The 72,089-nt window shown below is 35.6% G+C and overlaps 4 protein-coding genes and 1 long non-coding RNA gene across 16 annotated transcripts in view; 3 read left to right on the forward strand and 2 right to left on the reverse strand.

The window, feature by feature from the left end:
- Window positions 27,038-35,625, forward strand: LOC105162267. Its single transcript, XM_011080262.2, has 6 exons — window positions 27,038-27,392; window positions 28,823-29,893; window positions 30,263-30,436; window positions 34,038-34,180; window positions 34,729-34,839; window positions 35,000-35,625. Exons 1-6 carry the CDS (start codon window positions 27,267-27,269, stop codon window positions 35,061-35,063), a joined length of 1,689 nt encoding a protein of 562 aa, XP_011078564.1. The 5' UTR covers window positions 27,038-27,266; the 3' UTR covers window positions 35,064-35,625.
- On the reverse strand, window positions 35,940-40,578 carry LOC105162268. The gene is made up of 5 exons (XM_011080264.2): window positions 40,058-40,578; window positions 36,912-37,718; window positions 36,690-36,769; window positions 36,512-36,583; window positions 35,940-36,408 (listed from the first exon to the last, which is right to left on the reverse strand). The coding sequence occupies exons 1-5, from the start codon at window positions 40,388-40,390 to the stop codon at window positions 36,132-36,134; spliced, it is 1,569 nt and encodes a 522-aa protein (XP_011078566.1). The 5' UTR covers window positions 40,391-40,578; the 3' UTR covers window positions 35,940-36,131.
- LOC110011965 lies at window positions 46,156-46,667 on the forward strand. The gene is made up of 2 exons (XM_020693612.1): window positions 46,156-46,362; window positions 46,478-46,667. Exons 1-2 carry the CDS (start codon window positions 46,192-46,194, stop codon window positions 46,634-46,636), a joined length of 330 nt encoding a protein of 109 aa, XP_020549271.1. The 5' UTR covers window positions 46,156-46,191; the 3' UTR covers window positions 46,637-46,667.
- On the reverse strand, window positions 54,485-59,982 carry LOC110012011. Of its 2 annotated transcripts, none has more exons than XR_002287154.1 (3): window positions 59,846-59,982; window positions 59,633-59,769; window positions 54,485-54,686 (listed from the first exon to the last, which is right to left on the reverse strand). It is a non-coding gene; the product is annotated as an uncharacterized LOC110012011 (long non-coding RNA). The 2 variants fall into 2 exon arrangements; XR_002287153.1 differs by having other exon boundaries at window positions 59,633-59,781; window positions 59,846-59,978.
- The window catches only part of LOC105162269 (pentatricopeptide repeat-containing protein At1g53600, mitochondrial), a 10,346-nt gene continuing 1,528 nt past the window's right edge, over window positions 63,272-72,089 (forward strand). For 2 of the 11 annotated variants that reach the window (XM_011080266.2, XM_011080265.2), the window contains exons 1-11: window positions 63,272-64,126; window positions 64,862-64,990; window positions 65,206-65,313; window positions 65,850-65,984; window positions 66,589-66,630; window positions 66,745-66,804; window positions 66,886-66,939; window positions 67,266-67,290; window positions 67,381-69,871; window positions 70,712-70,796; window positions 70,913-71,020. In XM_011080266.2, coding sequence (XP_011078568.1) covers window positions 63,881-64,126; window positions 64,862-64,990; window positions 65,206-65,313; window positions 65,850-65,984; window positions 66,589-66,630; window positions 66,745-66,804; window positions 66,886-66,939; window positions 67,266-67,290; window positions 67,381-69,476 — 2,895 coding nt within the window. In that variant the 5' untranslated portion in view covers window positions 63,272-63,880 and the 3' untranslated portion in view covers window positions 69,477-69,871; window positions 70,712-70,796; window positions 70,913-71,020. The other 9 variants (XM_020693956.1, XM_011080267.2, XM_011080269.2 and 6 more) reach the window with 8 other exon arrangements.

The following is a 72,089-nucleotide window of genomic DNA, read 5'->3' on the forward strand; positions in this document are numbered from 1 at the left end:
AGCAATCACGCGAAAGTTGAAAGCTTTGAAACCTATTTTTCACCAACAACGGGGAATAAGGGAGACCTGTCACTCAATGTCAAGCTTGCCAAGTAATTCCTTGCTACTGCTCAAAGGTTGGTGAGCATGGATAGACATAATAGTCTTTACTGTTGCTGGGTTGGTGCTCGCTAAAGCCACGAGACTTGAGCAAGTCATGCTGCAACAAGGGGCCAAACTACAATGGCTCAAAGGAGGGGATCAATATTCTCGGGTGTTCTTTCGCAAAATAGCACACGGCGCGTCGCCAAATGCATTTTTCAAATTAATAATGCGCAGGGGCACACGTACATGAATCAAGAGGAGGTGGTTCAAGAATTTATGTTTTATTATCAAACTCTCATGGGAGGGGAACGATGCACCAAGCACATGGATTTAGGCTATCTCCGTCTATGGGCGAGATATCTAGTTATTGAGGAGGATGGCTGCAAACTCACCAAGCTGGTAACCCCTGATGAAGTTAAAATGCCATCTTTGATATTGCGGAGGATAAGGCGTCGGGCCCTGATGGTTATTCTTCAGGATTCTACAATGCGGCATGGTCAGTTATAGGCAAGGAAGTTACTCAGGCGATCCTTCAATTCTTTGCCATGGGGAAACTCTTAAAGCAAGTGAATACTACGCTACTTGCTCTCATCCCCAAGGTACACAACCCCACTCTTGTTGTTGATTTTCATCCGATTTTGTGCTGTAATATTCTCTACAAGGCTATCACAAAAATACTCGTACAACGACTGAGTAATGTGTTGGATAAGATTATTAGCCCCTCCCAAAGTGCTTTTATTCCTGGTCGCTCTATTGGGGACAATATTCTGCTAACCTAGAAACTATTCACGGGTATAATCAGAAGCGGATTCCACCAAGGTATGCTTTGAAGGTAGATCTGCCTAAGGCATATGATACTGTTGAATAGGATTTTCTAACAGTCGTGCTCTGGATGTTTGGATTTTCGCCCCTCTTTATCCAGTGGATTGATGAGTTTCTCACTACCACGGCTTTTTCAGTGTTACTTAATGGTCAGCATGGGTTCTTTGCGGGAGCAAAGGGCTTGTGGTAGGGTGATCCACTGTCCCCTTATTGGTCATGGAGGTACTGAACTTGATCCTTAACCAATTAATTGAGTAGGACTTGCGATTCGCATACCACTGGAAATGTGAATCATTACGACTATTTCAGTTGGGCTTTGCTAATGACCTTCTATTATTTTGCAAAGTGGATGTGGCATCTGTTGGTGTATTTAAGCAGGGATTGGACCACTTTGCTACATTATCTGGCCTTCGAGTTAGTGAGCAGAAGAGTCACCTAATTATTTCCCGATCGGCGCAAAGGTATCGGGAGCAACTACTTGATGTACTTGCATTCGAACAAGGGCACCTACCAATGAAATATTTGGGAATACCACTGAAAGCGTCACGCTTGACAATTGCCGGCTGTCACCCTATGCTGCTGAAAATTGAGAAGCGTATCAACGGTTGGGAGGGCTAGTTCTGTCATATGATGGGCGACTCCAGATCATCAAATCTGTTCTTACGACGTTGAGTGTTTATTGTATTTCTGCATTCATACTCCCCAAGGGCATTATACAAGAAATTTAGAAATGTCTCTGTGGTTTTCTATGGAAGGGAACGACCACTAGTGGCTACGCTAAGGTTGCTTGGGTGGATGTATGTCGGTTGGTTCTTGAAGGGGGGCAAGGACTTTGGGATGTTGTCACTTTTAACTGTGCTTTGATATGCAAACGATTGTGTGATCTTATTCGATGTGATCGGACTTCCATATGGGTGGAAATGGATTTTTCGTGTTCGGTTAAGTGAGAATTCCATATGGATAGTCGTTGAACATGGGGGGTTCATGGGGTTGGAGCAAGCTTTTTCGCCTCCGTCCTTTTCTAAAACCTCTTATCGAGTATCAGATTGATGATGGTGCTTGATTCTTTCTATGGCATGATCCATAGCATAGCCTGGGCCCACTTATTTTGTTATTCCGAGGGGGTCTACCCTTACTAATACACTGCCTAGCGCTGCTTTTAACTCGGTTATCATGGATGGGCAATGGTGTTAGCCGATCATCACTATATCCAGGTGGAGCGTGGAGATTCTACATCAGCTACCAGTCGTGCATGGTGTCTCAAACCAAATTTTGTGGCGTGCAAGTACAGGCCCACCAACTGTATCTTCATTGGTTCGCATTTTATCCCCACCAAGGCCCACGGTAGGATGGTCTTCAATACTCTTGGGACCCTTCAAAATTCCAAGACACACCTTTGTGCTTTGGTTGGTTATCCTCGACTGGCTGTCCACATTGGACAAGCCGTGGCTTTCTCACTTGGGCATCTCTATCTTGTGTGATGATGATTCTCTGAAAGCGCAGCCACCTATTCTTTCGATATCACTATTCTCGGCACTACTTGGCAGAGATTCGGCGTCATATCGGGTTCCTTGGCCTAACTGTTCTTGGTCTACAGATGTTACATGGGCATGAACAAGATGGAGAGGGAAACATGTTATTAATTCAGCTTACAGAGCATTACTTGCTTCTCTGGTCTATCAAATTTGGATGGAGCGATATCGGCGCCGATTTGAGAACGTGCGTCGTGATGCACGTACTCTTTCTAATACTATTCTTGATGATGTTAGACAGTGGATTATTAGTATTGAACTACCATTTTCTGTTAGCTCATGTGGTCTATATCGTTTATGGCAGATCCCTTGACCTCTCGGGGGTGAAGCTTCATAATGATTCATAATTGTACTATACTCTTGTACTTTTTTCCTATTTAATGAAATTTACATTTACTAAAAAAAATAAAGTGTGTTGACTGCAATTGATTAAAAGTTAGCTTTTGATTGCAAAAAGACCTTTATTTATAGAGAAATAGAGCGAGATTCATGAATTAGTTGTTGGAATAACCAAGGCAATGTTTTGAAAAACGAGAATCACAATTTGAATAGAATCAAATTTTACGATTTTGTAAGATTAAACAGTTCGCAAAGCAAATAAACAGTTTAGAATACAAATACGAAAGATAGTTAGATATGTTATTTACAAAAATGAAAATGTGTACTTATCTGATAAGAATTATAATCGTAACAATTCTTATTCAACAAATCATATACTTAAAATTTACTTGCCTTGAAGAAATTAGACACCCCATTCCAAGTTATGTACCAAGTACAGTGTCACTTCTTTTAGGATAAAATAAAATCAGAATTTCAATTTCTACACTCTGTTGAAACTCACCTCAAATAGTCCTCAGTCGCCAAAATACTTAAACAAAAATCCAAAACCTAAATTGGAAGAGAGGGAGAGAACTTTTATTGTGTTGTTATGGGATAAATATCACTTTTGGTACCTCAAGTATACCACTTATCCAGATTTAATCCCTCATGTTTCCTCCTCATCAAATTTAGTCCCTCAAATTTAAAAGTTCCATCAACTTTGATCCTTCCATTAATAAACATTTGTTAATTTGTACCATCACATTAATTTGACATCCACCTTATTAGATTAATTTGTTGTTTTAGATTAGCATTTTACAATGCTAATTACAATAATCCACCATAAATCCATGGATTTTGGATTTTACTCAATCTATTGTAACTTGCTTTTTTAATAGTGATACCTTCGGTTTGAATTATTATCTAAGTCATCTGACTTCGACTACAAACGGGACAAATGGAACTAAGCATTGAATTTGAGCCCGCGGTTGCGACAGCATTAGTTAATGACAACAAGCTATTGGTGATGTGTTGATTTTAAAGTGACACTATAAGCTGAGTGTCCTGATCCTATTTCATGAATGCTTTCAAAAAAACTCATTCCTTAGTTGCAGCCAAGCAACTACATTCACTTAGTTGGGCATCTCTAAGGATGCCTAATTGTTTCTCGTCTAAAAGACTCGACCTCTTCAAAGTTGAACTCTTACAATAGTAACAGTTTACAGCACCTTCCAAAATTCAGGGAATAGACGTCAAATACAAAGTATCAGTTTAAATTTAGGTGCTCTGATATACCCTACGACTTGTTAATACTAACCTTTTTCATGGATTCTCCATTTAGAAAATTGGGTTGCTATCTTGGATACATCACTGTTGGGTTCTTAGCCATCCCAAATCTGGTTTTTTGCACTAAAGACCTATCAAGTCCTTTCGTCAAAAGATCAGCCACATTGTTTTTTGTTACCAAAAAATCAATGCCTATTACTCTGTCTGACACCAACTCCCTTATAAATCTGAGTTTAACTTGGATGTGTCTTTTGTTCTTGTGGTTGAACTTACGGTTCTTTGTCTTTGCAATTCTAGTGTGACTATTACAATGTATTGCAATAGGTGGAAGAGGTTGGTTTACAATGGGAAGTTGTACCAATAACCCATACAACCATTCTACCTTTGTCCCTTTGTTGTCCAACGCACATAATCTCGGCTTCAAAAGTAAATCGTGTTATCAAAGTTCGTTTTGCATATTTCCAAGAAAAATTTCCCCACCTAGGGTAAATACATATCCTATTCACCCATTGCTACCAAAATTTGGGTTATCCAGCTAACATCACTATACCCTCAAGAATAGCAGGATTCTACCATAATGTATGGTTAATGATGTTGTGCCCTTAAACTACTTAAGTACCCTATCCAAAGCTTGCCAATGAGTTCTATAAGGACAATTAGTATATCTAGCAAGCTTTGAGATTGAAAAAGATATATCTAGTCTCAAGCCGTTTGCAAACGTCCAATGATTTATGAATACCTTAGCTGAAAAATCGGCACACCACTTTCATTCTTGAAAAGAGCCACCGAATTATGTTTGCAGTTCTACAATCTTTATAGCCAAAATTTTCAATAATCTTCTCAACATAATGAGATCAAGAAATTGCTATTCCATCAGTCAACCGAATCAACTTGATGATTATATTTACCTCACCCATATCCTTCATCTCAAATTTATTTTGCAAAAATGAATTGGCTTCGATGATTAGTTCTAAGTTACATTCTATTAACAAAATCCCATCTATGTACTGGCAAAGAATTATACGATTTTCTCTTTTAGCTTTACAATAAATACACTTGTCATTCTCATTAACGTTGAAGCGAGAAAATAAAATAATTTTATCAAAATTTTCATACCACTGTTGTGGAGCTTGTTTTAGACTATAAAACGATTTAACAAGTTTATAAACTTTTGGCTTATTTCCATGAGCTGCAAATTCCTCCGAGTGATCTATGTATATTTCCTCTCAAGTTCACCGTACAAGGATGCAATTTTAACATCCATTTGATGAATTGGGAGGTTATACATCGAAGCGAGTGTAATAAGCACCCAGATAGTAGTCAAGCGAGCTACTAGGGAATAATTATTAAAATAATCTACTCTCTCCTTTTGTTTAAACCCCTTAACTATCAATCTGACTTTAAACTTGTCTATGGTCCCATCATAGGTCAATTTCTTTTTTAATATCCACTTACAACCTATAGTATTACATCCTGAAGAGAGATCGGTCAATTTTCATATCCCATTAGAGATTACGGAATCCATCTCACTTTTGATGGTTACTTTCCACTAGTTGCCTTCAAACGAAGTCTAAGGTGACAAGATCGTCCTAGATATTATAAGTGACAAAGTCACTTTCAAAATCCTTAACGATTCTAGCTCGTTTACTTCCTCTAGGTTCGTCTAACTCCTTACAAGTTTGACTCAAACTACTAAGACCAACTCCCACATTTGTCATTTTTTCCACATGATCAGGAATTGAAGCGGAGGTTAGTGAAAAATCTAAAGACACACTTTAAGGTATTTCCAATTTCATCGGAAACACTTCCTCTAAGAACGTATCATCATGGAATTCCACTATTGTGTTAACCTCTATACCCAGAATTTTTTATTAATAACTAAAAAGTATAGCTTGTTTCTACATAGCCAAGAAACAAAGCGCTAACAGTCTTAGAGCCTAACTTCTTTTTAATGTATTCAGGGACTAGGACTTTTGAAAGGCACCTGCACAAGTGAAAGTATTTTATGCTTGGTTTTCAATCTTTTCATAATTCGAAAAGAGTACTCGTATTGTATTTCAGAGGGACTTTATTCAAAATATAACAAGTTGATTCAAAGCCTCTCCGCCACAAATACTTGGGTGACCCCGAGGTGATTAACAGATGTTGATCATGTCCTTAAATATTCTATTCTTCAGTTTTTGCTATTCCATTTGAGGATGGTGAATACGAGGCGTTTCTTCATGAATAATCTAAAACTTTAGCAATATTCACTAGATTCACTTGATTTATATTCCCCTTCCCTATCGCCTTTAGTCTTTTAAGTTTCTTACCAAATTTGGTTTCTACTTAATTTTTAAACAAAATGAATTTTTCCTAGGATCCATCTTTGCTTCTAATGAGGTAGGCACAACAGTATCTACTGCAATCATCTATAAAGGTGATAAAATATCTTTTATGATCCCTAGTTATAACTCAATTGAACTCACAAATATTTGGGTGAAGTAATTCAAGTATTTCTAAGTAATGCGATTTTCTTACTTGTCTGGCTTCCACACATACAAGACATTTGTGTCCTCGCTCAATATTATAACTAGGTATTAAATTGAGGTTCATCATACATTTAACTAAACCTAGATTTAAATGACCTAATCTATTTTGTCATATAGAAGATGATTCAATATTCAACGAAATAAAACCAGAAACTTGAATTTTATAATTATCAACATGAATTTTAAAAAAGTCATCAACTAAATAGCCTATACCAAATTGCAAAATTAAAACTTTATCAAACTTGAAGTTAAGCTAAAAACCCTCACTAACTAACACAGAACCACTATCGATGTTCCTCCTAATAGTGAAGACATTGTTCACCCTTCTTAGAGATAGAACGCGCCCTGAAAGAAACTTCATTTCCATTCTTCCTATCCAAAGTACTCAGTAGTACTGGGGTTGCCCATGCTCACTACTCTTCCATTGATTTATCAACACAAACGTACATATTAGCTCTGGTGTCAATCAACTAATCAAATGATTCATAAATTGTTAGGATTTCTAGTTGTATAGAGGCATACTCTTTAGTTGCTCCTGAGATGCTAGCATCTTGAAATCCTACCATGAAAATATTGATAGTTTCCTGCCTAATTGTAGCCTTTTTAAAAAGACAATTCTTGGCCTAGTATCGAACCTGTCCACAGTTCCAATATGGTTTGTTTGCTCTTGGTTTCTTTGTTCTAACTGTCCTGCCTACCGATTTTTTACAATTCGTATTTACATGATTCACTTTTTTTCCCCATCAATTAAATTAGCCCGAGGTTAGTACTCTTTACAGTCATCTTATGTGTTTGATTCAAATGTTCCTCTTCAATACTAATTGCTATCATAAAATCATCTAGAGACGACTTTTCTTTCTAATATTTTAGTGTCATCCCCAAATTTTCAAAGACTGAAATTTGTCAACTATTGACATGACCAGAAACTTCTTAGGAAGCTTCATGTTAGCATCAGACAAAGCATGTTTCAGGTTAATTATCTCATGAGTCTGTTCAGTTACAGGCTTTCCCTCGACCATCTAATACTTCAAGAACTTGCGAACAGAATACTTCTCGAGCCATTGCTCTTCAATATTATATTTCTTGTCCAACTCATCGAATAAAGATTTGCAATGTAAGAGTCCAAATAATAGACATCAAAGAAGTATTTGACAATGCTAACAAATTAGCTCCTCGTCCTATTTGATCACGCTTAGTCCACTGCGCAATCTTGCCAGTTCTGGGATAGTGTTGGTTGGTTCAGGTTTTGTAATTTGAATTATCGTCAAAAGCCCTTTCATCATCAATTAAATCTTCATTCGTTGTTGCCAACATTGAAGAACTAGCCTAAAAACTTATACAAAAGACCGGATAAGTCTACCTTTAGCGTAACCACAAAGGAGATAGAAACAACACAGGGACATTGTCGGCCATTTTAATTTCCAGGACACTCAAAAGTTTACAAAATCAAGTTTAAATATCCAAAATAGATTTGAAAAACGATTATGATATTAATAGATTTTATTTTTCAAAACAGTCTAATGTTTTCAAGATTGGAAATAATAGCCAAGGCAATGTTTTGAAAAATGAGAATCGCAATTTGAATAGAACTAAATTTTACAGTTTTGTAACATTAAACAATTTGCGAAGCAAATAAACCATTTTGAACACAAATACGAAGCACAGTTAGATATGTTGTTTACAGAAATGGAATTGTGAACTTATCCAATAAGAATTGTATCGTAATAATCCTTGTTCAACCAAATCACAGATTTAAAATCTCCTTACCTTGAAGAAATTAGACACCCCTTCCAAATTGTGCACCGAGTGCAACATTACTTCTTCCAGGATAAGATAGTTTCAAAATTTCAACTTATTCACTCTACTAAAACTCACCTCAAATAACACTTAGTCGTTGATACTTAAGAAAAACCTAAAACTATAATTGGAAGAAAGGGGAAGAAAATTTTTGTTGTGTTGTTGGGTTGGTGTTTATCTTTTGAAATGAATAAGTAAGCTCTATTTATAGGGCTGAAGGAGGCAGTGGTATTGAAGAGCATTAATGATGTGATGTAACTACCAAAAATGTTTGTAACGTTTTTACAATTACAAATGTATAATCAGTAACAACTAGACATTTTGGCAGTTATAAATAAAGTGTCAAAAATATTTATGTTGTTACAACACATTTTAATTTTAAAATTCAAATATTTTTGCTGAAAAAAGATATATACTAAGACATTGGCCCTAACACCTAGAGCCAGGCCGAACCATTGGTAGGCGGCGTGCATGTGGAGTTTCCACAAGTTCACTCACATCTCTAATATCACTTCAAACACAAATTGAACTTTGAACTTTATATAAGAAAATTCTTTCTCCAAAGATTTTCCTATGTCAGATATGTGAGAGTTAGTTCTAACTTTCACAAACCCCAACTCTATATATCATCATCAAAGATCAACTGCAACCTTCATTTTTCGAATGTGGATGATGTATATGTTGGTCTTACACCTTTTATTCATAAGGGCAAAAAAGTAATTTATAATATAAGCAATACAGTAAATACATACACCCTACCACAGTATATAATTTTCAACCCACTATAAATACCAAAACTATAATTTTTTAGAGGCAACTACAATTCATTGATTTGACCTCTCATACGTATAAAAAAACTCTCTCAAAATAGGTATTGATTTCACCTAGTGTGCAATCGTATTTTACGCTAAATTTCCATTTCATCCTTTCGCTAAAATCAGAACTACATCATTAGCGTCGTCTGTGGGAAAATTTGCCTCAAGACTGAGTATGCAAACTAGGTCTTGGGCTCGTGACGTCCATAATTTGGATGTGATCCTCGAAGCTCAAGTGAATAGGGTAGAGCAAGACTCGCCTCGCGAATAGTCGCGGCTCCAGCAGGTAATCCCCCTACCTCATGAAGAAGTTTCCTCAATAGAGAGATCCCTTCATCACGTCGACAATCTTCGCCCACACCCCTCGGGAGAACACCCCCCCCCCCAAGAAGTTCCATCCCAAGAATCGATAATCCAGCTAACACAAGAGACTTCGTTGGCCTTGATTCGCAATGCTTCTACTCGAGCAACGACACAAGCCATGGCGCAATTTGTAGCAAAACAACTCGTGAACCCGCCCCCTCCTTCCCCTCGCAGAAGTCGAAAATTATTCTCGGCTCCTGAAGAGGAGGAGTAAAGGTGGGAGGAAGTGAACAACAGAATCTTTAGACCTGAGGTTGCACAGACCCAAGATCAAAACCCCCGCAATCAAGAATCATCAGCTCCCCCATTGCCTAAGAAGCCGAGGATCCTTATTTGCCATGGGTCGTCGCTCCTCCTTGACGAAGCCGTTTCTCCCCTGCAATTTTAGCCGAAGCACTTCCAAAAGGCGTCAAAGTATCAAATCTATCAGAATACGGTGGAACAGGGGACCCGCAAAAACACTTAGACAAATTTTATGCTAAAATTGATTGGTACGACTTGAGTGACACCGCCTATTGCATGGTCTTCCGCACTATGCTCTCCAAACATGCTTTAGCGTGGTTCAACCAACTGCTGATTGGAACTATCTCCAGTCTCGAGCAGTTGACTCAACGTTTTCCGCATCACTTCTCTATGAACAAGAAAGTCCCAAAAACGGCCGTATATTTGTTCACCATTCGCCAGAGAGAAAATGAGTCGTTAAGAGATTACGTTCAAAGGTTTGTAGAGGCAGTACACGAGGTGCCACATGTCAATCACGAGTTATTGGCCAACATAATTCAAAACAATTTGCTACAAGGAAGATTCAAAGAATCTATAGTTGAAAAATCCCCTAGCTCTCTAGAAGACTTGTTCATGCGATCACAAAAATATATTAGAATCGAGGAGTCTACCGTTTCAGACACTTCCCTTGCTGTTAAGATGAAAGGTCAAGAAAAGGAAAAAAAATTGAGAAAGAAGGAAGAGCGCAAACATTTACCTCCGACGGGGTTCGTGCACTACCTCCCCTTGAATGTATCTAGGGGGAGATATTAGTTGTGGAGAAACAACAAGGGATAATCAGTCAATGGCCGATAAAGATGAAAGAAAACCCAAGAGACTCAAATTCGATAAGTATTGTCGTTTTCATCAGGACAGGGGCACACGACGGAGGAATGCCATCACTTGAAGAATGAGATAGAAAAATTGATCCAGCAGGGACATTTGAAGGAATATATCAACCACTATCCACAAGGACGTCAATTTGACCGTGGGACGAATGTACCAACACCTCATGATAATTATCCCACAATAGGAGTCATCTCATGACCTCAAAAAGATCAACAAGCCACAAAGAGTGACCCTAAGTTCACATAGTGGAAAAAATTATTTTTTGGCTATTCACTTGTAATAAAAGAAAACTCGAGTACTAGCTCAACATATCCTTCTCCCCTTTTGATTTTCTCTAATATATTGTATTACGAATTTAAGTAATGAAGTTAGTTTTCTTGTCGTAGTCCTAACAAACCAAATTAATGTAGACGTAGAGATTCCTGAAGTTTCAAGAGGACCCTAGAGACAAAAATCATCATTGCTCTATAGGCAAAAGTCACTATTGCCCCTAAATCCCATAGATGAAACTTCATTGAGATCCCGTCACTAATGTTGCCTCGGAACCTTTACATCTCTCTGAAGTTGGTAAAAGACCGACTATGGGACATGAAGTATCCTTTGAGGCATCCCCTTATCAAAAAGGCAATGTCTCCTCATAAAAAATATTGAATTTGTAAAGTAAAAACCCAACTCTGAGGCATGAGCAAAAACAGCCCTTGAAGCAACATCCAATGAAAATAAGTCGTAAGAGAACAAAACACCAACTGAATAAGTGTAGATTGTCAACATCTTGTCATGTTAATCTCATGTGATAACAAAAAAATAGATTCAATACCTCTTGTTTCTATACCAATAGGGCTTGGATTTGCTGGGTTGACTGAGTGGGGAACCACTTCTTTACCTTGAGCTTTAGGAAAATATTTTGGGGGCATCAATAACTATGAGAATTTATATATTTCTTCTTGTTATTGTCAAACTACATAAACCCTCTTTTCACTGATGAACTTCGTTCAAATTTGACAGAACCCAACGAATATGCCTTTTTGCCCTCACTCAGAAATTACCTATAAAAAAGAGAAATCAACCAAAATAAAATGAAACAAAAGAATCCTATGTAATGGGTCTTTAGTTTCCATTTGTAAATAGATGGATATTACTCTATTCATGCATATTCCCAGTAAATACTCGTAATGATTCCACATACCTTACCTTTACCCTTACCCTACTTTGAAAATACTCATTGAATCATACCCATAATGATGAGCATCATAATGCAACGTATGGGGATGCCTCATACAACATTCCAATCGACTCTTCGATCGACCCAGTTGCCGGCCCAATAGAGCCACTTGATAATGATCAAGAGGCAACGGACCTAGATTAGATAGTTTATTTCTTTGACTAATTAAGTGAACTAATGTGATGTCCTAAACTAAATTATTTTGATGGACACATTATTAACCAATTAGTTGTATGCACTACATTTACAATTTATTGTACTTTATATTACAATTTTTGATTTGCTGCTGTTTATAAATTGATCAAAATATTTTCAAAATTTATTATTTATCTCAATTTATGAATTATGTGAACAAATATGAACAACAAGATTCATTGCAAATCCGTCCCAAAATAAGTCACAATTTTTGTGATGAATTTACAGTATTCACAAAATAGCCACCCCAAGTTTGTCCCAAAATGTGTTGTGCTTTTTTGACAAATTTGAGACGAATTTGAATTATATAGTAATCAAAACTTCATCCGAAAAATTATTGACTATTGTGTGACGGTACATGTATGTCACAGAATCCGTGCCACAATTGAATTCAAAAGTTTTATAATTATTCATCGCAAAATGATTTTTTGATTTCGTTACACATAGATTTTGGGACGAAACTTTGAGGTGGTTGCAGAATTTGAGAAAGATGCACTTTTACATCACAACATTTTATGACTGAGTTTATTACTATAAATCTACAATCATCACAAAATCTGTCACAATTATTTTATTGAGATGAATATAAAAAAAATCCATCTCAATTCCGTCATAAACAAACTGTTTTGTGTAGTTCTAATTTGACTAATGAATGGATATATAGTTTTGTAATGGATACAAAATCAACAACAAAAAATTATTTGTCATAATAGACCCTTTTACTTTTAAGTATACCATCTTTTCGATATCTAAGTTTTTAGGGGTAAATTTCCCTATTTATAATATTAATTTGATCATAAACTTTAAAAAGAAAACCATTGGTTATATTTGGGCTTCTGATTTTGTGCTTTTGATTTTATTTTAAAGTAAATTATAATTTCTTCTACTAGATTTGATATAATTATAAGTACTTTCATATTATTTTAAAATTTATAAATACATTTCTTATTTAAATAGTTTGTTTAATAACTAGCTGATCATTCTTCTAGTCTCTATTAGGGATTTTTCATCCAAATTATTTTGGTGAACTAATCAAAATATCCTTTTGAATTATAAATTATAATATTATATATTTCTTACAATTTTCTAAAATATCTTTATAGACTGGTATACCCTATGAATTATTTACTTTACTCGCCCTCATTTTTTTTTACATTTTTTTATATTTTTTTTTCTTTAAAATATTCAACAACGGTAAGTAATAATTTCCCCATCGCCATCTAGGGGTAACCGTAATTATTTTTTATTTATCAAGTATTCGTAATTATATCAAATTTTAGAGGAGATAATTGTAATTTATCTTTTATTATGTTGTTGTGATTGTCTAGAGAGAAAGATTGAAAATTTCCAATTCATTATTCCAACTAATTGGATAGAAATGGTTAGGTCGAGATAATGGATGAGTGTTGTTGGAATTCTCTGTGCAGGCCCATAAACCTTCTATTCAGTAGGGCCTTGATTTGTCTTAGCATGGGACTTCAGTATTCTCCCAGCCCATTAAATAAATGGGCCCTTTGGGCTTTAAGAAATGCCTATGGGCCATCAAACTCAAACTCAATATATATGGGCTCAATAGTGCTATTTTAAAGAATCACTTTTGAAATTTTACGGATGATGTCTTAGCCTAAGAATTGAAGCTAAGGCTGAGTTCCCTTCGTCCCATGAAGAAATTCGATGTTATTGATTCGAGTCCCACTGAAAGTATTGTGTATTTATCTCATTTTATGTAAGTTATTGTAATTTATTTACAGTTATCTTGATTTTAAAATGAGTTAATGTAATTAAATACAATCATATTGATATATTAATTGAGTCGAGAGCTGTTGTAATTTGTTGTTTATTGTTCTTAATATATTGATATATTGATTAAATTAATGTAATCTGAAAAAATTACTTTTGAAATTTTATTAAGTGTTTGTTCGATCTTGTGATTGAACAGGTAAAATCTATGTTTTTAGTACAATTCGAATTCCGTAATCTTTTGGCACATATTCCAATAATCACTTTTGGAATTAAATTCAATTAAACCATATTACGAGGAAAGTTACCATTTGTAATTTTAACCCCATCGCAATTACTTTTTATCTAATGAGTCGTTCCGATCCATCTTAATTTGTTCATTAAATTTAAGAATGAGTTAACTTTGAAATTTAATTACAATATGTAGTTTTATAATCACTTTATGAAATTACCATCCAAAGGTCATAATCACTTTTTTTCTCTAAAAAGTAATTATTCAAAATTAATTTTTTGCAAATTAATTATAATCGGGCTTTGTCTAAGTTGATAAGGATGTTTGACAACCTATATTGAAATCGCTTTTGGAGGCATTTCTGTTGATTGTTCAAACATAATAAACTGCTTTTTGTGAAATTTAATATTCGAAACTTTTGGCCAGCCATAATTAATTTACAAAATCAATTATTATAAAATAAATTAAAATAGAATAATTTCTTTTATAATCAATTATTTAAAGTTGAAACCAAACACTACCTACTAGCTTCCTATACACCTAAGATCATCACCTGCCTAGATAGCACCCAAAAAACTCATCAGGCAATAGCTATTATTTCGTGTGCCTGGGAAGTGTTCCATCGAAAAGCTTCCTATTACGACTCACCCACAATGCCCAGCACACCACAAGGAAAAGCTCAAAATCCTATCTGTCCAAGCCACTATATGCGGTCCGAAACCAAAGCTCAATACTCGCCACTAGAATATTCGCAAGTGCCCAAATGAGCCGCACAAAAGGGCATGAGAGTAAAGCATGAACCATGTCCTTAGCCTCCTCCCTGCAGCTCGAATAACTCACAGATCCCCCGCTTCTCAAGTTAGAAACAGTCGGAAGGGTTTTTGCAGCAACGCAATGCGAACAACTATATTTTCAGAGGGATTGCAGCGCCCAATGAAGTTCCAGGATGTGGCCCCTTGAGGTAAATTTTCGTAGCTCGTTGACCAAGACCCTGGACCAGCCAAGGGAGTCGTCATTCAATAAGCTTGCCCCTTTTGTCAAAATGCCAAACCAGCTTGTTAAAATGCATCAAGAAGAACACAACATTGCTACAGAGTATGAACTTCTTTTCAAACGAGCAACAAACTTAAATGTGATGAAGAAACGTAAAACGGGATTCGCGCCTTTATTAGTAGAATATGCAACTTTATTAGTTGCAATAGCAGAATAGAAATCGCATGTGTTATTTTTTGCTGTAACGTTTTTATTAGTGGCAAGCGCGACAGTTATGGCAATTAGAACTTGAAGTTCTATATACACACTTGTATACAACTTCCTTCACAAGAAGCAAGAAACAGAGCTGAAATATCTTCTGCAAATTATACAGTTTTTTCAAGAATTTGATCTCCATTTTTCAGTGATGATTTCTACACCTTTCTCTATCCTTTCAATTCTAGTTTTTACATGGTACTAGAGCCATCTTTGATGGTCTCTGATTAGTTCAAACAAAGAAAATCTGCTACGCTTTTATCTTGATTACAAGATTCATAAAGAAATTCAAGAATGGCAGATGATCTTGATACCCTCAAGCTGCATCCCAGTGACAATCCTGGATTAAGTTTAGTCACTACCCTTTTGGACGGCTCAAATTTTTTATCATGGAGCAGATCAATAAAATTGGCTTTGATAGCCAAAACGAAGATGAGTTTCATAAGAAAAGATGCAGAAATACCAAAAAGAAATACAAAGGAATTCGAGCAGTGGATTAAGACAGACAGTATGGTTACCTCGTGGACCTTGAATTCTATTTCAAGAGATATAGTGGAGAGCTTCATGCACACAAAAACATCAAGAGAACTATGGAGTGAACTTGAAAACAGATTTGGACAAAGCAATGGTCCAATGGAGTATGGGCTAAAGAGGGAACTTGCATCATTGTCACAAAGTTCTTCGAATCTTTCCACATATTTTTCAAAATTAAAAAGGCTATGGGACGAATTAGCCTGCATTACACCTACTCCAAATTGCACGTGTACTGCAGCAAGGGAAAATGCAGATATCAAGAGCTCAGACCAGCTTATGCAGTTCCTAATGGGGCTGAATGACTCCTACAACCATGTGAGGAGTCAAATTCTTATGATGGAGCCCTATCTTAATGTAAGCAAAGTCTTTTCCGTGGTACTTAGAATTGAAAAACAGAAAGAAGTAAATACAGAGCCTCAATATACATCACAAAATGTGGCGATGCAAGCTTATAAGAAACAAGAATTTCAAGAACTTTTCAGAAGAAGAGAAACTTTGTTGACAAGAGGTCACAAGTATGCAAGGAGTGTGGCAAGATAAGGCACCTCAAGGAAGTATGTTTTAAGATCCATGGGTACCCTGACTGCTACAAGAACTTAATGGAACAAAGAAAGAAGAATGCTACTGAAATCAACAAAGCTGCTGCGGTCATAGAGATAAAGGAAGAAAACTAACAGGATGATTGATAAGAAGGCAATAGCTGAAGTCCTGAAATCTGAATTGCACAAGATTCTAGGTGGATTCAGACCTCAAACACTAGCACTCACTGATGGAAACTACATTGATTACTCAAGTAAAAATACTGAACATCTTACCCTCAATTTTGAAATTTCTTGGATAATAGACAGTGGCACCACCACTCACATGTGCAATAATGATCTATTACTAACCAATAAAAGAACTGAAATAGGTAATAAATATATCCATCTTGCTGATGGAACAGAACATAAAGTTATATGTGTAGGGGACATGAAGCTTAATGATAAACTAATCTTGAAGAACATCTTATATGTCCCAAGTTTACATTTCAATCTGTTATCTATCTGTAGTCTTTGTGCATCATCAAACATTAAATTTGAATTTCTTGACTCTTATTGTGTGATGCAGGACCACAAGACTAAGGATACTATTGCAATGGCCCTCCTTATAGGAAAACTTTTCATTTTGAATAAACAATCCTTTGACAGCAAAATTATTAAGGATATTATGTGTAGCTTCAGTACTTTTGGACTTAATGCCTCGCATATTTCTGTAGAAACTTGGCATAAGAGGCTAGGCCACTTATCTCACAATGTATTGATCCACACTGGTCTAGTAAAAAATGACAAAGAACATGCTACATCTTATGAAATTTGCCACAGGCAAAACTACAGAGGCTGCCTTTCTCTTTAAGCACTTCTTTTTTAGAGGAATGTTTTGGTCTTTTACATATTGACCTATGGGCGGCTATAATGAATATTCAATATCTAGATGCACTCATATGTTAACTATTGTGGATGACTGTAGTAGATCTACATGGACATACCTTATGCATTATAAGTCACAAGCTCTAGAATTGCTAAAGAATTTTCATAAGATGATTCTTACACAATTTAATAAAAGAATCAAAACAATTAGGAGTGATAATGGACCTGAATTCTTAAGTGAAAAATGCCAAAAAAATTTCAAGGAAGAAGGAATAATCCACCAAACTACTTGCACTTACACTCCACAACAAAATGGTGTAGTTGAAAGAAAGCATAAACACCTAATACAAGTGGCAAGATATCTAATGTTTTAAGCTAATTTACCTAAGATGGTTTGGACAGAAGCTATTCTAACATCCACCTTCTTAATAAATAGAACACCTACTCCTATATTAAAATAGAAAACTCCTTATGAAGTCCTATTCAACAAACCTGTAGATTATTCATTATTCAGAACTTTTGGATGTATGTGTTTTGCAGCTAATAATCAACCACACAAGTCTAAGCTTGATTTAAGAGGTATAAAATGTGTTTTCCTTGGATATGTTCCTAATTAAAAGGGTTATAAAGTCTATGATCTTAATAAAAGGATTATGATAGTATCTAAAGATGTTATTTTTAATGAGAATATTTTTCCTTTTGCTAATCATTCTACTGATCCCATTAGCTGCTCTTTGCCTAACATATTGTCTGATAATGACTTAAACTATCATGAGGACTATCAACAAGAAACAGACACTGATATTAATACTAATGAAATACAAGAAAATGAGGCTGACCATTTACCTGTTCCCAAAAGATCAAATAGACACACTAACAGACCTATTAAGTTCAATGATTATGTATGCACTCATGTACAAATAGAAACTGATATACCTACTGTTTTATATTCTCCTTACCTGCATAAATGTCTTCTTACTGCTGCTAATAACCCTGCAGAGCCTAAAAATTTCAATGAAGCCATTAAAACAAGAGAATAGGTTGATGCAATGAATACTGAGATTAAGGCCTTAGAATATAATCAAACATGGGAGATTACTGTATTTCCCAAAGGAAAAAGAGCTATAGGATGTAAATGGGTATACAAGTTAAAACTTAAACAAGATGGGACTATAGATAGATATAAAGCTAGGCTTGTGGCCAAGGGATACAACCAAATATAAGGGGTAAATTATCTAGATAGCTTTTCACCCGTGGCTAAGGCAGTCACAATTAGAACCCTACTTGCTTTAGCTGCAAATTATCATTGGCACTTACATCAACTAGATATTAATAATGTATTCTTACATGGATTTTTAGATGAAGAAATTTACATACCACCCCCTGAGGGTTATTCTATCCCTAAAGATCATGTTTGTAAGTTAAAAAAATATTTGTATGGTCTTAAGCAAGCCTCTAGGCAATGGAATCAAGAATTCACTTTATAATTAGAGAAATATGAATATGGCTTCAATCAATCTAACCTTGACCATTGTCTATTTACTAAACAAACTGATAAAGGTTTCTTTTGTCTACTAGTTTATGTAGATGATGTTTTGTTAGCAGGACCATGTGAAAATACTATCTTTGAAATAAAAAATTACCTGCATAATCTATTTACTATAAAAAATCTAGGAGAAGCCAGATTTTCCTTGGTGTTGAAATTTGTAGGTCAAAAAACGGGCATTGTCTTATCTCAAACAAAGTATATCAAGGACATAATTGATGATGTTGGGCTATCAGAAGCAAAGGCAACAAGTACACCTTTACCTATGGGAATAAAACTCAGCAGCTCACAGAAGAACAGCTGAAAAATCCTGAAAGTTTCAGGAGATTAGTAGGAAGATTACCAGGCCGGATATTTGTCATGGGACACAACAACTAAGCCAATACATGAAATTCCCATGTAAAGCACACTGGAATGCAACACTTCACCTAGTTACATATTTCAAAGGAACCATGAATAGAGACTGCAACTCAACACAAATGACAGCTTTGAACTTAAGGCATTCTGCGATGCAGATTGGGCAAGTTGTAAGGACTTAAGGAAATCACTTATTGGATATTGTATAATTTCGGGGAGGATCATTAATTTCCTGGAAAACTATAAAGCAAAAAATCGTGTCAAGATCGTCAGTTGAAGTAGAATATAGGAGTATGGGGACAACCACATGTGAACTCATATGGACTTTTAACTTGCTACAGGATTTTATAATCATCCCTCTACACCTATCAAGTTTTACTGTGACAACCAGGCTGCATTGTGCATCATGACTAATCCGGTTTTCCATGAAAGAACCAAGCATATTGAGATTGATTGTCACTTGGTAAGAGAAAAATACAAACAGGGATTCATTAATCCTATGCATATTTCCTCCAAAGTTCAACCGACAAATGTGTTTACTAAAACCTTACCAGGGCCAAGATTCATGTTTCTTATCTCCAAGTTGAATCTTGTTATTATCTCAACAAGCTTTACTTGAGGAGGGCATGAATGCACCAAGAAGAACACAACATTGCTGCAGAGTATGAACTTCTTCTTCAAATGAGCAACAGACTTACAAATGTGATGAAGAAACGTAAAAGGGGATTCGCGTCTTTATTAGTAGAATATGCGACTTTATTAGTTGCAGCAGCATAATAGAAATCGCATGTGTTATTTTTTGTGGTAACGTTTTTATTAGTAGCAAGCGCGACAGTTATGACAGTTAGAACTTGAAGTTCTATATGAACACTTGTATACAACTTCCTTCACAAGATGCAAGAAACAGAGCTGAAATATCTTCTACAAATTATACAGTCTTTCCAAGAATTTGATCTCCATTTTTCAGTGATGATTTCTACACCTTTCTCTATACTTTCAATTCCAGTTTTTACACAGCTTGTTATTCTCCTCTTTAAAGCTCAAATGGATTGACAAAATGCAAGCTGCATCAACTTGGTGGAACTCCCCCTAATGAGATCCTTATCTCATTGTCTGTCTCATGTGATAAGAATCCTCAGCAAGGATACCAAGGATCTTGAGAAATGAACATTGTTAAACCGTCTTTGATACGCCATCTCACACCCGCTGCCAACAGCTCTCTTGTCCTAAGCAAACATCGCTAGGCGAACGATAAGGAAGCTCCATTCGAACTTCGAGGAACTATGATCGGGAAAGTATTTCTCGCGCAGAATGCAATGATGGAGAGAGTGGGGGCGTGATACCTCTCCAGGCTTACTTTGTAAGAAGTGGGAGATTTTTGCTCCTTCAATGGATGGAACTCGAGACTACCCAACTCCTTTTCCTTACATAGCTTTCCCCATGCCACCCAATGGACCTTCTTCGTTGCCTCATCGTGCTGGAAGAAGGAGGCCATCATGTCCTCAATCTCCACCAACAACGAGTCTGGGATTCGAAAGTAGCCCAAATATAAGTCAGCAACACTTGGATAGTCCTTTCAATAGAACCATCCTCCTCGCAACTTTCTCTAAACTCGCTACTTGACGTCAGCAAAAAACCTCCCTTTTAGAATGCCCCGTTGTAATAGGATTGACAAGCTCCAGCCGAACAGTCGAGGGCACATTCTTGCTGAAGACAACAGCTGATTTCTGCAAATTCACCTTGAGCCCTAATGCCACTTTCAAGCACGGGAGAATCTCGTGGATGCCCTGCATTACCTTCCCCATTACTTAACAAAAAATCAGTATTCGTACGCAAATAGGAGGTGGGAAACTCTTGGCGCATGCCGGGTAACTTCAACCCCCACCTCTGCACGACTTAGCGGACAAGACCTTGAAAACCTCTGCATAAAAGAGAAACAAATAGGGGAATAAAGAATTCCATTAACGAAAACCTCATTTCGATCATAAGTACCCAAACTGTTTCCCATTAAGCAGAAAAGAGTAAGACACCGACGACACACATCTCATGATAAGGGATACAAAAGATGAATGAAATCCTAATGTAAGTAAAACTCTCTCAAGAAAAATCTATTTCTACTAGATCATAGGCCTTACAAATATCCACCTTCAAAGACACATGACCCGTGGACCCTGAGTACTATCTCGATCCTCTCATACTAGGGAAAGGTCCTCTCTCCCAGTCCTATTGTAATTAAAAGACTAAAGGCCCCTACTGAAGATAAGTAGCCAAACTACGACGAGATTTTTGGCTTTTGAAGGGCTAGCTACGTAGGGCGACCAGGCCAGGCCAAGGCAAAAGGGCTTTGATGAATCAAGGTCATATTACGGGATAGTGATTTAATTCGAAAGCAATAAGCACATTATCTGTAATTAGTCGACCCGAAATGAAAGTAGACTGATAGTCAGAAATATTATGTAGGAAAAGTTTTATATGATTTGCAATCATTTTTGACGCAATATTATATATAACATTGTAGAGACTAATGGGACGGAATTGTGAAACACTCTATAGGTTAGGGCACTTGGGAATGAGGATGACACGAGTGGATTTAAGTTGAGGTTCAAGCTAACGAGTATTAAGAATGTGAAGAACACAAGAACATGACATCAACACCGATGATATTCTAGAAATTCTGATAAAAGGAAAGAGACATACCATTCGGACCAGGGGACTTCAAAGGATGCATATGGTTTAAGGCTAGTTTGACTTTGCAGAGAACGACCCAAGAAACTCCTCATTCATAGAGCATATGGTTAAAGCTAGTGACCTTAGGTTCCAAGCATGCAAGTGTCTTGTTTATCTTACTGACATCGGGTTTTTCGGACCAAAAAATCTCACTATAGCATGAAACTATAATTCATTCAATTTCCTTCTCTCCTTCCTTAAGAACTCCACCCTCATCGGACTGTTGTTTAATTGCATTTTCTTTTCATTGTTTGCTTGAAATAGGTCATGTTTCTATCCTCTTCTCGAAGCCACCTAGCTCTCGCACGTTGCTGCCAAAATAGCTCCTTATTTGCTATCAAGAGCTCCAAATCAACTCGTTGCACCTGAACTGTCGTGTTAGAGGCTACTGTCAGCGGTCCTTCTTGCAAATCAGAAAATCTCCCAATCCAACTACTTCACTCGTCGCATAACATTGCCCACACTCGTCCGTAACCGCTTCTTAGGTCCCCTAACTGTTTATTCCAAGTCCACAATACAACACAATGGTCTGCGCTAACTACATGTTCGTGAGCCACTCTTGTCACTAGAGATAAAGACATCTAATCCAGACTACAACATGCACGACCCATAGGGGCACAAACTTGTAGCTAGGAATTCTCTCATGTTGCACCATGCAAAAACCAAGCCAACAAAGCCCATGGAAATCGCACTCCTAAGGCACCTTCAAAAGTCCTCGATCTGCCACAATTGCCGAGGGAACTAACACTGTTTCTCATGTTGGGCAAACACCTCATTAAAGTCCTCTATGTAGAGCCAAGGTGTAATTGAGGCAATCTTCAACCGCCACAAGAGACTCCATGATTCCTTTCTGCTTGCTACATCCGGGAACCCATAAAAACCTGTGAGACTCCATCCCTTCAGTTCTCCAAGAACGAACATCGTAACATAGATATGGTTGTTCAAGACTATTTGAATCCAAACCTCAACATCTTTCCTCCATAGCAACACAAACCTCCTCATTTTCCTCTAGATTCCAACCCAAACCTGAAGTAATTTAATCTTGCTTTCGCATTATCATATTTCTTTTATTTGCACTTAGTCTTGAAGAAAAAGACTAAGGTGGGGTTGTGGAGTTTAACCAACCCTTTGAGCGTCCGAACTATCTAAGACGACTCCAACCCCTAATAGTTCCAAGCTAAGAGTCTCGCGGCTTTCGGTGAGTGTGTCGCATTCTCCGCCTATATAGAACTAACTCTCCGTCAATGAGTTGTCTACGTTGTTTTACTAAGTCGAATCGAGGCCCCTTTCTAATCGATAATATTAATCTCAAGACCCCTCTTCGTAGCAAGAGAGCTAGTCGCCCTTCGTTGACCCTGCTTTCAATCCCCTCAGTCGAGGCATCCGGTTCTGAGTTGAAAATTGGAGGAGAACCTCAACTAGATTAACACTCAATACCTCTTACCCCATACGGTCAAAAATCCTATCAACCCCTAGAAGAACAACCTCAACCTGCATGAAATGAGCATCTTGGAAGCCATCCTTCAATGTTGCCGGAAAGTTGGGCAACTCTAGCTCCTGCTCGCCCCTAAGCTAACATTTGACACCTAATTCCTTCTAGTGATCACCTTTATAACCAGCCTCAACTTCCAGCACACCCTCGACCTCTTCCACTACCTATCACACATTTCATTTTTCTCTAAATTCGAAAGTGCACTATACCCTTGCATAGGTGGCTGGTTCTCAACCACCTTCTTGCTATCACTCCCCCTATGGAACATAGTTGCCACCACAAGTAGACGCGTGGAAACCCCCAAAAATATCCTTTCCCTGCTTATCCCCTGTATCCTGCATCGTCACCTTCGTAAGTCCTAGGATAGAACATCTCCTTCGAGAGATTGTAGATCGACCCTGGATGGGGGTTAGGATATGAAGCCACAATCCATATGGTATATTATCCCCCAGGTCTAAAAAACCCTCCGAGAACAGTAGTTCACAATACTTACCAATATACCGAAGCTGATCACATAGGTAGCAGAAATTCAGAAGTCTCTCGTAAGTGAGGGTCACCAATGCTCCTTGCCCATAGTTATCCTAAGCCTTACTTCACGTTTCAACGGACTATTAATGCCAATCGCCACAGGAATACAAAGACTGTGTCCCCACGGACACCCCCTAGCGTTCATGTCCATATCCTTAAATTTACCAATATGGTTTCCAATCTGTGTTGCAACCCCTACATTCATCTTTCGGATGGGCAAGTCATGTATATGTACGAAGAACTAGCACCAATTTAGGTCCACCTGCATTGGGTTTTCCTCTTGCTTGAGGCTGTTGAGAATCAGTATATTTTTATCGAAACTCTATGGGCATCTCTCCGATGCTCTATTCCTATCTATCACATGATTAAAACGTAACAGGAAGTGACCTTGTTGAAATTATCTAATCTCCATTCTTTTCATTGGCATGATTACCCCCTTAATTGATCAGCATAACACATTGAAATTAAAAGGAAGGTTTAAGAGCAACCTTCCTCTCACGAAGAGTTTATGATCCTCTAACTTATTCTCTCATAACCCCCTGGCAGTACCAATTTTGCCGCTTCCTCTGTCAGACTTAGTGTTGACTTAAACCTCATCAGATTTGTATCCCTGTTCCCATGAGAGCAAGATAAGAGAGACACACAGACGAGCAAAGCCCTTGGTCACAAGCACTAAGAACTTGGGGTCAGCAATCGTATTTGGATATGCAAATCTGACCAAAACCAAACACACCAAAAAAAGAGGCAATAAAGAATTAAACAAAGACGAAAAAGAAAAAAAACAATCTAAAGAACGGGAACCGATGAAAACTAACTACGTAATGAAAACTACTGACTTGAACCTAAACCTAAATTGCAAAAGAAAAAGAGAAGACTCGACATGTAGGAGAAAAACAAATGGGTGACAAACCACGGGAAAATGAGACATAACCCTAACCCTAGGACACCGGGAAAGAAAACAAAGAAAACTAGGATCTTCCGCTGCGATACTCAATATCAAAATGAGAACGTTCCTTGCTGGACAACAGTAAATCCTCGTAAGCCTAGTGCAAAATACCTAACCGACGCCACCATCGATGTAAAGAGTTACCGAGGATGGAGCATGAAAAGAGTTTTAGTTAGAAACAAACTCCCATGGAGAGAGATGTAAACTCCCATGACGAGATACCTAGTGAAATAGTACTTTCAAAAACATCCTGACAATAGTTTTTTAAAAGTTAAAAGTTGACGAGTGCTTTTTGAATAGCTATCCAATGCACACCCTATTTCAAAAGAACGTTGATAAGAAATTGTATCCCGACCCCTATTTGCCAAAAAAAAATTTAGGCAAACTTGTAAAAGTACTAGAAATTTGATCTTTTGGAATTAATAGTTGGTATTCTATGAATTTTTTCAAATATTAAAACTATATATTAAGGGTCTTTTAGTAATATTTTCTAGAGTTAATTAGACTTAAACCTCTTGTGAGAATATGAAATTATACTTATATCTTCTCTGAAATTCACTGTTTACATCTAACCTCATTTCATTAGGGTTTGAATAAAAAATATTGACATCAACAAATTACATAAATTTTTAATTTACCTCCCATTTAATATTTCTATGTAATATTAATATACTTATAGGAAAAAATATAATGATGTTAATTTCACTAAATTCATATATTACATTTATCCCTTTATAAGAATAAAAATATACATAAAAATATTAAATGAGAAGTAAAATTAAAAATTTATATACTTTCTTTTGTTGATGTCAATATCTTCTTTTCCCTCAAATAGAAAGGGATCAAATGTAAATAAAGAATTTTAAAAGAAGGTGCCAGTATAATTTTTTTTTTTTTGGACAAAAGGATGATTTTAATTAAGGAAGATTTAAGTGTAATTAATCAAATTTTCTACTTATATTATTACACTAATGTCAATAAATCTATATAATATAATAATCAATAATGAGATAACATAGTCACATCAAGACATGGTACTAAAAACAACATCCTATATTCTCTCTCTCTCTCTCTAACCTTCTTCTCTCACTGGTAATCCATCTAATTTTAGGTCCAATCTCAAATCAAATGAAAACAACATAATTTAATCAAAATAATTAGGAGGAATAACTAAGAAAATACTTTCACTTATATAAATATATAGTAAGAATCTAATAAAAAAATACATATCCCATATTATATCCAGTAAATAATACACGTCTTTAAAAAACAGACCTCCTATTATTTTACGAAAATATTAACTATAAACAAATTAAAAATATTATCTTATACTAAAGAAATACACGGCAAAATTTAAATTATACATTTATTTCAGTGTTACTCGTTATCTTAAATTAATTTTTTTCATACACTGTAAAATATTTTTAATTTTTGAGACAGCAATTGATAAATATGTTTGTTTATATATATTTTTATTAAAAATATATTAATTTAACACTACAGTTTAATATAAAATACAATTTTCGTAATCCCAGCATATTCTCATTTTATACTAAAATCTACATGAGATTAAAAATATATTTTTTCACTTAAACTGAAAAAGAAAACACAAACAAACAAGTATATATATATATATATATCTATTTTATATTTTTTTAACAATTTAACAAAAATAATAATTTCATATAAAATACACATATATTTGAATTTATTGTTATTTTGATCTTTTATATAGTTTTTGTGTATTGATAATGTTTTAGCTTAATGGTCAGGGCTGAGGTTTCATGAATAAGTTTGAGGTCATGGATTCGAATTGACCGGACGTTTGGGTATTTATCTCACTTAATATAATTTTATCGTAGTGAATTATTTGTCTCATGTGAGTTTATTGTAATGTTATTTTGTTGTACTGTGAATTTCTTGATTGAATTGACGTATTTGCAATTTTTTTTATATTGATCTAAGATGAAATTACATTTTCAGTCCTGTTATTAATACATGACTAAATTTGTTATAAAAGACCAAATATAAAATATTAAAAACTAAATTCGACAAAAAAAAAGACTAAATATATAAAAAAAATAAATTATATAATAAAAAATTGGTAATGATTTATAATGTAATAATATGTAATTAAGATATATGAGAAAGGATTAGTGTCCAATAAATGATGAAACTATAAATAAGATTTGAAAACTCGAAATTGAGTCCACAGACCTCTCACCTTTCAGCCGTGTTGTCTTCACGCAACGCAAACACACACACACACAGCCCTCCATTATTATGACCACCATTTCTCTTCATCTTCATTCCCCACCATTGCATACAAAGGGTTGGTGTATGCGCGCATAGGAATCCGTATTTTCTTCTCTTTTTTTGATACCCCTTTTTCGTCCTCTCTGTTAGGAGAAGGGAAAAAGAGAAGAATCATCAGATGGGTTCGGGCATCAGCCGGACGAGGTCAGGCCGTTCTCGGCCCCAAGAACAACGCCCTCGGCCAAGGCTGAGGCGGGCTATCTCCTCGCTCCTCGTGTGTGGTGCCTCCTCATCATCTCGCGAGGTATGGTGGTGTTGTAAATGGGAGTCAACAGATCGACCTTTTTTTTTTTTTTTTTTATTTTTTTTGCAACAGATCGACCTTTTTTTTTTTTTTTTTTAATTCTTGTGGTCTTCGGTTTTGTGCTTTAGTGGTCTTCCCCTGAATTGTGTTTTTCTTGTTTGCTTTATTCCTTATTTTTTACCAATATATGGTTCGGGGAAATTTTGAATGATGGGATTTTGCGTGATGGATGTTGATTATGTGACGAAATCAGTTTTTCGTCTTTCAACTAATGGAAGTTTGAAAACAAGACAAAGATTGTCATTGAATTGTGTTTTGTCCCAATAAAATGATACGGGAAAGAGATGAATCCCAGGTGTTTGAAATGGTTAAGGATTTAGTTGTGGACTATGTGTGCATGATGTGCATTTTCCTGAAGATTGTATATCTGAATTTGAAAGTTATTAATTGCTCCAACTGTCATTTTTGAATGATGTGCTTTTGCATGAAAAGAATTTTGAGGATCAGTGCTGATATCTTTTTCCTTTCAAGTATTGAAGCTTGGATTAATGGAAAAGATGTTCAGAGCATTATGTTAGGCCCAAGAAATGTGGCTGGGGTTTATCTCTAGGTGTTTGAAGTAGTTAAGAAATCATTGAGTCGATTGAATGTAATTGAAGCTTAATTCTGTATAACGGGAGTTGGCGTTAAATTTTATTGAGATATTACCAAACCCATAACAGTTGTTTATTTCCTATGAAGTGAGCTCAATTTTAGAAGAGGGATATCGAACTTCCTGAATCAAAGATTTAAATATGTGTAACATCCTTTCTGCTGGTAACATGCTTATGCCTTAAACTGGGTTGATTAATCTGATGAGATTTTCTAGGATTCTTATATTTGAACTGTTGAGATGAGGCAAGTTCGGGAAAAAGTGACATTTATGCCTTCTGAAACCGAATATGGTTCTGATTTAGTTTGATCATAAGCTAGTAATTTACCATTACTGCAATAGGTCCTTTTGTTGATATCATAGACTCCTTGCTTAACAATGTCTCAGCAAGATGGTATTTCCAAATTACATGGACAGCCAGGCTATGATTTTTTCATTCCGATGTATGCGAGTCTGCAATATATTAAATAATGAGCTCTTTTGAACTTAGTTTAGTCTGCTAATTGAGCTGTCTCCTTTTTCATCTGAATTCTTAGTTCACGTTAGGACGTACAATTGAAGCAACTATGGTGGAAAACATAATAGATAATTTTGTCTTGGGACGTCTCTGGTTTTATTCTCAGGTTATCTGTGATTTATTCTGTTTTATGCGATCAGAATGGGCTAATGCATATCTGATAAATGTCATTAAGCATCCTGTTCTTATGCACAATGTGTTTCCCAACAGGGATAGGTATCTTAGGTGTTAATTCTATGCATTGTCATTTGTTTTCTGTAGATGGAAGATTATCCAGCTGAATTACTGGTAAATTCTGCAGAACATGGACATCAAGAGCAGTTCAAATTCCTGAGGAAAAAATCGGATTTGTCAATGGGCAATGGGGATGATCTGGTTAGCAGCAAAAGTGAAAGTCTGGTTTCGTCTAGAAGATGGTTTGCTGCTAATGGGAATTCTGCTCCAGAAGATGGTGGGAGCAATGTTGAGCGAGGCAATAGAGGGAAATTTTTGTCTGAGAGTAGGGAGTTGATTCCTTCTTATCAATCTACTGCTCATTCTAGAGGTATTGAAACTGCAAGTACTTCCTATGTAGATCAACTATCTGCAGATTGTGTTTCTTTGAATGAAATGTCGAGTACGAATGCTATGAACACCATAAATTACAACATGAATGGGGCTTTATCTCAAATTGGTCAACGGTTCAACAGTACAGGCAATGTATATTCTCATGGTCTTGGAGGGCTCTTGTTAGATGAACTTTCAGTTGAAAATAATGTCTCCGAAGAAGTTGATTTCTCTAATTCTGATTTTGGTTCCTCTTTTGTTTCTGATTCACCCATGGACACTCATTTGCCAAGAGATGATACCATTCAGGAGGTAACACCTTCACATGTAGGTTTTCTAGTATCAGAAAGGGAACATAACAGACAAGATGTCAACCTACTGCAGGTGGACGTTGTGAGTATATCCTCAAATATTTTACCAACTAATTCTGCTGAAATAAACAGTCGTGAGGCAAGAAGGAATAGCAGAAGATTATTTTGGGATGCTTTCTCGAGACGCAGCTCTCGGAGGCATACAGAATCAAGAGCCTTAGGTTTTTCGCCTGGTGATTCTGAATCTTTGAGATCTCACGACAGATGGCTCCTTGATTTTACTGGTAGTTTCTACAATGACGAGGTTGGAGGAGATTTAAGATCTCATGGAAGTAGAACTCCAGGCAGTCATGAACTGCAAACTCCAGGAAGAAATGAACAACAAACGCCGAGCAGTAATGGAGAAAGAACTCCAGGCAGTAATGAACAAGATACTCCAGGCAGCAATGAACAAAGATGGAATTCAAGATTTGAGGTACAATACTTTTTTGGCTTTTTTTATTCTGAGAGATACTCTGAGAGGTGATTGTGGTTCATTCTGCTTTACCACTTGCCTGAAATTTTACTCATTCTTTGTTTCTTTCTTTCTTCTTCTTTAGAGAATCTCTCATTGCTCAAGTACAACTAACTAATACTTATTTATCTATGTATGTATATATTCTGGACAACTGATGGGCTTTGTCAACAATTTTAATCTTTTTGTGTCCCATTCCTTGCCCTCTACTTCTTTTCCTTATTTAGGATGACAATGCAAGTCCTGCTCAGGTGGGATGTATGAAAATATTGTCATGATGTCTAGTGTTGCATTCTGCTGGATAGTTGTTAATTATACTACTCTATACAGATCTGGGAGAGACTTCGCGGAAATCTTGATTCAACCGATCATCCAACTTCAGTCTGTCCTAGAGGAATACATGCTGATGGTTCATGCTCGTGCCAGTCCAGTTCATCAGTTGAGGAATCTGGCACACGTGCTGGCATTTCTCGAATAGTCATGCTGGCTGAAGCATTGTTTGAGGTACTCTTTTCTCCCCCTCGAATATTACAGTTATGATTTTGCCCCATTCTTGTAAATATATATTGCCCTGTAGAGAAATGTATGCATGCCTGCAACTAAAGGAAAATGTAAAAGGGAAATCTATTGCACGTGTCAAGTGAAACACTACAATATAAAAGAAATCTAGTGTTATGAGCATAAGCGGTTAATCTTGGTAAATGTTTCTGTAGGAAGAGCTCACAACTATTAAAGAGTCATGCTTGAGCTTTATTTCTTGAAATTAATTAGGTTGTGATTACGTTATATGAAAAAATGGTCAACAATATCAGATAGGTATTTCGTTTGGAGCTCATACACTTGGCTTAACTACCTCAAGTGCCTACAGAATTAACCAGGGCAATTTTTGGTGAGTTTTTTTTGTAAAAGATTGCATTTATGGACCTGGAGTTCGTCGAGGTCCGGGGTACTGAATGCTAGACAATTTTGAGAAAGCGAATTACTGATTGTAACAATAGCTAGAGCCTGGGACCATATTAAAGGTTTGGCATCAACCACTGTCTGCTCATCCTCTTATCCCCTAAATATGAAGTTTTGCCTGATAAGAAAGCTATCATCCAATTAAGCTCGTGATGTTTTTCTCATCCTTCACCACTTACAGAAACACTAATAATACCACTTAAATCAATTCTTCATTCTTAACCAGAAGTCTCCTTGAACTAAATGGAGGAAGTACTTCTGTCAGATGCCTGACACTTGAGCAATCTAATGGGAGAAAGCACCATTAAATATCTCACAAAGTAGGAAGCAGAACAAAGTATTATGTGATTTTCTTATCTTATAAGTTTTATCTCATTCAAATATAATCTGCTAGATTTTTGAAAAGGTTTACTTTTATCTGATGTAACTAACTGGTTACTAGTTGACATAGGAGTTTCGATATCTGGCTTGCCCATGTAATCAACTTTGGAAGTTTAATGAATCCAACATTTAGTCATATACCCACTCCTGAAATTGTCCAAGTAACGAGTTTACAACCCTGTGGATTATGCTATTTTAAGTTTTATCTGTTGGAATGTTGTATTTTCAAATTCTAGCCTCATGACTAATCCCTTAAATTAGTATTGCTGCATTTACTGATACATGAGAGGAAGTGGCAATATTTGTACATAAGTACTGTAGTAGGTAAATCGTATTCCAGTTCATGTGCATAACAGGAGACACAATAATCTATATTTTGCACCTGCTATATATGTGTCTAACGCAGCAAACCTGTCTTTTATGAGGGACAAGTTAGCTTAATCAATCAATAAATCAAAAAGTAGGTTAAGACTGCAAATGTTTAACATCATACTTTTTTGGAGCTATAATATCTTGGGTTCGGTTGTTTGGTTCTGTCTGACAACGGAATCTGACCTATTAAAAAGTTTAAATTTATTACTTCAGTCGCCAATGGGTGGACATAACTTCAGACTTTTGTAGTTTGGATTGGGTAACAGAACTTTTAAGGAGCATATTCTTACTAAGTGAAGTTGAAGCAAGCATGATGTACTTTTCATTATATGGTATATATTATATGTATATATGTTTACCTATATATATGTTTTTAGTATTGGTATATTTGATTCTAATCTACCAACATTAAATTTTAAAATATTAGCCCATTAGTCCTATCCTGTGGAATTGGAGATAATATTGTATAGTAGTTTCTTATTGCTTTTTCTCTAGAAATGCATACATGGTTACAAGACACCCATCATGCTCATTATAGCGTGCTTCTAGCCTCAATCATATAAAAAATAGAAGCATATGGATTAGTTTGTGTCTTGCTATTATTTCCTCTTGCTTACTCTATGTTGTCTCCTTGGCTGATTGTAGTAGGCACAATGAATTTTTTGGTTCTATCTTCCAACGTTCCGATCAAGTAACCTTTTCACATTTTTTTCTATGAAAGACTGATATCTCTCGGTTTCCTTATTTTATGTCTTATCCCATCAAGCACCTCCTCCTTTCCCTCCCTTTATAGCCTCTGTATGCTCATGTCCTGGATCCACTCCTCATCCACGAGAGCTCTCTCGCCTTCAAATTTGGTTTTGTTCTCTATAGTTATTTTCTTATTCTTTTTTTTAATGTCTAGACAGAATTGAGATTGCCTGAAGTATGTCCGACCTGAACTGAATCTGAATATTGGACAAAGATCAGGTATAATTTGAAAGGATCTGAGACTTAAATCATTCCAACTGGATAAAAAGCCTGATGGGCTTACAAACCCATAGCCGATCCCGCACCCACCTATAGTCACCAATCCTTATTGGCTAAGAAGCACCTGTTTTCTATTTTATATTTCATAACCTTCTTAAAATTTTCCATATGAAATAGTAGAACTTTTTGTCTCTATGGGGACTTGGACTGACTTGAACTTTGTGGCTAACTTATCAAACAATGGGTTGATAAAGATTTATGATGGCTTAATCTTGGAATTTCTCACCTGATATCAAGAAGATTCTCTGCCAATCTTCCTAGAGGGAGCCTTTAGTTCTGGTGCTTCAATTGGTTGGAGCCGTTAAACAATCACGTTTAGGTGCATTAAGTCAAGCTCATCGTCACATTATTAGTTGGGGTTTTCTTAGCTGCTACCTAATTAACCACACACTCTGTTAGAAAAATGCACTTGACTAGAAAAAGAAGAGGAAACCAGCCAGCATGTGCTAGAGGGAAGAAATAAACCCTTTCAAATAGCTCATTTGGTGGAGGTGTGGTGGGTTGCTGATGACAAGGCTCATTTGCTTAAGGAACTAAAGTCATTGCTTTCTTTGCTATCACGATCAGAGAGATGTATATTGATTTTGAATATGATGCTTAATGTAGGAGAGCAGATGAGTTCAGCTCATATTGAACTCTTGATTTTTCTTGAGTTTGCGCTTATTATTTAAATGAGCTCAACTCACTTGCGAAAAGATACGTGATACCTAAATTAATTTGAATTGTTTTTTTTATTTTTTGAAATAATAATATTATTCTTTCATCATACTTATCCTCATTATTCTTAAATTTATCAGTTAAGTCAATAATTCCAAATATCTTTTTATTTTTTTGTAATGCCTATTAATATTAATGTAAGAAAGTATTGTTGTCATTTTGTTTCAAGAGATTATATTTTTAATTTCAATATTAATATATATAAAATTATCATTAACATTTATTGTTAATGAAAATCATAGACTATTACTAGTAATAAAAATGAATTATGTGAAATAAAGAAGAAAGAAAAACAACACTTGTGAGCTTGTTTTCAAGCTTTGGGGCACCCATATCTGGGCTCAATCACAACTCATTAAAGAGGTCAAGCTCGAGCTTCAATTGAGTTGGCTCGAGACATCTACTGCTAGCTGAGAGCATGAGTTTATTGTTCTGATTTTTTGTACTACACTATGTTTTCTGTTCATATAACACATGCCTCCCAATTTATCTGGTTTGTTTTTATTCAGTGAGTTACTGCTCGCGAGTAGTAATTTTATGTGCGAGATTCTTGAAAACTCTACTAATATTCTTAACTTTTTCTTACCTCTCATATGGAGTTTAGATCCTCTGGGATAATCTTAACTTGTATATTGTGCATGTGCAGATACTTGATCAAATCCACCAACAGCCTATGTCCCTTTCCTTGTCTATGGTCTCGCTTCCAGCTCCTGAATCAGTTGTTGAATCTTTTCCTGTGAAGATTCACAGAAAAACAGGAAAACTGGAATGTGCCGATGATGTTTTACAGTATGTTTTCTCCCGCCTTTTCTTATGGGCCTGTGGTGAAAATGGGAAAATTTCAAGTTTGGGAGCTATGGATTCTCCATTTCCCCATTCTCTGAAAGGATGTATAAGATGGGGGGATACATGAACTATATGCTGACGTTAAAGAAAACACAGGAATAAGGACAGAGATCCTAACTAAGAAATGACATTCTTAAAAATTTAAGATTCCCTTTAATGGATCTCTTAGTGACTTTGTGCTCCAAGCCATAATTGGAGATTTTTAATCCTTAAAGCTTTCAGTACAACAAGAGGTTGGTTAATAAATCAATAAATTGTTTCTGCACTTATCTTCTGAAACAAAATCATTGTGGTAAGAGTAAGACATGCTAGTAACTGAGATTATTTAGTGTATCTGGGAGAAGGATGAATCATTCATTGAACAGTAATGTAAGAGATTAGAATGTAAACCTTTCTTTGTACTTTGCCCAATTATGATATCAAATGACTACAGATCATACCTTGTTATCTTTCAAGGTCGATTAGCTTTTAATCATGAAACCATCATGCAGGTGTTACATTTGCCTGGCTGAGTATGAGGAGGGAGACAAAATACGAGTTCTTCCATGCCAGCATGAGTATCACATGGCATGTGTAGATAAATGGCTGAAAGAGATTCATGGGTATGTGATAATTGCTGAATTATGCATGTCTGTGTGTGTATACAAACCTTAGCCACCAAATTCTGTTCTGTTGACTTTGTGTGCGTGTGGGTGTGCACATTTCCAAGCATAACGCCTGATTCTTCCGATGCTAATGCTTGATTCTTCTCTGGTGCTCCAGTGTGTGCCCACTCTGCCGGGGAGATGTTCGTGAGGGTTTCTCAGAGGGCTCTACTTCTACTTAAGATCTTTCTCAGTTGGTCAATTTCTTATATAACCGATAAGATGGGCCTCAAGAGTTGTATCTTTCGTGGAATAATATGTCATTTATACTCGTAACCAGAACCATTTCTGGTTCAATATCAGAATCTTGATTGGGTAGGTATATTAGTTGGTGCATTCTGCAGCCACAGCAAGGAAAGAGAAGAAAAAGAATTATTATACTTGGGTACTTGTATCATGACATTCGAAAATGTAATGGCTTTCTAGCCTTTTGCTGAAAATCCTTATGTTTTCACATGTAAGTAGATCAGGCAAGGTCAACGATTTTACTTGTGGTTTAGCATTTTCCGCCTTACACGGGGCTCCCAGATTTTCGGTCCTACTTAGTGGCGATGAGATAGAGACATTCACTTTTGCATGTTTGTATTAGGCTTTAGTTGAGAGAGTGAAGGAGATGTTCTTGGAACTCCCATGAGCGGGAAACACGTTTCCTGTAGAACAGCATTAACAACTGAATGTTTCTGTATAGTTGCCATTTTGAAATCTGAACAATCAGATGCTATCCTCTTTTATGTGGCAGAAACATTATGTTGTATGCAGTTCTTGTTTTCCTTACTCTCTGGGGTTCTGGTAAGACACATGTTGTCAGCATTTCCGTTGTGTAAGAAATCGGGAAGGCTATTCAGGGGGTGTTCGCAACTGTTTAAATAAGACGAAAGAGTATATTTTGTAGTTCATACGTTTGAACTACTTGAATTAAATCGATTTAAATTAAAAATTATAAACAACTTCCTCCCAACTACAAAGTTGTTACCCTTGGTGGTTTGGAGCATGGAAACTCGAATACTAGCATAGGATCCCTGGAATGTAAACTGAACCCTGAAAGGATACAAGCTACAGTGCAAAATGTTTGCAGAGTTAGAAAATTAGCATCTGACAGGTCTAAGTACAATCATCCTATCTACATAACACATTCTTTAACTGCAGATGGCTGGCATGCAAGAACCATGCCTTCAAGTCCTGCAGGAATCCATTGCTTAAGGTAAACTTAAAGCCGATAAGATCTTGGCCTTTTTGTACTAAAACCATCTTTACATATCAAAGAAGGGGTTGTACTTAAATCCCTTATCAATGCTACTATGGTTGATCGATGCATGATCTTTGTTCGAGGACAGGAAGCTTCCTTGCCTTGTACAGTTTGAATTGCCCTGCCGAGCAAAGAGATTTGGAGGTGAATTTTCATCATCGTGAGGCTTGTCCCTTTTCTCCCCTGCTTTCCCTCGGGAGTTTCCCATCTCTTTCATGTGATTCTTGAATTCTTTTCTAACCACATCTAACACAATATCACCGTATTGATCACACCACAATCTGAATTTTCAAGAAAAGAATTAGAATGCAAATACTTAACTTCGACCCTGTGACTATTCGACAATCGCTAAAAAGTAACAGAATGAATAAAATGGCATCTCACTTGGAGAAAAACTTTTCCATGTCTGCCTTGTCTACCGGAAGCCTAGTCGAGATGGCTTCAATTTCATCATCTCTAAGCAAAATTTATACATACATGTGGTTAATCCATGTGTTATTAAGACAAAAGGCTCAAAATACTATTTCTAGAACCTTGATTGAATCTGAAAGGAAATGCTTACGAAAAATGAACATTTGGATCTTTTGCAACAAGTTCTGTCCGGATCCGGGATAGCTCCTTCTTTATGTTCTCTCCTAAAACCTGCAAAAGTTCCATGAAGATCATGCAAAGCAGAAGCAGAAGTTAGGCCAACTTGAAGCTCTAGCCAAGTCTAAGTAAAACTGTAGGCAAATACTTCATGAGTTCAACTTAAGAAATTATAATGCAACATAAATTTCTACACCTTATCAACAAAGAAATCAGTCGGTGCGCCGTTTGGATGCAATTTCCTCTTGATTTGCTTGGTGTCTGGTCCCTCCCCAACAGGGTTTGCCACAAGCTTACCACCATAACTTGCTCCATCTGATTGCTCATTGAGGGACGGCGGATCTATTTCATCCTCAGTGTCGTTTTTCTTCCATTTCTTGAATCCATCAAATATCCATGCTTTTTTTCCGGACTTCATGTTTTCTTTACTCTCAGATTCCATACCAATGTGATTACCACCACCAGTGGCACGCCCCTCTGGCTCTCTCTGAAAAAGGATCTGAAACGGCTTCCTCTTCCCCTTGTTGTTAAGACTCTGCTTCTCAGCACCCATCACAAATTCTGATGGTAAGCTCCCCACCATGAGAAGAGACGGCTTTGAGTCGCTTTCTTTCTCATGGAAACGACTACACACAGTGCTTAACACATTTCGGTCATTGATCCCAAGACCTCTAGCGTCTGCAGTGTATACGTTGTTCTTGTCCTTCGACTTCCCATTTTTATCTGGTGATACAAAACCAAAAGCAGACACAGCTGCTTTCATCTTTTTCACAGTTGAACCTTCTTTTGACCTATTCCTGGAGGTTAACATCTCTTGGTTAACCAAGCTTTTCTCGTCCTTGAGATCTATAACAAACCATTCTTCGTCTGAAATCTCCGTGTGTGCTCTGACTATCACATCTCGTGCCTCAATCTCAGCTCCTTGCACTGCAAGTCTCTGTAACAAAGGCCTTTTTGATGCATGGTACTCTTCCTCTGATATGCATTTGGCATAGAGTAACTCCTAAGAGAAAAAAGCCACAAAAACACCATAACTTCCGTGGTCCTAGTAAAAGTATCCCTCTGTAATCTTTAGAAATATTGTTCTGCTTATTATCACACACCAAGTTAACAAGAACTTCTCCTTTCCTTTACAATTTTATTGCATAATGAAACAAATTGAAGCAAAGACAGACCAATAGAGGCCTACAATGATATCGGTTCGTACGTATTTGGATTAGCACTTGCAGATTTGAAAATATCATGAATGCTAACATCATATTGTCACGAATGCTATATCCATAAATGAAATTGACACTTTTTTTATTGAAAACACTTTACAGGATGATTTGTATAATGTATTATTTTCATTTACAATGAATTTTTCTTATTATTACTACATATATTTATTTTCTTGCAGTATGCCATTTGACTTCATTTGGCGACTTGATCGACCAATTGAAATATCGAACAATTCAGCGGATAATAGGTGCACTCGAACGCCACCACGCTTAAACCATAGGCGCGCTAGACCATGACAAGATACGCACTAGGGAAAGCCACCAAGCTTATGCCGACTAGGGAAATTGGAGGTCCATCAAACTCTTTCCAACCACAGTTGTCAGCACCTCATGATTGTGAAGCTTAGGATAATTGCTCGAGAATTTGCCCTATTGACCCCAACCTCAAAGGATGTTCTACAAGTCGGGTGCCTCATACAAGAGAAGCACAACTGTGTCTCGGACAACAGTACCCAATGGGCATAGGCATCGATAGTTACTTATGTTGTTTTGTCTTATTTTAAGAACGCAGTCCTTTTGCTACGTGGTGAATTGTTGCGCTCCTTACATTAAAAATACTAGTGTGATGAATATGTCCCTCTAGTTTGAATGTTAGTGTTAACTGAACACAGTGAAGGTGTTATGGAATTAGTGTTATTGCTATGAAATGAAGTGGACGGAGGCGCCTTCATCGATACACAAAATGCTTTTCATCTTTTGAGTGAGTCTTCACGCATGCCGTGAATTAGCACAAAATAGTAACACTAATTAACAAACCAAAATGAATGCAAATACGACTTTTTAGGCTCAAAATACAAAAAAGTAAGTCATATAACCAAACAAACTTTCACATCTTAAATCTACTATATACCTATATACTAAGAACACCAATTCCAAATATATTTTCCATTCTCGCCTCTAACTATATAGTTTTTGATATTTTTACTCTAAATATGTTTTCATTTCTCACACAAAAACCAATATAACTTTTCGACTACAATTGGAAATGCTGAAAACTGAAAATAAAAATGAAAACATAACCAATAAAAATAAAAATTGGCATGTTTTGTTACTTCTCTCTTTTATTATTTTTCTCGTGGGACGGTGTTGCACAATCTAGAGGGTTTTGGGGTGAGTCTATAAGTTCTTTAAAGCATATACAAATGTTTGAAAGCTGTAAGAAATTATAGAGAATTTGATAAAATGCTCACAGAATGAGCTTGAAAGACAAAAAAATAAGATGGTTGACAATTCTTAAATATATAAGTTTAACCAAATACCTCTTAAACATACCACAATGATCAGGAAGAACTCTTTGTTCTCATTTGGCAGATAGAGCTCTATCATCAACTACCAGAGCTAAAGTACAAATGATACTTGACCCAAAGAAATAAATAGCATGTACCATAAGAAATTCTCAAGAATGCATATTCATCAATAAGATATGTTTGTTAGAAATTAGTGAAACTATGATTCACTAATTATTGAAGAATTGCCTCATCACTGATCAAACCATGTAATGCAATTCTGACTTTTCTAGTTCCTCTCAGTATTGATACAATCTTACTTGCTAAACACCTAAACTGTATTATCTGACAATAGCGACAACTCCGAATTCAACACCTATAATAAATGCTATATTGTTAGAGCGTGGAACTTGAACCAGTATTACATACAAGGATAAGATTGTAAGTTTACGATGTTTTGCAGGCACCCTAGTATTAGACGACCATGAACGTAGGGGATTCTCCGAATACATAAATCTTGTGTCTCGTAACTCCTTCTTTTCGTACTTTTATGCACACGTCAACAAACTGACTGAATTCAATTCCTAACATCCATAACTATCTATCCGAAGCTGAGCTTTGTTTTCATTTTCTCACTGCCCGAAAGAGAGCCAAAGACAACCTAAATGTTTCTCCATATCTTCGTAAAACATACAGTTCCATATGTTCTAATTTACGTTTATTTATCTTACACTAATACAAATCACAACATAAAATGAAAGAAAAGAAGGATAAGCAAATCAACACTCAGGAAATCCCTTCGTGAAAACAAATTAAAACCAGCTAATCCCACTCACCTGCAAGAAGATCAGCTTATCCCTCAAAACCGCAGGAGGCTCGTGATCGACCGGTGACGCAATGAGCGTCTCGAGAAGGTGTGTTCTGAAAGCAGACACCTCCATTTCAGGAACAATACCTTCTCTACAAAGCCCCATCAGATTCAGTATCTTGTGGAATGAATCTTGCTGCCACTTGAGATTATCCGACTGCTGCTTCGACAGACGCTGCTCGGCCGCCGCGATAGCCGGAATCCGCCTCTTCTTGAAGGAGAATGGGAGGATGGTCTTGCAGATTGAGGTGATGGAGTCGTGCAGTGAGGAGTAGTATGTGGGTGTGTATGTGTATACCATCTTCTGGAAAACCCTTTTCTTCTACTTGTATGAATCTTTGCGGGATTTCGTTGGTTTTTACTAAGATTGGATCAGCTCTGAGTTTATGGGATTTTTGTTTTTTATTCTGGGCTCTCTCTAAGCTTTTGTGGATGATGAAGAGAAGGGGGAGTCCTTTTTTCGTTTTTCACTTTGCTGTAGAAATTTTGAATTTGTGCGTGTAAACGATTAGTTGGGACTAGCCGTTGGTTCTTAAACGTTGGTTTTGATGTTATACGACGCCGTTTTGGGTTTACCCTGTTGGGCCGTAGTTCCATTTTGGGCCTACCATTTGATGGGCTTAAGAGATGGTAAGGGTATGACTGGGATTTTTTATCCAACAATTAAAAAACACAAGGAATAAATCACCCCCGACTTACAGTCTATTCATACAATTTATTTCTGTCTTTTAAAAAATTATACATACATATGTCAGAAATATCGATATTTTTTATATAAATTATCCTATTTTTTATAAAATTACACATACACCCTAACAACGTCAACATCATTACACACACTATCCTACTTTTTGGATTTTAGGAGTGTTTTTGTAATTATACCTAAAATATGGGTGATTTGTATAAGTATATCACGATTAGGAGGTGCAAATATAATTATTTATATTTATTAAAAATCAAACGTTAAGTTTAATTTTTTATTAGGATTTAAGTGGTATTCATTTATAATCATCTACTATGGCCTAAAAAATAGAATTATGAGGTTTCATCTCTAAATATTTAGGGCATAATGTGAATTTATAATTATATCCTTAGTTAATTAAATTCCAATACTTACATTCTTTTGTTACTATTATTTTATATTTTATTTACTTTAATTTTTAATCCACCAAAACCACATCCTAACTCAACTATTTTATTACAATATTGAATAGTCATTCTTTAATTAAAAAGAATCTTGATTATAAATGCCATAATATGCCAGCGTTAAAGGGGTGTTTGCAATAGCTTCTATTTTTATGATAAAAATAAATTATAAAAAAATAATATTTAATAATATTAAAATTTGGAGTGTTCGGGAAAAAAAGTGAAAAATGTAAAAAATAAAAAAATAAAAATAACTTGATAAAAATTGATTAGGAGAAATTTATAACTTTTGGTCTAAATAAACTCAATTTCAATAATTCTAAAATATACATTTGTAAATAAAATTTTAATTTATCTATGCTATTTATTAAGATTGGACCCTCTAGAACATATAACAAGATAATTGTCTTCTTAATCAATTTGCTCCACTAATTATTTTCTATTCATACATATTTAAAATCATTATATTTTATTAGTTTTGTTCCACCATTTATTTTTTTCTTCTTTATTTAATAAATTTAGATATAATATAAATTATGCACGCACATTAAATGTGTTTTACTTACTAATTTTTAATAAAATATTGATAAATACTTAAATTAAACTATTAATTGACTCGCTTGAAATCATCCCATCTCATTCGAGTAGGACAAAAATTTGTTTTGTTGTGAGAAACTATTTCGCATTTCAAGAGAATATTATTTCAAACGCATTTCATTACTTTAAATTATATATATATATATATATTGTGTTAATTATAATTATTGCATATATGTTTTTATATAACATATGTTATATTTACATTACATTAATTATCATCATGATACATTTACCTGAACTTATTTTATTTTTTTCACTAAGATGAGATGAGATGAGATGCCAAGCAATTCCAACCAAGCCACATGGACGTAGCCTAAATTTATACATTTGGCTGGTATAAATTTGAGAATATCAAACAAATCGTTATTTGGATGGTAAATGATTCGAGTCGACTCAAATAAGTTACTGTTCAAATTTTTTTGACTTATTATTGAACTTTAAAAATATATTTGAATTTGATTTAATTATCTATCTAAATCGAGTTGAAACGAATTTTAATTTCTATCAAACATGAACCGAGCTCGTGTAATTTGGTATTTCATAGTATTTTTAGGGTTAATTATGCCGGCGTCCTCCTCTCGAATGTGGTACTGTAATTATATATAGACCTCATGTTGTTTGAAAAATTCCATCTAGTGTCCCTAGTATTTGTTTCCATCCAACAAATAGATTTCACAATTAGTAAAAAAAATTACTGAATCTGTTGATATTAACAAATAATTAAATAGAAGTTCATATTTACTCCAAAATGACTTAAAACGGACTTATTGTAAGTCATTCTTTTGTAACCAAACTAATCTTATAGGAGTAAAGATATACTTTCTCACGTTCACTAGTGCGTGTGAAAATTTACAAGGATCGTTTTATTAGAAAAGCTAATTTAAGGGCACCTTCTGCAAGATGAATTAATTTGGAGACTTTGTATTTCAAAGGCATTAAGAATTTGTCCTTTCTTGAATTGTCAATCCACTCCATCTTGTTCGATGAAAATTAGATTTAATTGTAACTAATATTTTGTTGGAGAAAGTTCTATTCCCTTTGTAGCAACTATAAAACTCCCAACCAATCTCACATTTGCAAGTCTACCTTGCTACTGGAATTCCCTCACTATCTAAATTACTACCATTTTTATTTGCAATCAACAAACCCACCATGGGAGGAGATGGTTTCCATTGTCAAAATGAGCTCTTCTGCTGTGAGCATTGGACACGTGAAATCGACAAGTCTTTCGTCGAGTCTCTCTTCAATCACCACAAAAATGAAACTTTTCATCGTTATCACACCAATTGCCATTCCGTCTTATGTGTCGTTTTTTATATCAATGCTGCCTTCGTAGTACTTTTTCTTACTTGTATTGCCAAATGTGGTTGATAAAGCTGAAAATCTGATACCGCATGTTTTCGCTGGATCACGAACTTGGCTGATGTCGAGTGGGATCCTAACCAAAGTATGATTACCGTCGATGAATACGTGTTGGAACAAATCGCTAAGGTAGCCTCTAATGACATGCATTGTATGACAACTATCTTATATTTTGTCAATTGGTATTTTGATACTAACCAACATAGAATGCTTACGTACAGAAAAAGGATAATTGGCAAGGCATATGTGAATGCTCCAGAGTTGCATTTGAATGCGTTTATGCATTCTATTTGGAAATGATTGGTTTGATGATAGTTTGGAAGATAATTCAGAATTCTTCGATCCAAGTGGAACGTGCGTGGATGATGGCTGGGTGCATGACATCCCACCACGTGAGGAAGACTTTGATTCATACCACTCGTGGATTTCATACACCAGCAGCGATGGGGATCCATCCTGGTGGGCCTTTGTGCAAGAGTATTATGCATCTGACCGTGATCCAGAGAGTGTTAACAAGCTTACTAACACTAATCGTCGCCCGCCCCCTAACCAAGACCATAGCCCCACCATAATTGGTAGTCAGAAGTCCGCCACAACCCCAAGTTCCTGTGCATCCATCGACTCTGATGGTAATGGCGTTGGCCCATAACCATCCACTAAAAAGCAAGTCTATGGATCGACACCAAATGTTTGAAGTGTCAATAATTTGGGATGTCTCTCCAAATGCTTCAAGTGTCAATAATTTTCGTTAATGATTATGGACGTCTGTAGTAGTATATGATATATTTGCTTGGTTATAGTATTAATGACAGGCTTAGCTTAACTACTTTGGCTTATGATGTTCATGGCATTATACACACAATCATAGTTTCTGAGGGACATTTATTTTGGTTATTCGCATTGGTTGTATGGTGGCTCAATATTATGTGCATGGGTTAGTGTGTATGACATGATTGTAAGCTTGCATGTAATGATAATGCATCCAAGTAAGGAGATCCGAACTTCTCCGTATTATGAATATTGGAGTTCCTTGGTTATTATTGTTAGTTCTATTCTTGAAAATTCGATAACTTTTGTTTTGTGATGTCGTGGGGTGTTCTCCAAATTGCAATCAAACTTATTACAATCTTTAATTATTTTAATTACATTGAAAAATTATAAGGGATATTTGGACCAAATGTAGTAAGAAATTAATCAACAATAATAAACTTTTTCCAGTTGATTTTGATTAAACAGTCAAACTGGACAAATACATTGCATTACTTTAATGAGTTAAATAGTTTGAATTTTATTTTTTTTACAGACTTAGAATTAATTAATGAATGAGTACAATATATACACAAAAAAACTTATGCAAAGATTTTATTAATTTGGTAATAAAGTTAAATTATTAACTATTTTATTCTTTTAGCTAAAAATGAGTAATTACATATCAATTTTTTGAACATAGTTTCTTTAAAGTATGATAAAATATATTTATTAGTTTTTTTTTCTAAAAGGATTGAACTTTTGGTTAAGCATATATATTTGTCATTTTGTTTTAGGAAGCATATATGAGTTGTTGGTTATATTATAATTGTTGTGCATCTACTATATCTATATATATATATATATATAAATTTATCTCTACTTTTAATTAAAATTCTTCACTTATTAAAAAAATTAATTAGAAAATAATTAAGCGATGATTTAATGTGCAAAATACTTGTTTATTATATTGCATAATTGGAGAAGTCAGTAAAATTTAAAAAAATGAATCAAAATTTATTTTAATTATACGTATATCTTATCATATACTATATTTTAATGATTTTAAGATTTATAATTTTTTGTGACCAATGTAATTTGATTGGGGGTAAAAATTTATTTTACATTATTGACAAAATTTAAAAGGACTATTAAACTAATATAGAATCAATTAAATTTATTTTATCCAAATTTGATCGACTAATCACTCCGCCCACAAACTATTTTAGACAACAATTAATACGGAAAAAAATATTCTAATCTTTATACATAATTATTTAAAATTATACGTATAGAAATGATCTTTAGATTTTTCCTTCAAATGCCTATACAAATTACTAATACAGATTTTTATTTTAAATATTAAGCACTCATTATTTGGTATAAGTAGATATTTATTTGTGGTGTTTAATCCATTTTCAAATAATATTGATAATTGTAGGAGTCAATTTGAAAGTATATTTCACCATATCAACAGTGCTGGATCCGTGGAGATACGTGCTTGCATATTTCAAGTTATACATATGTCCAACTATTCATGACAACAATTTTTGCATAGCCATTTTTTTGTCAAATGCCCTGCAAATAGGAAAAAGTACCATTAAATACATTTGATTAGACGTGATGAAATAATCCTTGTTGATGGGATCGGTCATGATAAAGTTGAAACAGGCCTTTTTTACATGCCACAAGCCAAACGAATTGTGTGCATTGTTCTTGTTACTGCAAGGAAAAATGCCAGTAAATGAATGAATGGGGGCCAAAAGTCCTTCTTGTCATGATAATGGGTAGGTGGAGTTTTGCCCCGATATTAGTTTCTTCATTTAATTCTAATAAATGTTTGAATATTATTAAGAAATATGGTTGGCTTGCACACGGTTTCTGAGAACTCTACTTCCACTAATTAGAGTTCCTCCCAGCATATTACAAATTATAGTTGAATGCAAATGGGTAGGTTGTCACTATCTTCCAACACAAATTACCATTTCGTACACACTCTTGTAAAAGCATCAAACCCTCAACTATTCACCTTCCGTCCATTCCCATAAATGAACCCTCCAAATGTCCCCCCACCCAGTGAACCCGTATTTCGATTACAGTGTCGGTATTTCTATACCTATCGCTGGACAAAAAGTCATGATAAGGCCTTCATCCAGGCGCTTTACTACCAAGCGCACCTTGGCCACAAGTAACTAGATCATATGCCTAACATGCACTTCCTCATGTACACGCACGACATTATAAACAATGGCTTCGGATGGAAATTTGGATATATACAACATGATCAAGAAGAGGTTGGCTTGTCTTCGTCTTAGGTATAACACATTAAACAGAATTATCAACAACCGCATTTTTTCCTGGTTACCTAAAGATAATCTCGTTCTCGCCTCCAAATATCATTGGGATCGAATCAGTAATGTGTGTTACAATCCATTTGTTCCGTGATTTTGTCTTATACTATACTAGTTTTTTGCATTTCCTTCTTGGAACCAAACCCTAATGCACTCTTTTTCTGTTTTTGATGGTGGCCCAGGAGATCGAATTCACGATTGCATATCGCTTCAAAGGGGAGCCAGATTGGATGAAGCTTCAAACGATGTTCGGCCCAAAAGACGTGGAGGAGCAGGATGTGAACCTTGTGAACATTTCCAGTGATGATGAAGACTCGACTGGTAGCTATGTATTGGACTGAACAACTATAGTTTGCATGTCATTGGTCATCACCTCGCTTTGCACTTTTTCAAGGGAAAGTGGAATGGACTTTCAGATTTTCCCACAAATGGGGTTGCACGAAAGATATAATTGCAGTAATATCTTTGGTGTGTGTGTTTGTGTCCAATATCAAATGATTTTTTTTTCTTTTGTGGTGTCCCATATATGCTGTTGATCTGTAAGGAAGAATGCTTAATCTTGATGTTTGCACCATGTGTTCTTATCCCATCGCAATCATGTATTTCGGGGGAGCATTATGTATGAATTGATTTTTATATTTGAGTTCTGCTTGTCTTTTCATAATTATACTCCAAAGAAAATAAATTAAATTAGGATATGAATAAGATTTTTAGAATGTTAACCATAGATCATTACTAGAGAAGATTAAATATAACTAGGATATTAACATAGACCTTCTGAATATAATTAGGACTTTAATTTTAAATAATCATATCCCAAAGAAAATAAAAAAAATTATTTAATGAATGAGAAAGATGAAAATGTCATTCTGACAAACTATCATTAGTATATAATTATCATTTGTTTATACTTTATTCACAAGTGATACATAGTATACATTTCTTTTAATACATGAAATAATTATGCATTTCCAGTTATCAATATAGTTTTTAACACAGAAATAAATTGAACAATGTGAAGAGGGATTAATCAATATTGCTCAGAATTATAATTTAACCATTTTAAATGAGTTAAATATTTGAAAAAAAAATACTTATATTGTTTGAACAATTGCGATGGGGGCTTCTGAAAATTTCGCTAAAAAGACTACCCCACCACGAAGTCATAAACACAACGACGATTAGATGTGAGAATGGGTAATATCAAGCTGACATAAGATAAACATACGATGACAATTATATAATCTTACCAATACACAACATTTTTGTAATAACATCAACAAGAAGTTTCTAGTTTAATTTTACTACAGTCATGTGACGATAAATTAACTGGTCTTCAAAATACATAACGAGAGAGAAGAGGATGGTCATCTATGTATCATCTAATTGGAATTAGCAAATCATAAAAGTTAATATCTAGAAGTATGCGACAAAACGAGAGATACATTGCAACATTTTAGGAAAAAATTATACAAGACATGCAGGCGAACGTTCAAAAACCCAAAAGATCTGATGCCATCCTCATTACTATAGGTTACACTTTGCCATTTAATATTAGTCCCACCATTCGCGCTCTAGCATCCTTTGGGAGGCTGAAAGAAAGGTTCATTTTTTGGGATTGTAGACGAGCCTATCAGAAATTAAGATTTGATAATTTACATCAATTCCGAGAACCTTACCCATGGCCTCATGACCGCTGCCCGTTTCTCACCTTCTTCATAATCAACAAACAACTTTTTACTTAATTCACCAAGACATGCATTTGCACTTTCACAGAAGGTGGACACAATGTTTGTCGGACTATCATCCTCTGCAATCTTTAATCCCTTTCTTTTTCTGGATGTTCTCGTACTTTTCTTATTTGAAGTAGTGGATTGTAAATTTGAATCCAGGTTTACCTGAATTCGTCCAATGCGCCAGTGTCATTCCCCACGTATCCAAATTCAGGACACCATTCTGCAGATGGGACATAGCAGTCCTGTGTGTCGGTTGTGCCACAATAGGATTTTTCCACATGGACAGTCTCATTTACATCTAATGTACGCTCACCCTCAGCTCTATCCTTGCCAAGAATTTCACGCCATGCTGGAAAAAAAGGCCATGACTTGTAACACATTGTCCTTGCGGTGGGTTCGACCTGTCCAACATAACAATGTTGTAAGAACTAGTGTTCATAAGAAAACAATCATGCATATAAAGCATGTTATACTTGCAAAAAACTTGTAAAGTTTGAACTTAGAAATAGGCATTTACCTTGCAATACTCATCTGAGACATCCTGTGAGTCCACCGTGACCATGCACCTATTGTCATCCCACCCCAAATCACTTTTACCCATCATGCCTATTAGTATGCTATAGTACTTCTTCCAAACATGTATCTTACTATTGATATATGGTTCAGCCCTAAGATCTGTGCTTGGAAAGTGTTTACACATTAGGGCTTCTAGTTGGTTCAAATACCCAGCTCAAAACCCATTTTCGCATTTTCAGCCTGTATTACATATGGTACGTAATGCATTCACTAGTACCTCTTCTTCTTATTGAGTCCACATACGTCTAGTAGTAGTCTTATTTGATTTTGTCCTGTATTTGTCTTGGTTTGCTCCTATCCAATGAGTTCATCTGCAAAGGGATGTAATTGTCAGGAGTCTGTGAAAATGAAGTCATGTAATCGGGTAATAGGAATGAACCTAACTAAAATCATATAAACGAGAAACTTGGAAAATTAAGAGGGTTCATTCATGGTCGTACTATGTTGAAATTAGATTCACACATTAATACAACCAAACGACCCATTATTAAAAGGTAATGCTACAACCTTTGACTTAGTAATTAAAAAAAAAAAACTGACAACACAGTAGGAAAGTCCATCTTCTGCAATGATCCTTCAGAGGTGCAACCATTCCGTATACATATTTGAAGCTAGCTCATTACGCCTTGCGGTCTATGCGGTAGTTGTTTCAATGGAACTCTCAAAATTCGTGTTCGAAAGATCTGTGTTGTTTGGGACCTCAAGGACTTCACATTCGAACGGGTCATCAGGTATCTCCATACGCACGTAATTATGTAGAAGACAATAAGCAATAATAATTCGATTCTCCACGCTAATGGAGTAGTATGAAAGGCTTCGTAAAAGCCCCATCTAGTTTTCAATAAGCTAAAAGTGTGTTCTATAACATTTCGTGCTGCAGATTAAACAACTCATGTGTGTTTTTTGGTCCACGCCACCACGTTCCCATTCTTTTAAATGATATCTTCCACCATGGTAAGGGGTGAGGAAACCTTCCTTATTTGCATATCCATTGTCGCAAACGTAGTACTTACCTATAGATCAACATATGAAGTTATAAAATCAAAATTAACAAGAACAGTAGATTATGATATTGCAAAATTATTGTGATTTTGTACACGCAATTCTCGTCCATCAACGGCACTTCCCTCGCACCATGACAATACGCATGTAAACAGTCCTTCGTGATTACAAATACCAAGTACATTTAGACTTATTTAGCCCTTGCGATTACAGTAACGCCCCTTTTCAGAATTCGGTACCCGTACTTCAATGTGTATCCCATTTAGTGCCCTAAGACATCCCTGAACAAATAAATTCAAATTAACATTTGAAAATTTTGAATCAACAACTGAAAAATTATAAATTTAAGCTTGTTAGATCTTGGTAACTTGTTCCCCCAAGTCTATTTTTTTTACCTTAAACCACCGCCAGCGAGAATCTTGGCATCCTTCTCCAATTGGAGATGGACAAGATAATAACAGTAAGTTGAACCAGAGAAGGCCTTCAACACCGAGTGGAAATACTTACTGATTATGCGACCGCTACATATGAAGTCGTGCTTGACGATACAATTCTTCTTATGGTGAGTAAGCACACTAAGGAATACTGCACTAATAGTAAGATATCTAGATGCTCGTGGCCCACCTGAGGTTTCTAAGATTTGACATAGACGACCATGATGCATTCTGACTCATGCGTAAGTTATCGACGCATTTCACATCACTAACTTCAACTATCTTTCTAAGATTCTTAACTTGGCCGGGTATCCTATACTTCCTGTTGTACCGATGGGTGCCAATTGAATTCGCATTTTGATTTTTATGTTGCCGGAGTCGGCAAATGTAAGAAAACAAGTACAATGGAAAGATAATCTCAAGGATTATGAGTTGGATAGCCACAAATATCTTTAAATGTTGAGTTCTATTCATCCTATAAATCAAGAAAAAGTCAAGTATAAACAATTGAAAATATCTTATAAGAATGAAAATGCAAAAGGAATTGAATTATACAAATTCATGTACAAACAGGTAACATGTGGGTTTATACAAGTTCCAAAACTTTTACCAAACAAGTCCACAGGATACTAAAAATTAGAGGTATTGGAGTTGGGTTCCAATGTGGTATGTGTATTTGTGATTATTTTGGTGTTTATTTGCAATGTTGTGAATACAGTTTCCCAAATCAGATTACAGAATCCACAATAACTAAAAATAAAACAATCTAAAAAAAGTAACTCAACAATTGCGTCCTCATCAAACAGCTTTATCGGCGGTAAAATATTAGTTACAACACAAAAAATAGTGCAAGAGCAGTGTATTGAATAAATTTTTTTATACAATATAAAAAAGTTTATGAAAAAAAATGATAAAAAAAATATTGTTACTATTCAGAGGCACTGGCGATCTATTGAAGATCTACAGCACCAACTCATACACACATACATATATATATATATATATGTATATTTATATTATGCAAGACCATTTCTTCCAATATCAGTAAAAAATCTAACCTTCCAGACCTCCACACTAGATGAACAATACCGTAGATGGAGATTCTCAAGCTTATGCAAAATGGTTCCCGGGTTGAGGTGGATTTGGAAAGGATGTCATGGTTAGGAATGGAATGAGAAAATTAAATAGCAACTGCAACAATATACCAAAAGGGTGAGAAAGTGGAGCTACCTCTTAGAAGAAATGAGAAGAACAAAGAAACTTGGATTTGAACAAGGAGAAAATGATGAATTTTGAAATAAATTCATGTCGCATTTTGTTAAAAAAACATATGACATTTCTTGGAATTTGACATGTGGTTGTTGCTGAAAATTGAATGTAAACCGAGGGTAATATGGACTTAATGTGCCTGAAGTTGAGGGCATGCTTGGAAGGCAAAAAATCATCACCAATTGGTGGGCCATGGTGATTAAATTATAAGACCCATCTTGCCGATGATTTGAATCACTCAACAATATCCATTTGTCATGGGCCAACATTGTCAATTTCGACCAGGCCATTATAAAACACAAAGATACTAGAAAGAGAGAGAGAGAGAGAGAGAGAGAGAGAGAGAATAGGTGCATGTATATTTACATATGTCCTTAGGATCCTGAAACTTTATCCCACCTGTGTAAAATACACAAAATAATAATAATAATAATAATCTTCTGTTTATATTATTATAGTTGAAATTTGCTAGCATTATAAGTCTATTAATATAAACATATATATATATATATATATGATAAGAGGAGTATAAGAAATTTATCGTAATGTTTGGATTAATGTTTTGGGTGTTTTTGTTTTGGTGTTTTGGAGATAGAGAGAGAAAAATAGAGAAATGTTTGGATTAATGTTTTGGGTGTTTTTGTTTTGGTGTTTTGGAGATAGAGAGAGAAAAATAGAGATAAATTAGTATGTTTGCATTTGAGTTTTGATATAATATAAAATAGTATAAAATAAGTGGTGTAGGTTTGATGTTGGAATTTGGGAGACAGGAGTTACTATTCATTGTCAAATCATGTATTTTAATATATATATTTAGTAATATATATATATGTATGTATATAGTATTTTGTTTGTTAGTGAAGTATAATATATATATTTATGTTAAATAATTTTTTTTATTGAGGCATTTATTTTTATATTTTAAACAATATTTATAATTTAAATGCATGATTGAATACATTGTAGTATTGTCTCTTAAATGGTTTTGTTAGACTTTATATTTGGAATAAAAAAATATAATATATTAAATTTAAATAAAAAATTTAGAATTACGTATGTACATTGGTATATTGTCTTCAAATTTCAAATTTCTTAAATATTTCATTGAAATAGGAAAAATTATAAGTATAAAATATTTAAATGGTCTAAGTTGAAATTTTTTTTAATCAAGCGTTAAAATGCTCTATATAACGTGTTGAAAATAGATTCGTTAATATTAGATAATTGAAGTAATAAAAATATAAATTAGATATATAGTACTGATATATTGTCAGTAGTGTACGAAACTACTACAGTATTTTTCGTTAGGTAGAAAAGTTTTATATTTCTTAACTAAGTAGTATTGAAAAATATCTTTAATATCAATGATTTCATAAGTTAATAATTATTTTTTAGTAGTAATTATTGCTTACATTTCACATATATGATATATTAAGTAATTTTTTAAACATATACTGAAAATAATTTAAAAAAAAACAATTAAATCTCAGTTGCTTTGGTGTTGAATAGATTTGTTTAGATTAAATCGGTGCGGTGAAAATTATTTCATGGCCGTTTATATTCGTGGTGAAAATAATTGCTTGATAAATCGAACAATAGCCACTTTGCATTACGCATGAAGTAATGATATATTGCCCAATATTTTTGAAATTTTTTTTACAAATATTGTTTGTCATGTAAAGAACGATGTGTTGAGTAAAAAATACATAAATAATTAAAGGTCAGTGAATTAGTATCGATTAGTTAAAAACAGAATAGAGAAAATATTTTACTTGTACCATATAAAGCTGTCATATTTTTAGGAAATTGTTAAAATCTTAAAACACATCGGCACGACATATAAGAAACGAATGCGTTTGACAATGACAAACTGCTCGAGTACTTGTTCCAGCTTTACTAATTAAATCAACATTTGACGTAGAGTTTTCATATTCGGCTATTGTAATTCTAAGGACCATCACGCCGCCGTGGTGGGAGTCCCTGTGGTCAGCGTGCTGTGTTGTCGCCCTCACTATACGACTGGGCACCCCCATCCTGCTGCACGCCAAATCGACGAATATAATCAGTCCAGTCCACGATCCAGTTTCCCCCACTTCTGAACCCATGTCAAGACTGCGTCGTGTGGCTATCTGGGTACTGTGTGGCATCGGTGGGGCAACATCGCCACGAGCTACATGTTCCATTGCATCCCAACTGGCAATGTGTGTATGCGTCTGTGTCAATGGGGCAGTAGAATCCGATATGACAATTGGTGCATGCTGGCCTCCTCTCACCGGAATATGCACGGTGTGACTGCTCTCGCTGTCCGGTGCATCGCCGTGGGCCTCAGCAGGAACATCTGGCAACATCAATGGGCCCCAAACCTCTAGCATACTAGGATAATGTGGCTCTGCATAATGATAGTACCGTCTAGCCAATGGAAAGTGCTGCAAAAGGGTCAATTGAAAGGTGTTTGTGCGTTGCAAAATAATGTATGTAATTTGAAATGACAATTGTTAAATGAATTTCATTACATTTGCAATAACATGACGTACCCGTGACGCGTGTAGTCGTACCTTGGAGGGAAACACCATAACAAATATTTCAATATCATAAAAAACCCCTGTTAGCTGAGTGATGCCGTGAAACTGGCGAAATCGATTTTTAAACTCGTAGAACTTAGCACGGACTTGCTCTCGTGTGTAGGGGTATCGAAAATGTCTTCGTAATGCACGTGCCCAATGACCCATTTGTGTCTCTGCAAGTGCATCGTCTCTCATGGGCGTTCTGGTGTTGTCGTCTAGTATCATCCACATGAAGCGTTGCTCAACATTTAAAGTCCAGTGATCCTCCTGTGGAAATCCAGCACTCTCTAGATATCTACGATATGCCATGTCTACACAGAACAATGGCTAGAAAATAGTAATGTGCAACGTCGTACCATCTGCACGAGTTGCTAATGTATGAAATGTCATTATTGCTTGGATTAATACATCACCTATTTTATTCAATGTCAACAAAAAGCGTACATCATCCTACACTTGATTCCTACTAAATGATCATATAGCGTTCGATCGATAGGCAGAGTGAATATCAGCAAAATGTTTAAATAGTTTAGATATGATTGTCCAGTTCTTCCATCATTGTGGGTTATTTGGGTGGTGAGCTGCCCACATTTGTAGCGCTATGTTATCTCGGAGGGTGCGTTGAGCTTCTAACTCAGAAGTGGTTGGATGTCCCCTATGGTAAAAGGAATCCATGTCAGGAGGAGTGTCTTCATCCGGTTCGTTGAATATGATGTCATCGTTGCTGTATCTCCGAATGAAGTTATGAAGTGTGCAACATGCGATTACGATATCGACCTGGTGGTTTTGAAGGTAACTCGGCATCCCCCACTGTAATATTGGAAAACGTTTCTTCCGTACACCAAAACAACGTTCAATTACATTTCGTAACCTTGAATGTGCATAGTTAAACATGTCCTGTGGGGTCTGATAGCGACGACCTTGTCCCCTCCACTCTTGTAGGTGATACCTTGTCCCTCGATAAGGAGCAAGAAAACATTGGTAGTTTGCGAAACCCACGTCGACCAAATAATACTTACCTGCGTTGTAAGAAGATATTGTCATAAGGAGAACCGCTAGTACCACCTACTTTCTTTTTAAGTAAGATATTCGATGCAATGTAGCAAATATATTTCATCGTCTCATCGATCGGCGGAAATGGAAAATTTTGATCTTGTGATACTGCATGGTCCAGGACCCGGGCATCGGCGGCACTTCCTTCCCACCCCGCATAGACATAGGTGAAATTCATATCGAAGTCACATATTGCTAGTACATTCTGTGCAAGGTGACCTTTACGCGACCGGTACCGGTTTTGGTCAACTCGAGGGACCCAAGCAGGTATCAACGTCCCATCCATCGCTCCGACACAGTCCTTCATCGAATGCGCAATGCACAGTTTAGTTACATTAATTACTTAGTATGTGAAATACTAGCTTCCATTAATTACGCTATGAACAATGATGTGGAAACTGCTGAAATGTACCTTAAAGTATGGGTAGAAATCACGGATACTTGCCACTCTCGGATGTGTATTCGTAAAATCCGAACGAGTTATTAGCTCTGGGGCCATTGCGCACAAAGCAAAAAACACACGATGGAATCTACGATGAATAGTCTCCAGTGAGTGTTGAAATCGCTCCATATTGTCGCGATGTCTTTTATGCATGCCGACCGTCTGCATGAAGAGTGCAACCTCCTCGATTGAGGTAACCCTGGACGTCTGACCATGCGGCAGTAACCCTCTACAAGTTAATGCATCAACCAAAGCATAGAAGCATGGCTTGGTCATTCGAATATTGTCAAAAAAACGTCCTTGGTGTGGGATTGTCATTATCTCAGCAACCCACTCTGCTCCCTGCAGTGCAGACGTGTTACGTGGAACATTTTCCCTAAACAATTTTGGGCATATTATGTCTCTAAATGCGTAAAATTCCTCTGGAACATCAGATTCGTTACTTCCTGGAGTCCCTGGTGTCCTTGGGCTGTCACCTGCGGAGTTAGACTCCAAATCTCCACCAACATTCGAGCTGGCCATATATCTAGTCGTTGATGAATTTCCAAATAGAAACATGCAAAAGTAGTGGGTAAGTTACATACAGTAGACGTACGATGGATAAGGACATGAAACTAATTAAAATTTTACGAACTTGGTATGATTGCAATCTAAGTAAACCATACTGGCATAACTATGCATAAATTAACCAGTTGCAACACAATATTTTAACAACCGAGCATTACATTCACTTGCCCAACGAATACAACCAGCGGAGTTTATTTTCGTCATTAAGACGTAAGAAGATCGTGCGTGTGCTGTGACTGTGAAAGCGCTCTAACGCGGTGGTGAATATAATGTCCGACAGATCCTGAAACTTTGTCAACTCATCTACGCACCGCTCAATCGATTCAGTAGCTTTGGGCTCAGTGCGGTCAATCTTCCCTGCAGTGATTCATTCAACCTATCCATTGTCTCATACTTCTTAGCGTGCAGCTCACTAGTAACACGTCGGGACCGACGACTGCTTCCAAACGGACCAGCAGACACAGGCGCTGATCCCGGTGAAGAAAAGAATTCTTCCCCGGACGTCAAGGGTTGTGATTGAGAGAATGCTGTATCTTCGTACTCGTCCCGTGATCGACGGGTGCCCGAGTGAGTGCCATCCATTTCTTTATCATCTACGTTGTTGCTGTTATGGACGGTTCGGCGTTGCTGAGATGATGAACGAGTGAGCCCACCAATTGCAGTGTTCTGTGAGAACATTTGTGTGCATAGGTCAAATCGTTGAAGGCCATGCTGGACAATTTTTTTATAGTCTGGATTTTTCTGCAATCATTCACCGATTGACAGGACATATTATTAGTTTGTGAAAGAGTGCGTTCGTTGCAGGCAAGAGAGCCTTCGTGCACGTTAAGAGAAGACAGAATGAGAGCACAATATTTTTATTACCCGATATAGCTCCTCCAGGCATCCTGCCTCATCTGTTATGGTATTCAATTCTGGGTCCCACCCCCATCCGGTACCCCTGCTAAGAATGTCGTTCAACAGACGCCAAGCACGACGAAGTCTGTTAAGTTTGCCTTTTAACTGTACCGGCGTAAACCGACAACCTTGACCCGTAATTGAGTTCATTCTGTCGGTTATACGAGCCCACACCGAAGGTGGGAATGTAGATGATTGGAGTCGGTGTGTGATGAACTCCTCTTGCATTAATTCAATGAATACGTGTTCCATTTCCGAGTTCCATACAACTTTATCATACCGAGATGACTTGGAGGAACCAGCGTCGTTTGGGTATTGCATCTTTGTGGGTTTGATTATATATGACAGTGTCATAAAAAATAAGCACGATATTTGAACAATGCTACAGTTTAAATAATATTTGTCCTAAAGCAGAAAATAGATATTTATATCACATTAAATATAAAAAAATAATTGATTATATATGAATTGTATCATATTAAATATAAAGTAATAGTGTCTCTCAGAATATATTTAACTAAAAAGTAATATATAAATTATATTTTTAATTTCTTTTCTTCACCAGGATTATTTATTTTTGTGTATAAGATAAATGATATTGTCCGATTAAATTGAAATGTGAGAACTAAGTCATATTATACAGTGACATCCCAGTACAAGATAAATTATTTGCAAACCGTCATTTTTTATAGTAAATTATAAATAAAAGCAGATTTATAAACAACCCTTAAAGGATTCTAAATAATCTAAATCTCATTTTAAATGAAGTTTTTCTCTTCAAAATATTGATAAATTTAAATTTTTATATAAAATTATTTATAATTAATTTTGTAGATCCTTCTGTCCAAATGTAATATCAGATGAATAATATATAAATTTGATATCAAACATCCTCCAAACTTTGAAATATATATATATATAGAAAATAAATAAATAATTATTGAATAAAGTAGGGTTGGTGAGTTAGATGGAATAAGACATAATAATGTCGTGATTATGGAAAAAAATAAATAATAATCTTAGGGCAAGATATTCATGCAATGGTCTCTGACGGGAAAATCATAATTTGTAAATCGTATCAATTTGATGCCCGAGGTGCAAATGATCAACTCAATATTTATATACCGAATTCAAGCCTTTTCAGATTTTCTCTACCACTACTCGTAAATGATTATAGCCTGAGTCTTCGTAGCACACTTATGGACCTGAACTTGGGTGGTCTATCCATGACCAGAACAAACTTGTGCTCAATTACTTGTTGCAATAAGGATAATGCAAATAAGCTCAACACAACAATCCTAATTTCTGACTACCCAGGAGCAACATTGAAAAATCCCGGATTCAGTCGGATATCATCCAACTGTACTTCAGAAAACTTCCAAGCAAATCAATTTTAAAGACAAACTAAACTCACACCCATCATGAGTAAAAAGCATTTACAGCAAAGCAGGGTATAGAGAGCCATCAACACCCAATGTAATTATCATAAGATCATAAACCAGACATGCAAAATAGCAAGAAGATATAATTTGCATTTTCTTCATACAAATTAATTCTCTCACACTCTTCACTGCCAAAAAGAGTTGTAATCATTCACAATCCAAACATGCACAAATCATATGAATGTAGCTCACATAAACAAGAAATAATTAGCAACTTAGCAACTTAGAAGAGACTGAATGGCAAAGAGACTTAATTTGCACTCATTGGTAAGTTCTCACATGGCATCCCAAGCTTAAATTTCCTTAAGAACAGATTGATTAAGCTTGACCTCTGTGGATCAGTCTCTGTTGTTGCTATCAATCTAAAGCATGTTCTTATCCAATTATCTCATGAAGAAGACTATTCCAGATTATGGCTGAGGGGTGAATGGGTCTTTTATAATTATCCTATATTTAAATGGTCTCTTATAGATCATCACAAATAAAGAACCTAATAATCCAATAGATATGCAAGTTTCATGAGACAGCTTTAACTTAAATAACCACAACCCAAACTCCACCTCACGGCTTGGTGAGACATAGCAAACAACACAAAATCAGAATTATTAAAGGGATTAACAAGTACCTTTTTCAATCAACGTACGAATATGATGGTTCACAAGTAGAATACCAACAAAAGTGGAATGCAAGCTACCGTTCCAAGAGTGCTACACTATACGTACTCAATAACCAATACAAGCATTTGTACTTTGAAGTTTAGATGCAGTAGTTTTTTTAGAGAACGATATGAATGCTATATATATAGACATAATAAGTAACATATATGTTATAGTCTCAAATAGGCCAAAAGTGACATTGTTGCCATGTGAAGCATTCACAAACAACTTGCAAATAATAGGACTGCAGTCAATGTAGCAAAAGCAGAGCTGACACAATAATGCATATCAGTCATGCACTATACACTAAAGCTTAAAAGTTAAATAATGGACTGCCACAACGGTCCAATTTCAATAAACATAATGATAAAGCTGTCACTGAAATATTATCCAAAATAGTAGAAGCAGAAAATTGCAGTGTATAGTCACAATTGATATACACTTCAATACTTATTGCAATAAATACTCATCACACTGCAGCAAAACAGGTATGTATAGTGCACCGACACTATATACTACAACTTACCCAAATTAATTTCTTAAAATATGTAAAAAAGAATTTCAATATACAAATCAGTGATAATTCTTCTCAATAACCGCCATATTGTTCAGCAACATAAAAATATTGATATAAATAGTTCATAATAAAAAAGAAAAATCCTAAATTTAAAGAAAGATTAACAGTGCAGCTGACCCTACCGTCTGACCAAGCACTGGAAGCGCAATACCGCATTCGCCATGGCTGGCATCGTTTTCATCTGCATTCCCATCGCCATGAAATCTGCCGAGCTTGAGCAACGTCCACATCTTCCAGTTCATCTCATCCCCTCCCAGATCTGGTGCAAGAACTTTGGGAACAAGGATTATTAGTTTGTAATAAGTTTTGTAATGCAACTATAAAAATCACATTACCTTCTGTAATCAATTTCTGATTGTGTATTTCTGGGATACTTTTATTTCTGAAACAAGTGACTGTGAGGGCTGAGGTCTCCGTTTGATGAAATAAAAGACGATTGAATTGGTGTTCAAAAAAAAAAAGAAAAAAAAAAGAAAATTAGAAAAAGAAACACGACCAGAAAAACAGAAAAGAAGAAGAAAAAGAGAAGAAGAAAAGGAAAGAGAGAAGAAAGAAGAAAGAAGAAAAGAAAAGAGAGAAGAAAGAAGAAAGAAGAAAAAGAAAAGAAAGAGAGAAGAGACAAGGCTGCAGAGAAAAGAGGGAGAAAAGAAGAAGAGAAGAAAGACGACAAGAAAGAGAGAGAAAAGAAAGGAGAGAGAAAAGAGAGGAGAGAGAAAAAAATTAAAAAAAAATATATAATATAACTTGCACACCTAGTGAAGGTGTGCAAGTTATATATACAAACACCATTTTGTGTTTTGGCCCATCTCTAAGATGGGCCAAAACACAAAAACAAACATAGGCTATATTTTTATCCCAAAATTTATCCTCTAATGTAAATAACAATCACTTTACAGATTTTTAATTTACTCAAACCATCCATTATAATAAATAGATAAATTACATAAAACCTCCCATGTGTTTTTAAAATTAAGTTAAAAATTCTTTTGTGTTAAAAACATAGGCAAAAAACCTCCTGTCGCACTCTCCCATTCCATTAGGCAAGTTTAGCGGCGTTACAATTTGTGCTAAGTTGCCCATTATACTCTTGTTATATTAACCATTGCTCTTCAATTTTTAAAAAAATGAATGATGCAAATCTTAAATTAATATATATTTAGTTATATATAATTATATATATATAATATACATTATACATACATAATATAATATATATAGATAAATGGGCCGCCCCTTTCTTGCGTTGCCTCGTTGTCATGGGGGTGACTTAGATGATCCAGGGCAATGTCACCCCTAACGCCTAGGTTCTGGGCGAGGGAGGTAGCCTAGAGAAGAAGGGCGACCTCCGTCGCCCAGTCTTCTTCTTCGTTATAAAATAAAAAAAATTAAAAAATTGAAGTCAAAGTATTTAATTTAATTTTTCAAAATTTAAAGAGTAATAAAAAATATTAAACTTTTAGTTGAATATATATAAGTGATTTTAATTTAAATATTATTTATAGTAAATTATGTGACCACAAAAAATTGATATAATTTTTAGGTGTTTTTAATTAATATTATATTTAACCTAAATAAAAATTTAATTTAATTAATTTAATTAATAATATATAATATTATAAGTGACTTTTATTTATATTCATATAAATTTTTAATTTGAAAAGTGAATTTTAGTATATTAATTTTTGTGTTGTGATTTGTTAATTAAATTTTTTTACTTTTAAAAGTTTTATCTACATTTTAGGTATTTTTATGTTTAGTTAATGTATTTCATAAATAAATATAATTAATTAAAATACATAAAAACAAATAATAAATTAATAAATCAATAATATATTATTTATTCAAATATATTAAAATTAAAATATTGGTTTTCTCTTACATACCAAACAAAGGGGTAAAATAGATATTTGTAAACATAAAAGGGTTAAATAAATTTTGCATCCTTAAAGTATGTTACCCTCATCAATTATCTCTGATAACTAAATATTTACCCCCTGCTTTTGGATAATTCTTTAAGTTAAATAAAAATTGATAGTAATATCCTTGACTATTAATAATATGATATATTTACATTAATCCCCTCTATTTGAAAAGTTTATTGAACTACAATGTTTATAAATTAATTAGGTACTACAAAATAATTATCTTAAATTTGAGGGTATAAATAGTCATATTGATAACTAGCAAAAGTTTAGAAATTCACTAATTTTAAGTTAACGAACAAAGATGTATTTTTGCATATTAAAATTTTACCCAATGGTATTTTAGGGTATAGGTTCTACCAAAATCCCAAAAAAATTATTATCATAAATATGTGTTCAAGTCTGGATTTAATGTAGAAATATTAGGTATGGATAAGGGTCATAACTATCAAAGTGGATTTGGGTTTGGGTCTAGGTATTGCACACCAATTGACAGGCCTAACGTGTTGGACCAGAGGTTAGGTCAATGGGTGAAATAGAATTATTATATGAAAAGACGAAAAAAGATTTACCTCTAACTCTCAAATTACCAACTTGATATTTTTGTCTTTAAAATTATACCTAGTTTAATGCACAAATACAAGTTAATAAATTTATTTAATTTAAAAGTACTAACATTGATCTTATCAATATGTGATTGATCCAATATTATTTTATTAACATCAAAAATTGAAGTCAAATTGATTGATACATTTAACTATAGAGAGCGTTAAAGTGAATATATCATATTATTAATAGTCGAGGATATTTTTATCTATTTTTATTTAATTTAAAGAATTATCATATAGATTGGGGGGGGGGGGGGGAATTGAATGTTTCTTTAGTTTAGGGGGTAATTGATGAGGGTAGTATACTTTAAGGGTGTAAAATGTATTTAACCCAATATAAAATAATACAAAAAAGTGTAAGAAAAGGGAACCTACTCGGACTTTAGGCATGTGACGTACACTCTCCATTAATTTCTAACAAAGAGGAGGTATTCTACTATCTTTTTTTATAACATATGGATTTTTTCACCTATAAAAAAATACAAGCGGATTTCGTGCTATTTTATCAAAACATAAAGGGTTTCGTACAATTAATTTACCCTAGTAAATGTTGTCTGCAACTTATTAAATTATCTTATGAAAACATTGTTTTTTTTTTCTTTTTAAATAGAGCCCTATCAATCACTTATCCCAACTATAAAAGTAAATGGCCTCTTCATGTCCACAATAAAAAAAATTCCAATAAGGGAACCGTTTACTTTACTGGATTGGCCCAGAAATTTCTAGATATGTGGGTCAATCCAGCAAAATCCTCTATTTACTTCAACGGATGGCAATTTGGCATTTACCGTTTGTCCCGCAAAAGTCTGAGATTATCCCATATTATTCCTCAAGATTTTTTTTTGGAGGGGGGGGGGGTGATTCAATTTCTTTACAGGCAAAGTAAACCCAAAATAAGTTTAATTGGAATCAATATTTCTTAAAATAATTATTTAACTCTTCAAAAATATTCTGGGAAGATTTTTATTTTATTTTTTGATAAATTAGCTATGAATTTCATTAAAAAATAAAATCAAAACCAGCTTGTAATTAAGTTTTTTAAGAGTAATTTAACTTGATTCCAATTATTTTAACTTCCCTATGTATAAAAAATTGAATAATTTTGATGTAATTGTTTTGAGTTAATTACAAATTAATGAATGAGGTGTTCAAAATCTAGAGTGTATGATGATAAAGGTATTTTTTGAAAATTAACATATAATATCCATAACTTATATAAAATATACCCCCGCAAAAAGAATTTATAAATCAGTCACGAAATTAACATCTTGATAGCCTGGCCTATGATCTCGTCAGCACGGCAGTTGGCGTAGAAGAAGTTCACACCGTCGTCGGGGCAGCATTGGAGGATAGATTTCGCCTCCTTGACATCAAGCTGGTTGCCGAAAAAGACCCAGGCACCGTAGTTGAGCTGGGAGAACTTGAGACCACATCTTCCAAGGTTCTTGTACTGCATGGTTTGTTCTGGGTTTTTAATCGAACAGCTGGCGGATGGTTCTGGGAGTTGTTTGTCCCTTTTGAGCGATAGACGAAATGGGATTGGTAAAGTAAATATGCCGTGGAGAGAGTATGGTGCTGAGATATGACGGAGGCCTGAGAGCAACTAAGATTTTGGTGTGGACATTAAGCGATTAGCAGTTTAAAATTCCAAGCAATGGCGAAGCGCTGCTGAATTCATCACTCATCATCACTATCTGTGACTGTCATTGTAACCGATGAAACCACTAATGGCAACTCCAGAACAAAAAATTATTGCAATTTGACGTTGATTCTTGGTTTTAATCGCCACGCCGGCGTCCGCCATTGGTATTAAATTGAAATCCCACCTTCCCAACAAGAAATGCTCTCGAAATTCGGGTTTTTTCAATTTTCGGCTACCTTTTCTTCTCCCGCACCTCGGAAGAAGGTTCATTTTCCGCAAATAATTGCAGTTACTGCAAAGTCCCGATCGCAGATGGGGGCGGCTTCGTATGGGACGTCTTCGGGTTCGGTGTCGAAGTTGCTTTTCCGACAGCTTTTTGAGAAGGAGTCGTCTGCCTACACTTACCTCCTTGCCGACGCTTCTCACCCTGATAAACCAGCTCTGGTCACTTCTCTTTGCCTTGCTCTTATATTAAGATTTTAAGTTTGTGTTTCTGGTTATTGATTTTTTAACCTTTTTTTTAAATATGAATTTTACGGTAACTGGATCGCTACATTGTGTTTGAATCAAGAGGGTTGGGAATAATGGCCTTTTATGAGCTTTCACGAGGGTATGGCTGTTTTCATTTTCTGTTTTGAATCAAGTTTAAATCATTTAGGAAATTTTCAGTTTATTAGGAAGTAGTAGCGATAGGATGACTGTGGTTCGCGTTCTCACTCAAGACTGCTGTATATAGCTATTTCAATTCTTCAATTAGTAGATTGCTGGATCACTTGGAGAGTGATTGCTTGCAGAATCAAGGGACCCTGAATTGGCTTCATCCATTCCATCCTTCTCTTCTTCTGATTTTGTGTGCCTATCAGACCTGCAGCAATTGTAGTTCTAAGACCCTGTTGTGTGAATATTGAGGTTTTGTTGGATTTGCATGTAAGGGATGAGTTATTGTTAATTGATTATCCAAGTTTTTTTCTTATTAGAAAAAAGAAAAGTAATCTACTCTTAAGAAAAATAACTCTCTCTTTTCCGGATGTCGTGAGAGCTGATCCAAGTTTTTCATAAGCTCACGCATTCTATGAGTTTTGTTAACTTTGATGTTATCTGGTTCATTCTTTCTTTTTATTTTTTTCTTTTTCACATTTAAATCATGATTTATGCACTGATGCACCTTTCTTCATGTAGTTGGTCAACCCATTTGGCAAAACAGTGGATAGGGTTCTTTCTCTTGTGAAAGAATTAGGCTTAAATCTTATATATGCAATCAATACTCATGTACATGCAGATCATGTCACTGGAACTGCCTTGATTAAGGTTTGACTTAACTCCTCATTCTTTGAATACACTAATGAGTATTTCTTGTTATTATTTTCCATTTTTTCCCCTTCAAATTCGTAACTATGGTAGCCCCTGGATTTTATTAGAATGGTGCTTTTCCAGTACTGGGCAAGACTTATCTTGCTTATGGTTCACAAATTTGAGGCAGCATTCTAACAGGATTTCTCATTTGACTTGGCTATATCCTTCAGAGTAAGGTCCCTGGGGTTAAATCTATCATCTCTAAAGCAAGCAATGCAAAAGCAGATCTATTTGTTGAACCTGGAGATAAAATCTGTTTTGGTGATCTCTTTCTTGAGGTATATGATACTGTTATAGTTCTCTGAATCAAAGACACTTTTATCTATATCAGATACACCAGGAGATTGTTATTAGGGAAAGTTGTAATATGTTGGTGGGCATGGGTTAGAGATTTGAGCAGGTAACTGGTTAGAATATTACTATACAAAAAAATTTAGAGATTAAATGTTAGATTGCCCATGTGGTATCTATTGGCTGTTAACTTTTATAACCACATCATAGTGCCTATTGAGCCTTTTGACATTGCTAAAAGAATTTGCAAAACCATGAGAGAGAGTTTTAAGTTTGTCCACGAAGCGCAGAAGAAGATAAGTAGTATGGTGGATGTTGAAAGATTTCATTTGAATCTTTTAAGACTCTAGTAATATCAGTGAGACATTAGATGCGTATATCACTGTATAGAGTATATAAACATATGATTAAGCCAACATATGCATCAGTCACTCGTCCTATTTTACATGCTTACGGTTTTTGTCATGTCTATGTCTTGTTTGTCCTATTATATCACTGAGTTTGGATTTCCTATCCTTTGCAGGTCCGCGCAACCCGGGGTCACACACGCGGTTGTGTTACCTATGTCACCGGTGATGGACCTCATCAGCCTCAACCAAGGATGGCTTTTACTGGTGATGCTTTATCGTTACGTGGATTTGGTAGGACAGATTTTCAGGTATTATCTGCTTCATGACAATAACTCTACTCCAACATCACCTCTTCTTGAAATACCTTTAACCTTAAAATCAAATTTATGATTTTCCTCAGCTCCCATCACGAGATACTTTCTTTAATGCAAAGTTCAATCATCATAGGTGAAGGGTGATAGAACCCCATTGGAAGAGCAGTGAACTGAAACAATTTCTCTTTTTGGATTAAATGATTGGCATCATGTTACTTATGCATTGTCAATTTTCGCTGTGCTTTTTGAAGCAGTAATATTAATAATCTTTTCGACAGTTTGATCTTGTACAAGTAATGGAATTTCATTCTTGAGGAGATAAAAAATAAGAATTCTTACTGATGTTTCAGCTCCTAAGATTATCTGTTCTATGAAATGAGTGCATATTCAGTTAAATGGCCTTGAAGAAAAAAGGTGAACAGACTGCAAAAGCTTCATCTCTCAGTTTCCAGACCTTTGTCTCAAAAGGGATATGATTAATTCCCCAAGTATCAGTTCTTTCCCTTTATGACTCAATTTTGGGCAAGGGCAGTGTGGTTTTATGGTTTATACAGTTATTTATGTATGTTGGTATTGACTCTTATTACTTTTTGTCCAGGCTGGAAATTCCGAGCAGCTTTACAAGTCCGTTCATTCACAGGTAAGTAAATGCAGATAACATATCGTTCATAATTGAATAAACTTAAGAAGTCTGAATTTTACCCTCAAAATTTCCCAGACAATACATAACACTCTGAGTGTTTCCTTAAAACAGATCTTAACTTTGCCCAAAGACACACTTGTCTACCCTGCTTATGACTACAAGGCATTTTCTGTAAGTAAATACATCTAAAACCATGTTTTCTCTTGATGCATGCACAACTGAAGTTGCTTATGCACGCCCATCTGCTTTTAGGTCAGTACTTTGGGTGAGGAGATGCAGTTCTATCCCCGCCTGATAAAAGATGAGGTGATTCCCCAGCCAAAAAAACCATCGGTTGCTAATTATGGCTTCTAGTGTATAATATGATATCCAATCTCAGAGAACTGCTTATGATTAAGTTTTCTTTATTATTAACAAGATCGATATTGCTGCAATAAGTTTTGAATGGCTCTATCGACAGCAGTTGTTTTGTCTCTTTGTAAAGCAAATTTTTAGTTTGCATCGAAGACTTCTTATGCATGCACAATGCTAGTCCACGTTACTGCAAGAGAAGAATTGTTTATTTGAAGTTATGCATTAGGACTCAATAAATTTCTCTAATTAATTCTAATCTAATGTGTCTTCTTTTGCAGGAGAAGTTCAAAAACATAATGTCAAGTAAGTAACATTGAAGCTCTGGTTAATTCGTGAAAGTTCATTGCATTAAGTCAGACAGTTGCTAATGCTTCATTTTTGTTGCTTCTACAGATTCAAACTTGTCGTATCCAAAATCCACCACCAAAACTAACAAGTTTGTAGTTTACTGCAACACACAGATAACGAGCCATGGCCGAAAGGGAAACATCAGGGAGGCGGAGTCGCTATTCCATCGCATGCCTGACAAGAGCATCATTTCGTACACTGCCATGCTCTCTGCATATGCCAACAACGGTCAAATCGCAAATGCCCGGAAGCTATTTGATGAAATGCCCCAACGGACTGTTGCAACGTGGAACGCCATGATTACAGCTTATGTGAAGAACATGAACACAGTGGATGGGGTTGAAGAAGCTTTTAAGTTGTTTCTGCAGATGCCAATGCGAAATGCAGTGTCTTATACTGCAATGATGATGGGTTTTGTTAATGCGGGCAGGTTTGATGAGGCTGAGAAACTATATGAGGGAACACCATTAGAATGGAGGGACCCATTTTGCTCGAATGTTCTGATGAATGGGTATTTGAAAATTGGAAGATTGGAGGAATCTGTGAGGATTTTTGAGGGAATGGTGGAGAAGAATGTTGTTACTTGGAGCTCAATGGTGGATGGGTATTGTAAGAATGGGAAAGTTGGTGAGGCTAGAAAATTGTTTGATTTGATGGAAGAGAGTAGAAATGAGTTTACTTGGTGTTCTATGATTGATGGGTATATGAAAACAGGACATTTTGAGGATGGTTTTCAATTGTTTTCACAAATGAGGAGAGAAAGTCAGGTGGAAATTGAACCTACTATTCTTACTGTAATATTTGAGTCTTGTGGCAGAATTGGGAGGTATAAAGAAGGGTGCCAAGTGCATGGCCTGGTGTCGCAATTGGGATTTGAGTTTGATGTATTTATGGGAAATTCTATTATAGCAATGTACTCAAGGTTTGGCTGTGTAAATGAAGCAAGACATTTGTTTAAAATGATGAGTGAGAAAGACATCGTCTCTTGGAATTCCCTCATTTATGGTTATGTTCAAGCTGGAAGGCTTGAAGAGGCATATGACCTTTTTGAGAAGATGGATACCAAAGATTCAGTCTCATGGACTACCTTGATTACAGGATTCTCTAACAAAGGGTTAACTGAAAAATGTATTAAATTATTCAGCGAGATGCCTGAGCGGGATGATGTTGCCTGGACAGCTCTTATTTCTGGATTTGTGAACAATGAAGAGCATGAAAAGGCTGTTTGTTGGTTCCTTCAGATGATCCGGAATTCAATCAGGCCCAACCCTCTTACTTTAAGTAGTTTGCTTAGTGCTTCAGCTAGTTCAGCCTTTTTGAGCTTTGGTCTACAAATTCATGCCCTCGCGTTTAAATTGGATATGGAACATGAATTATCCGTCCAAAATTCCTTTGTCTCAGTGTATTCTAAGCGTGGAAGTGTAGATGATGCCTACAAGGTATTCAAATCCATTGCTACACCCAACATTGTCTCTTTTAATTCTATGATTGCAGGATTTGCCCACAATGGATTTGGAGGAGAAGCACTTGAATTGTTTAGGAAATCGGTTCATGACGGACATCAGCCTAATCAAGTTACCTTTCTCTGTATTCTTTCTGCCTGTACCCATATGGGACTTGTAGAAGAGGGATGGGAGCACTTCAAGTCAATGAGGACTTTGTTTAAGGTTGAACCTGGTCCCGATCATTATGCTTGCATGGTTGATCTGCTTGGTAGAGCTGGTCTGCTTGATGAAGCAATGAGGTTGATCAAGTCAATGCCAGTTGAGCCTCACTCTGGGGTTTGGGGTGCCCTTCTTGGTACAAGCCGGACTCACATGCGTCTCGATCTTGCAAAGCTTGCAGCTCGACACATCTTAGAACTTGAACCAAATAATGCAGCTCCATATGTAGTATTGTCAGATATCTATAGTTTTATGGAGAAGAGAGGGGATGAAGAACAAATGAGATTGTCCAAAAAATTAAGAGGCGTTAAAAAGAGTCCAGGTTGTAGTTGGATTACCGTGAGGGACGAGGTTAAATTATTTCTTTCAGGAGATAAATCTCATGTAAATTTTGAAGAGATTAAAATTACTTTGTGGACAATTATGAATGAGATGACACAGTCAGATGGCAACAACATTGTCCTGTTAACACCTTAAGAATTTTGGATATTTTCATGGTATTAAGTTTTGATCAGCATAATTCATTCAGATGATTGTCTTCTGTGTTTATATTGTTGAGGGAAACAAGGATCACCAATGGCTGCCATCTCCACTATACCATCAAGCTTAGTCTATTAGCGCTGCTGATGGAAAGTGGTGGTCAAAATTTCCTTCAAAACTTTCTTCTTCATCTCTTGGACAAGTGGGGCTTTCAAAGGAGAGCTCACAAACTTACAAGTCCTACTCTGTGAATTTCCATTGTCAGAGGAGTAACAGTCCTATTTCACAGGCACTACTACTTGTGTATCTCTTGGCTCACAGTTTATGGAGCAAATGTCAGGAGGAAAGGCCGCTGGAGCAGCTCTTCTTGATGGCCTGAATGGAAAGTTCTGGTGAATTTCTCTCTAATGCTCTTCCAATTTGTATTTTGTTCTTGAGTTTTTTTATTTATTTATGTTTGTTGATAATTTTTTAATTAAAGTAGGATTCTTTGCATGAAAACAATTTAAGCCAAGTAAATACAAAATGTGGCAGGTTTCTGAGGGTCAATTTAGGTCTCAGGTTTGAGAAGTTGTTTATGATGGAAATGACAGCATAAAACAGTCTAATTTCATAATTTTCAATTAATAACTGAAATCTTTGTGAATTTCAGGAAACAGTGAGTGATTTGTCTTCACTGCAGTATATCTATTCTTTATTTTGTAGAAACAGTTGAGCTCTTGTTGATAAAACTGTGAATCCTCACACCAGGTCCAGCAGTTTCCTGCAAGCATTTCTTCTTGCAGTGAGTGTGGGCATTCTTTTTGCTGAAATTACTTTAATGAAACTTGAAACTCTTGACTTTTATATCCAATCCAGTATCATGCCATATATGGTGCATATTAACCATAAAAAACACAGGGAAACTACTCTGATACCGTTATTAAATTATCTTTCATACATTTCTTAACATGATACTGCCGTTGCTCCTTTCGACTTACAAGCCAATTCAAGGTTCCTATTGCTTGCATGTGTTTCTATACTGTTCTTCATTGATTATAATTGCTTATGGATCATCTCCGTCTAGCTTAAGAGTGTTACAGCTGCCCAGGAGACTTCTCTGGATGCAGCACTTTGTGTTTCTGTCCAATGTCTAATTGGCTTAAGAACTTGATTGTTTTCTTGTGTCTTTATTTGAAGTAAAACTATAACTATTATCATATTGAAATTCTATACCTGTTTTGATCCTGCAGATCTTATGCAGAACAACCCAAGTTTTGGGAGCTGGCACCTGGAATGGAAGGTTGGCTGTCTGATGAGCATCTCTAATTAAAAATGGTGTGCGATCTGCCCACTATTTTTTACATACTAGTATTCAATTGCACATATATAGGCATAGATGAATAGTAAGATGAAGATATTTTATGTGTTTTAAGCTGGTTTGTTTGCATTAGATTGTAGGTTTTGCATGATTGTTTTGGTGTAGCATGAGAATCTGTGCTGAAAGCCTGTTGAAGTTATACTGACAACAAGAAGACGACAACAATTCACTAATAAAATTGGTAAGCTTGATTTCTGATAAGCAGTACTGGCGTTAGTATTTTGTTCTCCAGTGTTCCCTTTCTCCCTCTTTGATTCAAGCTTTTTTGTTGCAATTAATATATTCCGAACGTCTCCTCCACGTTATTCCCAATTAGAGGATGTGATTGTGCCAGACACATTGCAAAGTGTTAAGTATTTTGGATTTATTTTCATTATCATTTTCAGAAATTAATTTCGGTAAATGTTTAGGGACACGTCTCTGAAGGAATATGTGGAAATGATAACATCTGTGGATGAGTCTAATATAAAGATTTCAAATGATCTTTTGAACCATCACCAATTTTTATAGTAGTGTGGAATATGGATGGATAATGTTTATACATGGTTGTGTGCCCTTGTTTTCCTTCTTTTTTTTTTTGGACTTTGTTTTCCTTTTTTTTTTTTTGGAAACCGGGTATATGTGATGGTTTAAAAGTACCTTCTGCACTTTTTTAAGGTTTGAAATATATTAAGTTTGAATGACATGTTTATAGTACTGGATTTATGTGTTGAAATTTTGCTTATTTTATGTTGGTCTTGGACTCCATGAGTCCACAATTTATTGAGTTTTAATAACTTGAAGAGAAATGAAAAACTAAGCTATTATGCAAGAAAACATATATAAAACACTCTAGTCAATAGATAAACAAATAATTTGTTTTTCTTTTTAAGTTGAAACTTGTGGCACCAAGTAGGGTATAATAAGAATGAGCCGACAGTCGACGTGTCTCTCTAAAAGATCCCAAATGGCCTTCTGTGCCTTCATCTACTGTCTGACCAAGTGAATAATGTGCCGAATTCCCCCACCTCCCCTGCCTTGCCTGGCCACTCCTTCTGCCTCATCTCTGCCCACCCTGATGCTCCTAGAACCGCGCCCATCCCCTCCTGCTCCCCCTTCCTTCACTGCCCCCTCCCCTGTTCTCTCTCTCTCTCTCTCTCTCTCTCTCTCTCTCTCTCTCTCTCTCTCTACACATATATGTATATATATTATTTAACTTTTATTTTTAATATATTATTTAACTTTTAATTGTATATAAATATATTATATAT

Source organism: Sesamum indicum, linkage group LG5 (genome assembly GCF_000512975.1).
Source record: "Sesamum indicum cultivar Zhongzhi No. 13 linkage group LG5, S_indicum_v1.0, whole genome shotgun sequence".
Taxonomy (NCBI): Eukaryota; Viridiplantae; Streptophyta; class Magnoliopsida; order Lamiales; family Pedaliaceae; genus Sesamum; species Sesamum indicum.

Bases quoted from the DNA above. Each gene is read 5' to 3' on its own strand.
- LOC105162268 (XM_011080264.2), bottom strand. From the start codon at position 40,390: ATGGTATACACATACACACCCACATACTACTCCTCACTGCACGACTCC. The intron at 37,719-40,057 runs GTGAGTGGGATT...TTTTTCTCTTAG, and splicing joins ATAAGCTGATCTTCTTGCAG to GAGTTACTCTATGCCAAATG. The intron at 36,770-36,911 runs GTGTAGAAATTT...GAACTTTTGCAG, and splicing joins CTGATTTCTTTGTTGATAAG to GTTTTAGGAGAGAACATAAA.
- LOC105162267 (XM_011080262.2), top strand. From the start codon at position 27,267: ATGGGTTCGGGCATCAGCCGGACGAGGTCAGGCCGTTCTCGGCCCCAA. The intron at 27,393-28,822 runs GTATGGTGGTGT...TGTTTTCTGTAG, and splicing joins CCTCCTCATCATCTCGCGAG to ATGGAAGATTATCCAGCTGA. The intron at 34,181-34,728 runs GTATGTTTTCTC...ACCATCATGCAG, and splicing joins TGTGCCGATGATGTTTTACA to GTGTTACATTTGCCTGGCTG.
- LOC110011965 (XM_020693612.1), top strand. From the start codon at position 46,192: ATGGCTTCGGATGGAAATTTGGATATATACAACATGATCAAGAAGAGG. The intron at 46,363-46,477 runs GTGTGTTACAAT...ATGGTGGCCCAG, and splicing joins ATTGGGATCGAATCAGTAAT to GAGATCGAATTCACGATTGC.